This window comes from Melospiza georgiana, chromosome 1 (genome assembly GCF_028018845.1).
Source record: "Melospiza georgiana isolate bMelGeo1 chromosome 1, bMelGeo1.pri, whole genome shotgun sequence".
In the NCBI taxonomy this organism is placed as follows: domain Eukaryota; kingdom Metazoa; phylum Chordata; class Aves; order Passeriformes; family Passerellidae; genus Melospiza; species Melospiza georgiana.
The window spans coordinates 50,038,783-50,110,719 of record NC_080430.1 but is presented as its reverse complement, the minus strand read 5'-3'; the positions used below and the strand labels follow the sequence as shown (position 1 = coordinate 50,110,719).

The window sequence follows — 71,937 nt, the reverse complement described above, 5'->3', positions numbered from 1 at the left end:
AGAAACAAGAGGCAGAATTGGTGCTTACAATTCTGCAACACCTTCTAACACCGTATCTAAAACTCCAGTTTCAAGGGAAATAATGCCCAGAATTGTAGGAGTATTCCAACAGTGCACTTATTGCTTGTCATCACAATATGAATGTATGAACCCATGTAACAGGTTTTGCAGAGAAACACACACCAAAAAAATTGAAGGGTACAAGAGATTGATTTAGAACACGGGGAAAATGTGTATTTTATGATTGGCTTTTGGCAAATATTAAAATGAATATTATATGTGTTATGTTAGAAAGTTAGGCTGTATTAATTTTCTTGAATAGTGTGTTAAATATAGTTTTAGGTTATAAAAAATGTTAAAATAGAAACTATACTATGTAGGATATTTTTTAAAGAAAGGACTCGCAGCGAGATAGCAGGACATCTAAATCTTTCAGAGAAAGAGAATTTATTGCCCTCTTATCAGAAGAAACAAACTTCTTCCTGTCTTGCTCTGCCCTGAAGATGCCATTAGGATTCAGAGGAAGAAGTTGACATTTACCATACAGAATCCTGTATTCGAATGGAATTTATGCATCATGTATGAGATGTATGAATATGCAACAGGCTATTGTTTTTAAGGGTTAATCCTTTGTTAACGTGTGTCCTATTTCAGGCTCGTGCTGCCCAGAAAAAGGTACCCGGACGTCTGTAACTCTTTGTTTCTATTGTCTCATATCGTCCTAATCCAGATTGTCCAAAATTTTTATTACTCTAACTATTTTGCTATTTTTATAGCCATTTTATTACTACTAAACTTTTCAAATTTTAAAAACAAGTGATTGGCGTTTTCCACAAACACTATATCTAAAACCGCAGTTTCAAGGGAAATAATGCCCAGGGCTTTTTTGTTTGTTTGGTTTTTTGTTTGTTTGTCTATTTTGTTTTTTTTCCACGCGTTCATCACAATACGAGTGCGTGAACCTATGTCACAGGTTTTGCAGATAAACACACACCAAAATAAAACTGGAGGGTACAAGTGATTGATTTAGAACATATATTTTCCAAACAAAACCCGTAAACTTTGGCCGGCAAAAAAAACCTAGGTCTCACAGACACTGGGGAAAGCACATTGAGGAAAAGTTTCCTTGCAGACACGGCTGAGGCTGGAAGCGGCTCCGGCTCCGGCCGGGCAGCGGCCCCGAGGGCGGCCGGAGCAGCCGGCGCTGCGCTCGCTCCTCCCCGGGGCCGCCTCCGCCTCCGCCCCGGCCCCGGTTCCGCCTCGGCCCGGCCCTCGCATTGCCCCGCCCGCTTTCCCTTCCCTCCTCCCGGCCCCGGGCCGCCTCTCCCGGCGGCGGCAGCGACGTGGTGCTGTGCCGTGTGGTGCTGTGGCGGTGTCGGTGGCGGTGTCGGAGGCGCAGCCATGTGGGTGTCGGCGCTGCTGGCGGCGCTGCTGGCGGCGGCGGGCGCGCAGTACGAGCGCTACAGCTTCCGCAGCTTCCCGCGGGACGAGCTGATGCCGCTGGAGTCGGCCTACCGCTACGGGCTGGACCAGTACAGCACCGAGAACTGGCCCGAGAGCGTCAGCTACCTGGAGGTCAGCATGCGGCTGTACCGCCTGCTCCGCGACAGCGAGGCCTTCTGCCACCGCAACTGCAGCGCGGCCGCGCCGCCGCCCGCGGCCCCCGCGCCCCGCAGCGCCGCCCTGCAGGAGCTGCGCCTCCTCTCCGGGGTGCTGCGGCGGGCGCAGTGCCTGCGGCGCTGCAAGCAGGGCCTGCCCGCCTTCCGACAGGCGCAGCCCGGCCGCGAACTGCTCGAGGAGTTCCAGCGCCGCGAGCCCTACAAGTACCTGCAGTTCGCCTACTTCAAGGTGAGCCCCCCCCCCCGCTGCCTCTCCTTGATCCCTCCTCCTTTCTCCTCCCATCGCTCTGCTGTCCTGCCTCCGCTCCCCCCGCCTCTGTCGGAGGCTCTCCAAGTCTGGCCGTGTGCGGTGTCACCCTCCAGGCACGCCAAGCGCCTGTCAGTGTCGTGGTGTCGTGATGTGCCCAAATGCCTCGTGCGCCCGATGCTAGAAAAGCCTCCTGTCATGCCCACCTCTCAGCTGGCCCTCGGAGCAGGTTACTCTGGGCCACAGCCTCATTCCCCATCACCTCCTCCTCCACACCAGCTCTCATCTGCCTCGCCTCCATTTCTTCCTTGCCCCCCTAGGCTGCCAACCCTACACTTTGTAATTCTCTCCTTGGCAAACCTTTCAGTTGTTTCTTCCCACTCCTGTAACCCACAGTGGGATTAGCCTGTGCCTTGTCTTTCCCCCTGCTTACCCACATACCATCCAGCTCCCTCTTCACTCGATTTTTACAACTCATCCAGCACGTCCCCTAGAAACAGCCCTTCCACTTCTTCCTAGAGGTCTGGCCACTGGATGCCTCTGTGTCCAGTAGCCGTGTCATTCCTGCCCCTCTCTTTCCATCTGCCTTACTTTCTAACCTTCTCTGGAACCTTTTTCAGACTCTTCATGTCACAGCTCTGCTATTGCAAGCGATCTTCACTGCTTCTTCTCCTTCAGCGTGCCCACCTTCTTCACTTGCTCGTTTCTGGTCCAGTTCTTTCAAGTGCAGCAGCCTGGCCCAGCCTGTGACTTGCCCGTAGCCTCATGCCTGGAAAACTCCAGTTTCATTACAGCTGCAAGAAGGAACGAAGCAAAAATTGGCTGCTGAAGTGGGACACTATAATACCTTGAAATGGTATTTACCTTTTGCTCTTGGGTCAGCCAAGACTGGGGACACACATCTCCCTTAACAGATTTCATCCTGTTGTTCTAGCTTCTTATCTTTCTTCTGTCCAGGATCTTATTGATTATTTTCTCCCTTCTCATCTTCACCTTCTGTTCTCGATATCAAGGTCCATCCCTCCTGCCATCCCCTCAGATGCTGCAGTTATTTGCATTTGAGATTAACAGGGCCTCTCTGTGGGGAGGAAACAAGCTGAGCTCTTTGGTTAGATTGTTTTCCCTTTTAGGGATTCACTCCCAACATATCCCAGTATACATTACATAGGGTTGTATGCTTGTGCATTATTTTGAGGTTGCCTCTTGAAAACACACATCTTCTAAACTGCTGCTGTGCCCTGTTTTTGGGAGTGCTGTTTCCTCAGCCGTTTTTCCAAACACTCGCAGGGAAATGTGTTCTCATGAAACCAGAACAGCGCCCACATGCACAGCATCACACTGGGGTCTAATGCCTTCCCTAAGACCATACCAAAGAACTTGATACATTTTAGCCTCTGGAGAGGGCAGGAATTCCTCGAATTCTAAAAGCCGTATATGGATACAAAATGACATCACCACAAATGTTTCCTCTTCTTATCTTAATTTAACTATTAATTCCCCCCTTGTGGCATGTACAAAGTTTGCACTGTACACATAACACCAACTATAATCTCTTATCATTTTGAATACAGTCAAGTAACTGCCAGGTAGGAGTGTGAGAGGGAAATTGGAGGAATCCTTCCCCCTCCCTTTTAACTCTTTTTCAATCACATCTGCATTAAGTTTCAGTAGTAGTTTGGTGGTTTTGCCTTTAGTGTCTGTTGTTTATATTGTGTTTCATACTGGATTTGTAGTTCGGCTCTGAGCCCTTGTCTTTCTCAGGGAGTTCTAAATGTGCCTTCTAGAGCTACAAACTGCTGCATCCAAAGGGCTTTTTTCCTGGCTGGTGGTTTCTGTGAAAGGGATGTCCTTTCCACCACTCCTCCACCTCCCAACAGCATTTAAAGTAGAGGAAGAAGTGGGAGGGAAATGCTTTATGTAATTTTTTAGAGTAACCATGTGTGTATTCAGGTGGGCTCACAGAGAAATCTGCCACGTTGTAAGATTCTGGGAGTAGCTGCTCCTGCACTGCTGCTTGCTCCTCTGGAGGGAGCTTTCTCAGAGCCACTGAGTTCACTTAGTGTGTGTTTCTACAAAACCTTTTTTTATTTTTTTTTTTCCTAAGAGGTGAAAATTAAAACCAAGAGTGAATCATGGACCGAAATAAAAATGAGATTTGTCAGCCTACCAAAGCAGCAGGGTTACAGCTAGAGCACAGAAGAAACCAGGCATTTGACGAAAGTGCAGCTGAGATTTCCCTTTGCATTTAGCACGGTTGGGGCGGACTGGAAACACGCAGTTTTGGGACAGCCAGGAAGGGCAGCTGGCAGAGCTCCAGTGCTGAGACATTCCTAGCAGCACAGCAGCAGTGGCTGGGTTCAAGTTTTGCTCCTGTGCAACTCAGGAACTCAGGTTCCTTTCCAAAATGAAAGGGCACCTTTCATGGGTGTGAGCAGAAGAGTGCATGTGCCACACTGTGACTCTTGCTCATGGTTTCACACGTGTGCTGCCAGAAGCTGTTTCACATGTGAGGTAGAGCTCTGTATTGCCTGTACATCAATACACTGAACAGCCTAGAAAAGGGGTTTTAACAGTTCACAAATACCCTAAACTTTTGCTTTCTCACTCTGCCTAAATATGTGCATGTATACTACATAATTTATGAAAATATGCATGTGTGTATATATATATATATATAAAATTTTAGGAATAATAGATGGCATGCACACAGAAGTACATACATCTTTGGTACATGCAGTTGTAAATGAGAAATGCACACGTCACAAAGTATATCTAACAGGGATTAAAGTTAATTTAAAAATGGGCTCAGAAAGTTGCTTTAGGACTCAGTTCTTGACCAAGTCTCTGCACTTTGTAATGCCACCAGGAAGATATATTATTTTAATAATGTCTTCTGTGCTGCTAGGCAAATAAATGACATAAGCACATACAAACAGTGAAGATTCCTGACTACTATCCATAGGTTAGCATCAGTACTTGCTGTGAGATTAAACACCCCCAGGAGCCCTGGTATTTTGCCTTGTCAGCTCTATGAACAGGGGAGGGGCAAAAACCTAATCTTTTTGATTTACAACAATCATCTATGCTGTCTGCAAAAATGATAGACTTCTAAGTTAAATTGTTTACACTCTGCTAGGAGTAAAACTGAGAGGAGTTGTGTCAGTTTTACTGTACAATTGTATACGCTGAGACTGTGCTCTCGGTAGAAGTAAATTTATGAGTGTAGAGAATGCCAGAAAAATCATTGAGAAAACTGTGAACCGTTGAACTGTTTTGTTTTGTTTTCTCCAAGTAATCTTTTTTTTTTTAACACCTTCTTTTCCCTATCCCTGTTTAGGCTAATAATCTTCCAAAAGCTATTGCAGCAGCTCACACATTTCTTCTGAAGCATCCAGATGATGAAATGATGCAAAGAAATATGGCCTACTATAAGAGCATACCTGATGCTGAGGAGCATATTAAAGACTTGGAGATAAAGCCTTATGAGGTATGCTTTTTATTCAGTAGAGTCTGCACTTTTGGAACTGTTCTGCTACTCCTCTTATTGGGTGAAATTCAGGGGTCTCATTTGCTTATGTGTTCGCAGTTTTTAGTCTGTTTTTGTCATCTCAGTCTTCTTTGTTCTGCCTCCCTGGTGCATTCAGTAATTCTCACCTCTGCTGCACTTCATTGTTCTATAAATGAGTCACAGCAAGTCAGAGAGTGGCACACCTGAAAGCTGCTACATGCAGATTGCTGCTGGGGCCAAGCAGGTGCCTGGTTATCCAAATTCATGAGTGCTGTAGTGGCACAGCTGAAAATAGCTCAGACATTTGGCTTTAAGATTCCATTGAAAATCTCTGTCACAGCCTCACACTGTTGCTTCTCTCCAGCGGGCTTTTCTTTTGATTGGAAATGGAGTGACATACTCTGCTCTCTGGGAAATTCCTGTTAAAATCCATTAGTCTCCTGTGTTTGTTCTCACATCATCTGGAGAGCAGCTCATCCAGAAATGTGGAGACATCATTTGCTGGGTTTGAGTTTACACAACACTTCTCACGGGTCACTTACTGCCGATTCACTGCTGCCAATTTTGCAGAATCTCTTTGTCAGGGCGGTGAGAGCGTACAACGGTGACAACTGGCGCACGTCCATCTCGGACATGGAACTGGCTCTTCCCGAGTTCTTCAAAGCCTACGACGACTGCATAGCAGCCTGCGAAGGCTCCCGAGAGATCACAGACTTTAAAGACTTCTATCTTTCCATTGCAGGTCAGTGCTTACCTTGAAACATGAAGGAAAGGTGTCCCCAAAGTGCATTTCAATTTTATTCACAGGATTGGTTACCCAAGTCCTGTTCCTCAGTTTAGGCCAATAGGAGTTTGTGAGATTCACTGAAAACTGTTTGAATTCTGGTTTACTTTATGCTCTCATCAGTAACATAAACGAAGTCTATCAGGAAATTGGAACAGAGATCTTACATTAGCATGGAAGTTCTATGCCAGAGTAACATAGAAGTGTAAATAACAACTGCTCCATCTGGGTAGCAGTGGTCATCCTGCCAGGTCTCTTGACCATCATTTCAGTATCACTTTGAGGCTCAGTGGTTAGTTAGCCTGCCTTTGCAATCAGCTTTGTGTTTTGTGTAGGTCTGGTGATCTGCATCTCCTTTCTCCTAAGTATGATAAGGTTTTGTTGGCTATTTGTAATTTTTCCTGCATTAGAGTTTTACTAGTAGGTAACATCTGTATTTTGTGTGTATAGTGCAAAAAAAAATAAAAATCCATTGCTTTGAAAAGGGACATCAGCTTTTTCGATTGTTGTCATAATAGCACATGCACATCTCCTGTGCTCTTTGGCAGAGAAAAAAACAAGTAATTTCTCCAGTGCTCTGACATCTCAGTGTTGTTGGAAATACTTTTGTGGAGAACGCCTGCATGTTTTCTCAATAAACTTAGAAATTCTCTTGCACTTTTTGTGTTTCAAGTTGCCCTAAGGAAAATGATTCCAACTTTTTTTCCTAAAGCCGTAATATGTCTTGGTGAGGGGAAGGTTTTGTGAAGTATGTTTATTCATGAGCAGCTTCGGTTTATCATGGTGTGCAGCTGGTATCCACCAGAGCAGCTGACATGGAATAGCTATTGCAGGCTGTTTCTCAAGCCTTGACTTGCTCTTGGGCAAAACATGCAGAGGTCTAGGATAACAAATACAGAGTGAAGCACAAATTGCAGGAGGTAAAGCAGGAAACACAGACTTTGTTCCCCAGTGGGTCAGAGCTCTGACATCAGGACAGTCCCCAAGCCACTGTGAAGAGCAGTGTGTTTGCTTACCTGTGATTGACACTTACTATCACCCTCCCTCTTCCTCCTTGGAAGGGAAGGACAATTCCCAGCAGCAGTGATGGGAAGGAAAGGCAGGAGTTACTGCATGATGTCACCATGGCAATGTTCTTGCATTTCGAGTATTTCGCTCTTGAGATAGGATCACCCAAATTTATTTGCGCAGCCTGGGCTGAATTGTGCTCGTGTTCCTGGGAGAGATATTCTGCCTCCAAGGGTCTGCAGGAAGCAGATGTAGCAGAAAGTGTCCAACAGAAGTGTTTGGGTCTTGCCCTAGGCATGTATTTATCACTGAGCAGAGAGTTGTGTTAGGAAGCCAGCTGTGCTCATTGCATGGGATCACTGAGGGACTCACACCTCTGGTTTTAACTGCTGGCTGGAATTGAGCACTACTGTGTCTGGAGATTCCACTGCTCTTGTAAAAGATGGGTCTGGGAATTTCATTTGGCCAGTTATTTTTAGTTAGTTTCAGCAGTTATATTTAGTTAACCTCGGTGTTCTTCATGTTAGTAATTGTCAGGATGAAAAGCATTCTTTTGTCTTGGTCAGAAATTTGCTGCACAAGCTTAGCTAACTTGCTTTCACCTGCCAAATGTGGCTTAGAGGGAAACTAAGTCTTTAAAATATTTATTTTCGGTGCTTTTGATGAATGTGATGTATTCGGAAAATGCTTGAAATTTTTTGCTGGAGAGTTTTCTTGAAATGTATTTTCTTGAAGATAAAATCACCTATAGTCCTATATTATATATAGCAACAGTCCTGCATTATGTATAGCAATTTTTAGACAGGGTAAGCTTGTGAACTTACATGTTCCTGGCTTATTTCTTTGGTGAGCAGCATATTCTCTTTCTTCTGCCTTAAAACATCCAAACTCTGGGCCTGTAGAGCAGCCATCTCTGGAGGTTTATTTTGCAATCACCTGCTGTATCTCTCTGTGACACAGTTGTCCTCAGCACCACGGGGACCTTATTTGTGCAATAATGTAATGAAATGGCCAAGGTTTGCAAAATTTAGAAAAGGAGAGAAAGCACTGTGAAGTTTACAGCTAGGACAAAATGCAGTACTGTGTAATACTCTGTAAATCCCACCAACCACATGCTGCCTGTAGGTGTCAGTGAAACCTCAGTGCTCAGCTCTCTGGAATTCCAGCTCTGATGATGCCTTAAAAGTCAGGCACACAGATTTTTACAGAAGGGCCTAGTACCAACACTTGATTTACACTTCAGATGGAGTTGGTGATTCCATCCAGCAAGAGCCAGATGCACAGGACCCAGGAGAGCATTACAAGGCCAGATATTTTAATGGGTGACTAAATGGGAGTGATTATAACAATTTGCTGTGTGCTATCCATATCCTCTGTTGCTGTTTTCTTCCTTCCAGACCATTATATTGAAGTCCTTGCATGCAAAGTGCAGTGTGAGAGCAATCTGACACCCATTATAGGAGGCTTTGTCGTTGAAAAATTTGTGGCCACTATGTACCATTACTTGCAGTTTGCATATTACAAATGTAAGTAGTAATTTTTTGTGCTTTAACAACACTGATGTTGGATGATGGGGGACAGATTCCATTTGTAATATTTTCCCTCTAATTTTATGCTTCAGAATGTAAGTAGTACCCTCCAGAATCTGCATTTTAAAATGTTCTGGGACAGAAAATCCAGGTTTCCTGGTGTCTTTTGCTCCCTGTTATCGCTGTAGTTAACAGACATGGGACAGAATTTCTTCCACAGACAAACGTACAGAGTATTTCATACCATTTGCTTTTTCCTAGTGGATTCTTATCATCGTCTTAGAATGAGGCTAAATGGATTTTGAAGAAAGAGGGGACCACTTAAAAGAAATTGTAGTATTCATTGCTCAGTGATGACATGTTTGATAGGTAAATTAACCAGTGAAAGTTGTGGTTTCTTGAGGAGCTGCTTGCACTGTAAAGAACACATGTAGCCCTTACAGCTGTTCCTGCAGGCTCCAATATCGAAGGGAAGGCACATCAGCCATGTAGCATCAATCCATTAATGACTCTTGCTTGTGTTGTTTGACTAAACACTTAACACCCTGACTCTTCCCTCTTTATCAATCCTAGTACAGAGAAGTAGGGAGGGGTTTAATATATATATATATTTTTGTTTCTTAAATAAATGCCCCAGTGTGTTTTGCCAAGCTGTGGGTTGATACTGGAATACCTGGGAGGAACATTTGGTTAGGATTTTCATAGAAAACCATCAGAGGTTGGTGATGAGTTGATTTTTGAATCATGGCCTTATGTGTTTTAGAGCAAAAATAGCACATAGTTTCTGGGGAGCAATTTTTTTTTCCTCTATGCAGCTGGTGAGGAGGTAGAGTATGGGCTGTGTTTCCATTTGAGTTTTTCAGAGCTTAGATAATAACAGGAATTTGTTCATTTACCTTACCTGGATTTTTTTGGTGTGTGTTTCTCAATTAGTGAATGACATGAAGAATGCAGCTTCTTGTGCTGCCAGTTACCTTCTGTTTGATGAAAAAGATGAAGTAATGAAACAGAACATGGTCTATTACCAGTACCACAAAGACAAGTGGGGACTTAAAGAGGAGGATTTTCAGCCCAGATCGGTAGGTGGATTACCTAAAATGCCTTCTTGACACATTCAAATATTTCTCTGAAATTCAGTGGGAAAACGTGAGATATCTTCTGGTTCTGGAGTTTAACATGTCCTGTTATTAAAATCATATAGAAAGTTGTACACAGAGGTGCAGTGTGTCATATAAACAGTGAATGCCATTGCAACTCTTCCCTTTCTGTTGAAACATGCTATGATAGCATATAATATGTGATGAGAAGTAAACCCATGCTGGTACTTCTCTGACACTTAGGCATATTTATGTCTTTATGTACCTCTACAAATAAAGCAGCTGGCCCCTGAAGTCTCTGATGATGAAATCTCTGAGTGACATTCAGGCTTTTGTGAATCATTATTTGCCAACACATGGTTGCCCACTCGCTTGTTATTTCAGGTTCTGTGGGCACTGGAATGTGTCTGAATATGGTAACTCCGGCTAAACTGGCTTTCCACTTACTCCATTTAGAACACAGTTGGGTGGATGAGGATGGAAAGAGGCTCAGGACTGCATTTTATCTAATTATCTAAATTAAAATGCTTGCTGCAAAGAAGACACCAGTCTGTCCAGCAATAGTTGTCATCTGACTTTGGAAGACTATTTAAAAAATGGGTTTCTATGCTGTTCTTAAATTTCCATGTCCAAGGAAATTTTACAGCCTGGACTGTGACATCAAATTGGACTTTCTAATGTTTCTTGTTACCAGGGTTTAAGTCATGCAGCTAAATTGTGGCACTCACTGACTGCTTAGGCATCAGTCATATGGGCTGTACAACTAGTTAGTCATTAGCAATACATGTTCCACAAATTAAATTTAGTGCCTTCTAGTCATGCCTCTTAGAGCACACACTTTATTGGCACAGTGGGAACCCAGGCCTGCCCTGCGGGGCCAACTGAGACAAAAGGCAACAAAAATGCATTTGGTCCTTTCAGGCAGCAGCAGCAGCAAGTCTGAGCTCACAGGGGAAGGGGACTGCTCCTTTGTCACTGCTTTTGGGAACAGAATGGTGCTTTGTAACCATATTGGAGACAATGTTTGGTGGTGGTGGGAGTGAGGGGTAGCAACAGTATGAAACTGCAAACCGCAGACACGTTTGACATAGGAGTGCAGAGAGGGCAGAACAAGGGCCCTACACATGCACCCTGAATGTTTCATTGATGACTTCTGGAGCTGGGCACTACAGATAATTTGATTTTAAAATATTAAATGCACACAGCTGTATTTTCTTGTACTTTGATCTGTGTAGCTGTAAACAGAAGTTGCTTGCTGTCCTAATCACTTGCCTCGAAAACCATAATGCCTCTGGTACATTTTCTAAAAGTGTTAATGGGGTGACAGCAACATTTGGCTCTGGCACTGACCTTTAGATGTTCTTGTGAAAGAGGGAGTCTCCTGTTTTCTTCCCCAAGAGGAGTTAAATGGAATAATCGAAGTAGATGGCAGCTGGTACTCACAAATGTGAGACTATGAGACTGAGCTACCCTGTGCAGTGGGGAAGTGAGGAGGGACAGGTGAGTGACCTTGCAGAGTTTCCCTAGCCCGGGCTCAGGCTGGTGAGTCATTATCATGCAAAACAGCTCTGTGTGTCTCTTTCCCAGAACTGCCTGCTGCCACAGCCAGCACAGGGAGACAGCGCCTTTCTCCTGTCCAAAGCCCACTGGAATGCAGACACAGGCTGCTGCTCAGCCCTGGCAGCCTCATGCCTTATTCTCAGGCCTGCCAGTGCTTTGAAACATGAGAAGGAGGAGAGTGCTTTGTTCTTGCAGTGAGGAAGCCTGTGCTTAGGAAGATCCTCAGAAGAGTTTGGAATGGGCTGTTTGCTGTTCTGCTGTTTCCTTTCTCATCACTGCCTGGATCTGCCTTTGCTAGGTGTGGGTGTGACCTCCCTGGGATGGTTTCAGGAGGCATGTGATGGCACTGGCCTGTCTTGCTACCCTAAAGTAACAGAAATTTGGGGTTTTTGATAGGAGGCAGTTCGGTACCACAACATTACCACGCTCCAGCTGGAATTGTATGAATTCGCGAAGGAACATCTGATGGATGATGATGAGGTGAGTTTGCCAGAAATGAAATCAGGGTGAAAAAAGCAGCAATCACGTTTAAAGTGAAGATGATACATAGCTGTAATTCCAGGGTTTCACTAATATGGAAAAATCTTCTTGTAACCACGACCAATTTATAATGAATTTTTGTTTGGTAAGTGGAATATAAGAACAAACCCAAAGAACATCATGTACCATTAAAAAAAAATGGACAGAATTAACACAAAGGTAAATGTATAATGCACTGAGCCCACAGAAAAGAAAGGAAACCCAGTTTTCGAATTGTAACACCAGGGGGCAGAGAAATGGTGCATATATCTTTAAACCAAATGTTTTTCTGGGTTTGGTGTTTTGGGGAGCCTGGGAGGGGGTGTGGATTTTTTTTTTTTTTCTGAAATGTTATTTAAATTAGATTTAAAGGTCCTTACAATTTTGTCCAGAATAACCACCTAAATTGTAGTTTTTGTCCAAAGGAAGTCTTGTTATCTGTTATTTTTTTCTACTCAGTGGCATTTTGGTCACCCAGTAATGCTTTTTGGATGGTTGGAATTCATGGTCAAATAACATATAATGACTACTATTTACACTGGAAAATATGTAAGAAGGGATTTTTTTTACTTTGGTGCAAGAAAAATAGTTTAATTGTTGAAAGGGCATTTCCTTCCGCAACGGAAATTAAAGTATAATTCATGGGAGGCTTTGGATTGCCTTTTGCTTTGTTTTTGGGTCCTTTCATTTAGAGGTTTAGAAAAATCTTCAAATGATGGAATGTTGCTGGCATTGACAAAGACAGAGCTGTGCTCAGCTGTGACATGAGGCAAGGGTATCTGTAATGAGCACTGCCAAGGTCTTTTTTAGTTAGAAAGATGATTAGAAGATAGTTTATGTTAAAAAATGAAAACACCTTTTCAATTTTTGTTATCCAACACATAGGGAGTGAGAACCTTTTACAGCAGAGAAGTAATGTCTGTGCTGCCTTCAGTATTCTTGTGATCTGAAAACAACTCTATGTAAAATTCCTTTGCAAGGTTACCAGACTTCAGGAAGACTTTCCATTGGGATGAAACCCCCTGAAAGACAGTTTAATAAGCTTGCTTTAAGGTTAAGCTTAAAGAGGACTAGTCTGTATGGATTTTCATCAAGGTGTGAAATACTTGAGCACTTTTTATATTCCCTTGTTGGTTTGTGCTTTGTCCATGATGTTTTCTTATGTTAGGCATCAACTTAATTTGTACTTTTTTCCTTCTTTCCTATCTGCTACTTCAAAACACAGGGATGAGTAATTAAGTGGGGGGGTGAAGAAGCCCTTTTTGAGGGTTTCCCCCATGTGTTGTTAGGAGAAGGGGTTATGGAGCAATCGTCAGTCTCCAGCACTGTGTGTAGAATAAACAAGCATTCAGCTGCCGGCATTCATTCCTGCAGCCCCTCTCACCAGGGCAATTACAAATGGCCTTGCAATATGCAGGAGGGTGGTGCAGTGTAAACCTCAGTTAAACTTTTGGGCTGACAAGGAAGTCACATTACACTGGATTATATGTTTGGGTTAAACAACCAAAATTACTGGGCCTGCTTATGCTGCAGATACCCCTACCTCACACTCTCTTTGTTTAGGAAAGTTACCATTCTTCTTCTCCTCAGGGGAAAAGCTGAAGGGCTTCTGTGCCCTCCCTTGCTAGGGCCCAAAAACCTGGGGGGGATGGAGGCTGTCCATGCCTCTGGTTTGGCTCTGGCTTCTGGTAGTGAACTCATAAATCCCTGGCTACCAGAACTTGTCTTTGGCTGCAGGAGACTTCCAGGCAGTGCAGACAGAGCAGGAATAACACAAAGGTGAAACCACTACCTTGCAGTTTCTGCTCTATGGGCAGGACCTGGTAGTATAAGTGGAATTTTTTATTTTGTTTAATATTTCTCCTGGCATGGATAGAAAAGTTTGTTCCATAGGAATGTTGAAAACTGATGAAAACCCCAGATAAGGCATTACAGTAAAAACTTTATTGAAAATTGTTAAGGATGGAGGCAAGCTCTCTTCTAAGTGCACTCTGTTTATTTAAACCATGTGCTCCTTGGGCCATAGGCCATATTTTCTGTGAGTTTCTGTGGTCCATATTTGCTGTTTGTGAAGTTTCTCGTGGGCTGGTAAGATAGCCTACAAGATAATCTGCAGGGAAAAAATAATTCTTTTTCCCTTGATGGAAGCAAAAGGATTGATGTGGCAGGAGGATCACTTCCTGTGTGAGTGCCATTATTTTCAAGTGGAGAATCTCATTTTATCCAGACTTTGTGCTCCTGTAGCCCAGATCATGCATGTGTCTTTCTAAATACCCCTTACCAAAGAGAGTGAAAACATTTGGCTTCTTCAGGAATACATAGCAGTAATTGCAGAGGATGGAACAGGCAGTAATGATTTTTGCATATGTTACTTCAAGAAATACTGTCCTGCTTGTGTTACTGTATTAATTTTTTTCCACAAGGAAATGAAAAACTCTTAATTCAAACATTTAACACAGTGGAGGTGACAGAATATTAGTGCCAGCTAGCTGCAAATTACTTTTAAGAAAAAGTAATTATTCTTAAATATCCTTGCAGTTTTCCACAGGGAAGTTAAAAGAACATTACAGTGTTGTCATCTTGGTTGGCCATGGATAGACAAGCTTCTTAATTTCTGTTCAGATGTGTAATGTATCAAGGCTATCATGGATACAGCTCCTGGTACTGCACATATTGAAGTGGCAAACTGAGATGCTGTTAAGAGCCAGACTCTCAGCTAGTGTAGATGTAACTCCAGCGCCACACTAATTGTATGAGACATGTTTTTGGCCCATAAAATCAATGTTCTTACGGAATTTTTTGGGGGGGACATAGCTACTTAGCTGTTCTAAATTACATAAGAACCACAAATATTTGACGGGGATGAGCTGACAATGTGATTTTTCTTTCAGTACTTAATCAGTAGGTGAAAAGCTGTTGGCAGTTTTTACCCACTTTTTTGGACATCTTTCTTTTTATTTGTGTATAGTATGTGTTCCATTTGTGTAGTGGCTGAAATTAAAACTCTCTGTGTTTCATCCATGTAATGCAAAGAAGAGGAAGTACTGAACCAATGTGACTGGTGGAAAGAGGACATAAGGAATAGCATCAAAACACAAGGGCCTCAGTGGAGTACTGATAGCAAATAGTAATGTGAATTCAGCCTATTTTTCTGTTTGGGAATTGCTAACAACATAATTTGAGCTTTATTAACTCACTCCTTGCTTGTGTTCAAATGATTTACATGAGTGTGCTTGTACCAGCAAGTTTTAAGTGCTGTAAACCCTGCCTTGCCTGGTACCTCAGCCCAGCACAGCTCCAGCAGCACTGCTGCCCTGAGAGGAGCTGGGGGCAGCTGTTTCTGAGAGAGATGCCTGCTAATGGGCAGTGTTTTGGTCTCTGTTCAACACACACTTTTTTAAAGAAGAAAGAAGATGGGGTTGTTTCTTTTTTTGCCGTCATCATTGTCCAGTGGAGATTCTCCCCATATGGCTGGGTCTTCCTGCTTTCTCCTCTTGCTTCTGCACTGCTGGATGTGTTTCTTGGTCAAAGGGGTTCCTCCTGCCATTTAAGCCACTTTGCATGGGGAGCTGCCAGCATGGTTGGGCTCAAATGGATGGTCCCAAGCTGCAGGTACTGGCATTAGGAGGAACTTCTGCTGCCCAGATTCTCTTACACTTCTGCATGCAACATAAAGCAGGCAGGAGAGCATAAGCAGAGCTCAGAAACAGGACCACTGGAAGGCTTCTGCTTTCAGTGCAATTGGAGCAATGTTGAAGTCCCTCTGAAATTGGGTTGACTCGTGTTTTATAGGCTTTATAAGTAACTTAAAAGGAAAGCACATTTACTGGTTTACTGTAAAATACTGCTGTAATAACTGCAGAGTACTGTAGTCTCCCATAATATATGGGAAAAAACAGTTAAAGGTTCAGAATATATAGTTGAAGTGAAATGGAAAAATATTTGAGAAATTGTTAATATTCATGTAAAAAACAACTAAGCTCTCTTAATATTGAAAAAACCAAAAAGCCCTATAAGCATGTGGTAGTTGGTCACACTGTGGACTAAGTATCTGAAAAAGAAATAAGTTAAGGGTCAAATAATTTTTCTGCACAAAGAATTGAGGGATTTTCTTATATTTTTCCCCAGCTAGAATGTGAGGAATGTCCAGCCTGGACTGTGTAGCTCATGGAAGTTCTGGCAGGGCTTTGAGGTGGTTACAGTTAACTCTCAGATTTTAACTGAAGGTTAGATCAAGGAACTCGCTCTTGGTTGAAGGCTGAATAAACCTTTCAGGCTGAGCCACTCATTGACACATGCCTTACTGTTACCCTGAAATAATGTATTCCCTCTCCAAAACATTGCTGGCCAGTGGCCTTTGTGGTCTGTATGTGCAAGCTCTGTCAGGTCCATGGAGCAAATGTCCTTCACAGTCATCCATACCAACCCTTTGTCTTCAGTCTTGCAAGGTGTTTATTTGTTCTTGAACAAAATCTGCTGGTTTTCAGAACCTAATCATTGTGACTACTCCCATTGCTTACCAGGGCAGTTACAGGACAATAATTAATTACAGGGCTGCTAGATCCTCACCTAGAGGCCACCCTTCTCACTATCACAACTTGATCACCTACACCCAGTACATGGGTGAATCAAATCTGTTGTTCTCACTGTTGAACAAGTTTCCAATCATTGAGGTCTTTGAACTCTAGCAAAATTTGATTTTTGCTCTGAACGACAACAAGGGACATTTTGTGAGATAAATATTTTCTATTTAGGTCATAGATTATAAGGGAACAAAGATCCAGCCAATTCTTCATGCTCTGTGTGTTTTCTCTTAAGGCTGTTTGTTGGATGAGGTAGAATAAAAGCTGTTTCCTATTCATTCACTGGTAATCACACATAAAAGCAGAGTAATAATTTTCTGTGGATCTTAATTCATTCTAGAGCACTGTCTTTTGTTGTCTTCTCTGTTGCTTCCCTGAAGAATGGGATATCCCACTGCAGTACATATGGAATCCCTAGAGGAGAGGCCATCAGCAGATCTGTGTTGGAAAATGTGGGTTATTACAAGAAAGTTAATTATGTCCCATAACTCTTCCTGTCCACACTGAGAAATGGCAGAACAGATTATAGGTGGAGGCGAGGACCCATGAAGGATTAATGTTGGCATTTGCAGCAGGCAGTCATTGCAAGCAGTGGCAAAGGGTCTGGGTCTGTCAGTGGGCAGTGCAACTGCTGCTTGCTGCTGGTTTTAAATGATGCTGTTGAAAGAGAAGTTGGCGCTGGACCATCAGCCTCAAGTGTGCCATAGCAGAGCCAGGTACTCGTAGCTCTTCCTCTTTGCTGTTTTATTTTGGTAGTTGGCTAGGAGTCTCCAAATTACAGCTGTTTCTCCAAAAAAGCTGTGTTTTGTGAGTGTGAATGTGACATTTAATGTTGCATAAGGAAGGGCCTGGCCCAATGTATATCATGGTCTTGGACACTCAGTACACTGAGGTACTAAGTGAGGAGTTTTGCATTCTTCTCCTTTTTAGGTCTCTTTTTTTTTTCCGGTGCTCTACCTTCTCGTAAGATGGTGCCCCAGTCTCACTAGCCTGGCTTAGCTTATTCAGAATTGACCAAAAACTCTGTTTTAAAATTATTTTTTTATTATAATACACCTACTCACATATCCTCAGTAAAACCTTGAATCAATTACTGTGGGGCACACAACTTGTTCTTTCTGTCTGTGCCTCTGTTCCATTGTTAATCTATGCCAAGGGTGCTCACTTTACATATCTAACAGATAATTAGAGGTTCCAGTTGGACAGATCAGCTTCTCTGATTCCTCCTGCCACTCACACCAGTCTGGGAACATTCCCCTCTTTCTGCTTGATATCACACCTCTCATATTTCAGGCTGTACCTGTTCCGTCTTTTCCCATACAACCTTGGTCTGTCAGTCCCACTTTCCACTAACTGGGAGAGGGAAGAGGTTGGAAGCACAGGGAGGGAGGTTGTGGGGTGCCACAGAGCTGCTCAGCCCGTACCTGGCCAACCTGGAAGACACAACTGTGCACCGAGGGCTGGGCAGGGAGGAAACGCTTCCCTGCAGCTGGCCAAGCAGCCCAGGTGTGTGTGCTTCCCACTTGTGGGCTGCCTGACTGTCACCCCTCTACTGGCATGGCAGCAAACCCTTCTTGTCCCAAGCCAGCCAGACTTCACCTCCTGATGTCCTACCTAGCAGCCAGAGATCTGCATCGCCCTTTTGAAGCAATACGCGGAATAAATAAACCCCATGTGAAAAACGCCAATCACTTGTTTTTTAAATTTTTTAAAAGTTTAGTAGTAATAAAATGGTAAAAAAAATTAGTAACACAATTAGAGTAATAACAGTTTGGACAAATTGAATTAGGACAATATGAGACAATAGAGACAAAGAGTTACGGATCTCCGGGTACCTCTTTCTGGGCAGCACCAGCCCAAAAAAGGATCTCTGTTAACAAAGGATTAACCCTTAAGAACAATAGCCCGTTACATATTCATGCACTTCATACATGATGCATAAATTCCATTCAAATACAGGATTCTGTCTGGTCATTGTCAACTTCTTCCTTCTAATTCTAACAGCGCCTTCTGGGTGGGAAGAAGTTCGTTTCTTCTGATAAGAAGACAGTAAATTCTTTTCCCTGAAAGATTTAGGTGTCCTGGGACTGCTATCTGGTGCGAGTGCCTCATTCCTTTCTTTAAAAAAAAAATCCCACTAACATAGTTCTTATTTTAACTACAAAAGTTACCTTCTAATTACAAGACTACATCTATTATTAAAATGTTAATACAGCACTACTAATCAATACATCAAAATACATATGGTAAATATATGCATAGAGCCATATAATATGCACTTTTCACACTCCACAAGCAGATATAGTTATATAGTGGGTATGTATGTCAGTGCCCGGCACAAGCGAGATAGCTCTCTGAAAACTTGTGCCCCGAGCCTCACATCTTTATTCACAAAGGTGTTCCATATGCAATACATTGCACAGCTTTCCATGCATATCCAACCCCTGGCCCCGCCTGTCCTCATCCACGCCCTTGTGGGCATGCATTGTTTGCTGTGGTGGTCGCGCAGGGGTCTCTGGTGGTCTCTGAGGCTGGAGATTATGGGCTTCCTCATGACTGAACTTTTGAACTTTTCTCCTTTGTGCATGCGCTTTTGGTGCCTTGGTGCTTATCTGAGTAGTCTATCAGCCTTGATTGTTATAAATTATCAAATTGGTAGCCAAATTTATAAAAAAATTTAGCAAAGATTTATTGGATCGATAACAAAAAACCAGAATTTCGAAAGACCACCACAGCCAAGACAGCGTCAGCCCCGGGTGCAGGCGCTGGGTGAACTGAGATCCGACTGACAAAGTGGCAGGGTTTCCCCAGTGGTTCACCCCGAATGCTTCAAGCAGTTAGCTTATATACAGTTTATTCTGCCTGAGGCAGGGATGACCGAATGTTCCTTTGTGTCTCTTCACATGTAGAACTGGATCCATACACGTGCAGAAATAGACAAAGGTAGGTCCAGGGGTCCAGACGGATGTCTGAGCACCTCGGCAGAGCCTGTATTGGTATGTAGCAGAGTGATGCTGGTTTTTGAGTACGGTAGATGTAATCTTCCCAGGTGCAGGTCCTGTGAGTGATTTAGACATTCCACAGAAACTATCAATCATGGCCAGGAAGGTTTCTTTCCTACGTTAACAAATAGATATTGATATTGATATCTTGATATTATCTTAACATTGTCCGGGAATTAATTCAGTAAACATGAGACTCTGCTCCCAGCCAGGGTGACATACATACCTTAGATTCTACAATATTTTTATACACATATATAGCATGAATTATCTCTACCATATACTACATTGATTATCCTGGAGACAGAGGAGTCCCTTAATCTGGGCTCTTTGCATCCCTTGGTCTTCTCTGGTATTGTTCTTTATGCAAGAAGCTTCAGAAATTTGCATTTTCCTATGCCCTTTGCACCATGGCAGAAGTTTCTTAAGTAAAAAGGTTAAAATTCAACATATAGTTCTACAGGCTAAACTTTAAATGCTTAATTCATATTGTTAATTCAAGTGAACTCCAAAAATCTCTGTTTCGCTTTGGGCGGTGGGTTGCTCACCAGCACTGACATCAGCCCTGGGCTGGAGCCGTGTGTTTGTGTTCCTGCCTTGGAGCTGCTGGCCCTTGTGCCCTCGGGTGGCTGGCAGTGGAAAGAATTATGGGTTTGCACCCGATTTAGCATGGGAAATGGGATGTTCTTCCTGTAAAGGTAGGGAGGAACCAAAGAGCACAGCCGGTGACAGGAGGGACTGGGCCTCACTGAGGGAGTAAATCGTGTCAAAGACTCATTTCAGACCCCAGGTCTGCAGGCACAGATCAGCAGGAAGTTACTGGACATCAGCAGGCAGAAGGCTTCTTTCCCTGGAATGAGCATCTGTGGAATATGTGCTGAGCTCAGCTAGAGGTGTCTGTGCAGTGTGAAGTGAGTGCTGATGGAACAAGGACAGTGCTGGCCCCTGCACAGCTGCCAGCGTGACAATGTGATCTCCTTCTCTGGGGCAGAGTTACCACCTCTTCATTGGGCTGCCAACCTCTCCAGTGACAACTTGCAAATGTTTCACATTTTGATTGTGAAGGCACAGGCAAAAATGTTTTAACTGGGGTTTTGTTTGTCTTTAATCTGGAGGTTTTGCCTTTTCCAAAATAACCAACACCCAGGCAATTACTCAGTTGTATTGCAGCATATTTTATGTATATTGTTTCAGCAACTGTTTTTATATTTTTGCCATATTTCAACCTCTCTTATTCCTCAGTACATCTAATTAGACCACAATAGCTTCTGCAATGTTTTCCTTTAGAGCTCAGTTTCAGACACTAGAGATTTCAGACTTCAGGTTTGTTTAGGGTTTTTTTTTCCTAATATTGTTGCATTTAAATATCCTTTTTCATCTCTTACATGTTTCTGGATTTGAAAACATACCAGAAATCAAAAACTTGAATTTTGTCTGTATGTTGTGTGTCTTCTGAAAAATTATGTCTTAGTGATGAGTGTGACAATAATGTGTTGGATACTTAAATCTTTTGAACAAATTGCCATCCTTCAGGATTTGCTAAAATCACTTCATAGTTTCAAAACCTCAGTGGTCTTTTGAGCTAGAACTGTGAAGCAGGGAATAAGAACAGCAATTATTTCAGCCAGCTTTCCTCCTACTTTCATTGTTGTTTGCTTAGTTTCATTATTTCTCTCCTGACTAGTCATACTTCCTAAACCTGTGATGTTAATACTTAATGCCCTTTTTTTACCAGAATAGAAAACAGTAAAATTTTGAGTCTCAGAATGTGTCTAGAAGATGCTGTCTTTCTAAGGAATGCCTGTTTAGACAAAAATGTGATAAAAATGTAATTGGGATTGTAAACATCAATTGAGCAGACTCAGAAGCCCAATACAGTTCACAGACTTGGAATGGGTGGTGAAGTAAAGAAGGAAAGTGAGCATCCAAACAAGGATGACTTGCTTTTAAGATAACTGGTAGATGTTCTCATTAATTTAAATATGAGAGTGAGTATGAGCTGATCCAGTTTTCTAGCAGAAAATGACAATTTGTTTTGGAAAAAACTTAAATGACATCTTAAGACTTTTTTAGACCATCGATTTCTGTCAAGAAAGAAAGGACAGAAAGGTTTAAAGAAACCAAAGTTTATCAGAACATTGTAATTACTAGACTAAAATGTTGGAAGTGCAGCATTGAGCATCTGCATCTCTCTACTTTAAGTCATATCAAAAAGTGAGGATGGGCCCAGGTATTCCCACAGGGTCTCTCCTCTCAGGCAGTGTTTCTGAACTGTGTGTGGAAGGCAGACCAGAAAATACTTATGTTTCTGAGGGTGCCAGCAGATGGGCTGCTACAGGCAGTTTTGAGGAGTTTGAGATGCTGCTGTGGAAACCCAGAGCACCAGGAATATTTCTCTGTCTGCTCTGGGGAGCCCTGACCCCAGGGAGCACTGACTTTGGCCCTCATTCATGGAGAAAGTTTCCTAGATTTCAAGATAGACTAGAATCCACAAAAGCGTGAAATAGATTATAGAGAGTAGTGTGGGTGTATCACTTGGTGAGAATTTAGGTTTTGGGGTTTTTAGTGTGTTGTGGATGGAGGCAAGGTGGAGGGCACAGGGTGTTGTCCTGGGATTGTGCTTCATGCTTCTTCTTCCTTCTTCTTCATGGATTTGGATGGCATTTTGTAATTGGGCAGAGAAGTCCTCATTGTAGCTCTTTGGGATCAGCTATTGGGTTAAAAGGGAAAATAACTAGGTGTCAGTTCTTAATTAGATAGTTTAGTCTTAAAAGAGTTTGTAACAAGGGATTGTTGGCCATTTTGTGCCTTCTAATGAAAAGCTGCTGAACTCACAGTAGTGAGACTGTTTTACTGATAAGAAATAATAAACACTTGAGTCCAAACATGAATTACTGTCTCAAGTGCCTTCAATCCTGACCCAGATATGCTGCTGCACAGTTGCTGTTGACCACCTGCTTTGCACCACTGAGGGTGTTACCTTGTGCTGAAAGCGATCACAGAAGGTTTTAGCTCAGCTGCTGTAGTTTGTTGACAGGACAGTAAGTTCCACCAGTGGAGCTGTATCATCCCAGAGTACTCAGGCTGGAATGTGTCACCTTGATATTTTCTGAAAAACCCCTTTGCCAGGATTTCTTCTGCTGGGAAGTTGAGAAGCCTTGGAGAAAAATCCAAATAATAATTATCTGATTCGCTTCTCCTCTGTTTGGCTGCTTTGGAACGTGGTCTGGACATTGTTTACCAGAGGTGCATGTTTGATTGGTTTCATGTGAATCGTTTTTAATTAATGACCAACCATGGTCCAGCTGTGTCAGACTCTGAGGAGTCACGAGTTCGTATTATTCATTCTTGTTAAGCCTTCTGTCTGTATCCTTCTTTTTCTTTAGTATAGTTTTAGTATAGCATTCTTTAATATAATATAATATAATATCATAAAATAATAAATCAGCCTTCTGAGAACATGGAGTCAGATTCCTCATCTTTCACTTGTCCTGGGGACCTCACAAACGCCACAGGAATGCAGGAAGACATTTAACTAAGGTATAGGATGTAGAACTACATTAGGAGTAGTTTAAATAAAGTTAGATTGCTACATTGTGTTGGTACCCTGTGTAAGCTGTTAGCTCCAGCTTGTAAATTTTCTGGTCTGAATCTAAATCCAGTCTATTTGTTTCCAGTATGGAAAACATTCTAGTATCTCTGGTTCTTCACATTTTTGCTGCATTGAAGCATGGCTTGTGAAGATCCGTGGTTGAAAATGGAGAAGGTGTGTGTTGAAGGGTGTGACAGGGAATGTAAAAGGTTAGAGCAGACATACAAAGTCAAAGTTATGGTTCTACAAAATGCTTTGGCTTTGAATTTTGAAGCTTTCTAAAATTTTTTAATGTTTTATGGGATTCTAACAACTTCCTAATTTAACAGGTGCTTTAAACATTTATTCCTCTCTAAGTGTGAAGATTTCATTGTCTATTTAAGTACCTGTAAAAGTATGAGAGGATTTACTGTGAAGTGTATATAACTTGTTCTCCTTTTAAGGTCTGTGTCACTGCAAGTCTTGGGCTACACTGGTATGGACCATTTACCTGTATTTTATGGGTTTGTTGTACTAGTGTCTGCATGGAGGGTGTTAAAAATATTTGCACAACTATTATTGCAGTTTATTTTTTTATTAAAATAGCAGAAATTTCCCACCAGGTTTTGGGGTTAATTTCTTTCTTTTAAATTTAATAATTTCTAGGGTGAAGTTGTGGAATTCCTTGATGAGCTGTTAGAAGTGGAGGAAAAGAAGGAATCCTGATGAGTGAAACCACCAGGAAGTATTTTACAGAAGTGAAGACTCACCATTGCTCCTTACCATTGTTTTTGATCGCCTGTAGTCCAGTTAGATATACCTCAAAGGTGCTTCTTTGAGCTGCACCTTTTGTCCCAAGATCCACTCCTGAAAGGTCACTTCGTGCTGCACTGACTCTTCTGTGAGCATGCCTTCTCACCCTGCAGAACTGGTGCACATGAGTTTCCCCTTGAGCTTTCTTTCCCTTGCACAAAGAGAAAACATTTCTGTTTTCTGGAATAACACTAAGGTTCATCATTGGAATAACACTAAGGTTCATCATTTCAGTGCTGTTCGTACAGCTAAATTCTCAAGAACTTCTGTCAGATTATGAACTATGGAAGACATAACAGTTCCTCTTTATGAGCTATGAATTGTATTATTTATATATGTCTTTTTACGTGATGGTGAATAAAGTGATAATGAGTCCCAGTGCACCTGAACAACATTAAGGTGCATTTGAATAGCTGAAATGAGGTGTTTAACAAAGTATAACTAATGATCTTGTAAACATTGCTTAAAGAATTCTGAGAGCAGTGTTGATCTTTCTTGAAAGCTAAATTAAATTCCACTATGTGAAACTGAGAATAAAAATATTTTTTTCTTCCTACCAGTTTTTTACTCTTTCTGTCAAAACAGTCCCTGTTGAGGTGTGGCCAGTCTTGTATGAAATACTGATGATTGATTAATTTAGTATTGTCGTCTGTAAAAAAATAGCTTGTGTGGTTTTTTCAGCCTGGTGGGACTATCTGCATAGTTTTCATCCAAAGGTAAGTACAGGTGGAAACTGAGGTGATTTTCAGTAGAATAATGAAGAATATTTACATGTGAATTCCTGTCCTTTTTGTTAACTGTACAGCAGAATCCAATACAGAAATATTGGTACAGACCAAAAAAGGTGTGATGGAGAAGGGCAATGAATTAGTGCCTAAGTCTACTGAAGACCAAAAATCCCTTTGAACTGAGAGAAGGATACAGGATTTCATCCTGTGCTTTCCTCTTTTGTTTTCAAGGATCAAGCCCTCCAAGTGGTTTCATCCTGCTTTCATCAAGGGGAGATGAGCATTCATTCACCTCCTATGGTGGAACTGTGATTCAGCTGAATGGAAGTGAATTACAAACCCTTAAACTGCTTTGAGTTTTTAAAAAGGCAAAACATGATCTACATTAGCTTGACAAGTAGTTGCTCCTGTAGTTTATATAAGCTGTAATAGTCTACACCATTGAGTGTCTATAGGGAATAAGAAGGAGAATCCATAGGATGAGGTTTCATTGTCCTTCAGCATATGACAGCAATGAAACATTTGAATTTGAGTGTGAAAGGTGTTTGGAAGATCAGACTGACTTTTTAAACCGCTTTAATATAAATCACAACTCATCCACTGAAGTTGATGGGCAGACTGTTTTAATCTCAAAATTAAAACAGAGCCTTTTAACTTGAGGAGATTTGAAAATCCATCCAGAGCCTTTCAACTTGAGGAGATTTGCCCAGCTCAGCTTGTGGTGAGGAGACCAGAATCTGGCTTGCTGTGTGCCTTGAACTGACAGAGGGTTGGATGTATCTCATTTCCTCGCGGTTTTGTTCTGCACAATATTAGCACTCCGCTCGTTGCCACTTTATCTAAGAATTGAAATTTGCTTTTAAAAGTTCTTTACAAGCAGTTGATTGTAAACCATCACTTTACCCCATGAAATTCATGTCTTATCCTACTGGGGTAGCTTCTCCAATTTATTCTTAGTTTTCTCTTGTTAGAGGTGTATGTATGCTCAAAGGAGAGGTTCCTGCTCTGGAGTCGCCTTCTGTCCTTCTGCCTTCCAGACTGATGGACAACTCCAGATTTTGTCCTCAGGAGCTCAGCCAGTGATGAGGGGAGTCCTCATTGCAGTCTACAATTTCCCTGTGAGGGGAAGAGGAGGGGACAGGCCCTGGTCTCTGTGGTGACCAGTGACAGGACACAAGGCAATGGCCTGAAGATGTGTCAGGGAAGATTAAGGTTGGATATTAGAAAAAGGTTCTTCCCCCAGAGGGTGTTTGGGCACTGAATAGGCTCCCCAGGGAAGTGGTCACAGCACCAGCCTGACAGAGCTCAAGAAGAGTTTGGACAATGCTCTCAGGCCCGTGGTGTGACTCTTGGGGTATCCTGTGCAGGGCCAGGAGTTGAACCCCATGATCCTTGTGAGTCCCTTGCAGTTTATAATATTGATCCTGTGATTCTGTGACAGCTAATATCTTCATCTTTGATACTCTTGCATTCAAATCCAGAAATCCCACCATTAAAGGATGAGGAGCTGGTTGGAGATGGATGTATCCATCTACATTTGTCTTACAGCATTTTTAGTTCACTTTTTTGCTATCACCACTTACCAAACCGACTTCAGAGCTCTGCCAGGCTCTGGCTGTTGCCTGGCTGTTTGTTTCTGTGGTGCCCTGTGGTGTCCCAGCTCCTGTGTGCTGTGTCTGTAGGCACTGCAGTGCAACACCTCAAAGGCTCCAAGAGTGATGGTTGTAATTCAGGTTCCTGAGCCCCAGGTGTCCCATGGCTGTACATCCTGTGTGGAAATTGCTCGTGTATAAAGCTCCTAAACAGGTGTTGCCTGTTGGTGGAGCAAGTAGCAGTAGGTGCAAGATGAGAGAAAATAAGTTCCAGGACCTCATTGTTTTGCACCCGGAATTATTTCTCTCCAGTTAAAGAGCTCCATTCCCCTTTCTAGCACTAATTGTCTGAGATTCCCGTTATGTTTTTTAAAGAGCAAAGGATGTGGTAAAATACTGCCATTTTTTCACTCCACCAGTAAAAACTAAGCACCAGAGTTACCTGTTTTGTGATTCGACTTCAACAGATTACAGTGAGAATACATTTTGTTCCTATGAACCCTGATTTTTCCTCTTCACTGAACAGTTTTTCAATGGTTATTGCAAGTCTCTCAGGTATTATCAATTTTCTGGCCAAGCTTGTGATTTGGTCTTCAAGGCTTCCTTAGCTAATCCTTTCTCAGGTTCACTCATTTCCTCACCTCTTGATCTTGTAGCTAAACTCCCTTCCCATTGTGGCTTCTCAGGTGGGGATTTCATGATTTACTAAGATGTCCATTAGCCAATGATTTCTTTTTTCAACTCTGTTGTCCTTTACAATTTGATTTAACTTGAGGAGGCAACTGATACTCTTGCAGCCTTGTGAGATGGTACCATGATCCCTTTTCCATTTTGTTCAAGTGTCTGTGGATTTTTTTTTCTGGCTTTCTTAATTTCCACTTCGTATAGTCCCAAGCCAGTTCCATCTTAATAAGTACAAGTAGTTCTCAAACCCTTGTTCTTTTCTAATGAGAAATAGCTCCTCTTCCAGTTCTTCAGTATTTATTGTGGCTTTTTTCAGCATTCTCAGGTTCTTTTAACTGATTTTTCTTTTCCTGCTGCTATTGTTCAATGCCAACATTTACATGTGACTGTAATAACTTAGTGTCTATTCTTCCACTTCTCTGATCCTGCCAACTCTTCTTGGGAGGCAGTGGGAATATTCCTGCCTCCCTTCTGCCACCCCAAATTCCTGCAGTTGTGAGTTGTCTGCCTCAGATGCTAGCAACTTCTGCCTAACCAGATGGGATATTTAGATTTGTCTCCACTTTTGGCAAGGCTTACAGTGTGATGCTGATGTTCACGGGAACATCATCTTGCTGAACACACCGTGTTCATGTGACAGGTTTGAGTGCAGCCCTGGTACTGTCTCTGTCCACCTTGGTGGTAGTATTGCCTCTTGCAGAGCTGTACAGCTGCACTTTTTAATAATCACTGTCATTTCTCGTAACAAAGCTGGCTATCCTGGTAGCTGCTGTTGGCCTCTGATGCTCTGCCAGTGCTCACAATCAGGTCTGCAATAACTCCATTTGCATGTTCCATCACCACTTAGAGGTGAATGGTGTGTGAAGCCCATCTCCTGGCAGATTCCTGGCACAGGGGTCTGCATGCATGGGACTCCTGAGCTTGTGTTCTTGTTGAATGGAAATTGTGTTCTTGTTGCATGATCCGGACCTGCTTGGAAGCTGAAGATTAAACTGAGTCAGAAACGGTGTCGCACTGAGGTGGATATTTGTTTAGGTGAAAAACACAACCACTGGCTTTCTGGACAGTAAGCACTAAAGCTTGGGTAAGGGAAGACATGCACAGGATGAAAATCAGTGCATTTCACAGACTCTGCCTAGAATATAATCCTTTTCAAATTAATGCCTACTCTTGCTGAAAGCAATTCTTTTTATTGCTGGCTCCTTGCGAATTCATCCTCACAAATGGCAGCATCCATTAAAAAAAGGAAGAAGGATGGTAGTGATTTTTCTCCTCAAAGCTTAATTTTGCTCCAATAAAAGAGCATTTCAGGCTCCATATTTCTGTGCCTCGGCGATTCCTATTGCCAACAAAATCAACTATGAAAAACAAATACTTTTAGAATGATCAGTTCTGGCAAATTCAAAGGGAATACAAATGTCCTGCTGGGCCCTTTCATTTGCCATAGCAATCCTGCAAGCAGACCTTCATTACTTCTGTTGACAAGGCAAGAGCCAAAAGCAAATTCAAATTGCTCCGTTTTCCAGAGCTTTACTGCTTTGGAATGCTAGAATATAAACCCAAAAGTCAGTCAGTTGCTGTTCTTAATTCACCCATCCAACCAACGAGGTATCATTTCTCCATGCTTTCCAGACAAACTCTCCCCCTGAAAATCTGATAGCATGCCCTGCTTTACAAAGTTCTTTCTCAGTTAGCATCAATACCCACCATTTATCTTCACATCCCTTACAGTGAATTATTGGTCTGTATTGATAATGGAGGCACACTTAGAAAATCTTTCCATTTCAAGAGAGTCTTCATGAAAAATGGTTTAAATAGCATGCAAATTTTACAGCCCTGAAAACGGAGTTGTGATTAGACAAAGATTTGTTGGATTATAAAAGTACAAGTGTTTATTATGGCTGGTACTGAGAATAAACAGTTGCCTGCATATGCCAGCTACTATGGAAATATGTTTTTAAGTTCTAATGTGAGCTGTAAACCAAAGCTACTTCAGTTAAAAAAATTCAATACTTAAACTGTGGGGAGGAGTAGTCAGTGCCAGAGAAAACATTCCCATTTAATAATGTTTGAACATAGAGCTGTGATGCAGTTTGTAGCAAGGCAGTGAGAAAAACCCACAACTAATCCTTCATTGCAGCTGTCTGAACTTTTGGTCGTCTGCCATGCTTTAAACAGCGACTTCTTTTTCCTGGTGACTCAAGACTTGAATGACCTAGTGTGGAGGGTTTAAGCTCTATACAAAAAAGGAGTTAAGTAAGAAATAGCCAAGCTAAGCTGGGGTTGCACACCCCAGCAAATCAGGGGTTTGTATCTTAAGTCCTCTTCAGTGCCTAGGAAAAAATATTAAAATAAATAGATACATCTTTATTTATTTATTTTTGGCAAGGAAATATTCAGTGGTTTAGATATCCATCTCTCCTCCTTCTCCTCTTCTCTCTCCTTAAAGTACTGATGTTATATGGAAATGAAATTCTGTAGAGAGTTTGAATTTTGAAGTTTATAAATGCTAACCTTTCCTGTAGAAAAACTTTCCAAGTTTTCTTTGATTATTTTTAACTTTTTCTTCCCAATGATATATCTCATAGGTAGGTCTTTTCAGCACCCTGAAGCAACAAATGTGCTTTTTTTTCCTGATTAATTATTTTGCAAAGTAATGGAACTTGCTTACTTTCAAGTGGAAATATGGGAGTCAGAGAAGTAATTTTATATGACTGTTAACTTTAAAGGAAAATAAAAAAGGGGCTTTCTACCTTTGCCCCATTCTCACTATCACTTATCTGAAAAAGGATTAAACACTTAAGTATTATCCTGAGCTGGTGGAAACCCTGTAGTTTGACAAGTCCTATGATAGTGTAATAATTTTTTATTAAGGCTAATTTTTAAATGGTCATTCAAAGCTACATATTGTGATCTTTCACAGATATGTACTATGTTTTATCTTTGTATTATAAATTATTGGGTATTTAAAAAAGGTAAATCATTGAACAAAATAATCAATCTATGCTGGGTCCAATGCCCATGGCAACAGATCTCCAGCATAACAGCTTTTGATGTACACTAAGCAATAAGCAGTACAGCACAATGACCACATATTGCTAAAGCACTTCTGGTATTCCCCCCATTTTTTTCCTCTCATAATTTCAACATGCAGCTGTCAGTTTCAGCTTTGATTTCTAATTAATTAATCTCCTACTCTTACCTTATTATATTAAGATTTTATATTCATTGTATAATGTGTATATTGTTTGCCATTCCCATTATCTGTGATTAGCCAAGTTTCACAAACAGAAGGAAGTCCAAGTCAAATGTGTAATTGAAGAGCTGTTTATCCCCATCTGTTTATTAGTTTTCCCAAACTCCCTGGTATAGTGAATACTGTGAATACCAACAGATGATGCTGCAAAGGAGGGTAGATGTTCTAAAGCAGAACTGGGCTGGCAGTCTAAGCTAAACACATTTTAGCTAATATTTTTAATATCAAAGTATCTTCTACAAGAATTGTTAAAGTAACAGGACTATCTTTTTTCCATAAATTTGTGGGCAAACTGGATGACTTGAACAAAAACACATGCACACACTTCCTTTCCTGGTGTTTTTGTAACTTGAGTTTTATTTAAATACCTCCAAAGCATTATGTTAATGTACACTTTCTTCTGGTTCATGAATAACAAGTGTTTCTAAGTCTCCAATAAGATCCTTGTACAATTTGTGTTTGTAATGATATTTTGAGTCTCATTTTTTACACATTCAGTTCCTGGGACAAACAGAATTGACTTTTCATTTAGAATGATGCTACATGGAACTGTAACACCTACTTGTACCTTTCAGTTAAGCAATATTTTTAATGGATGTTCCTGTGTTTGTTTTTCAGCATATTTCCATGGGATTACAGGTTATATGTTTTAGTTGAGTTAACAGTCTCCATAAATTTGCTTCGTGTGAAATCCATTGTTGACTTTTTCTTTTATAACTGCTTTAAAAAAATAGTTTACAACAGAAATTTTGAGTCATTTCATGGTGTAGAATGCATTAAAAGCATAAAGTCATGCATATGTCAGAGACATATTTACAAATCTGTACAGTTTCTGTCATTTTTATTTACTGTGGCTCTTGCTGGGCAACAAGATTCAACTCTTACCCCTCTGAGGTCAGACTCTCCAAGATAACCCATAGCCATTGTCCAAAAATGCTTTGTTTTGCTTACCAGGCCTGAGATTGATGGCTGCATGTAAGATGGGCCCAATTCTGCACTCCATTTCATTAAGCCTACCTTCCATGGAGTTAGAGGTGATTACCACTGCAACTCAAGCCAGAGCATGGAATGAACTCCACCCAGGCACCTTTTCTTACTCTTAGGCTAAGGCTGAATGGCAGATGAATTTATTTCTGACCTGCAGATTATTCACAGTTGCCGGATTTCCTCTTGTTCATTCAGAATGTAAGGAAGACCTCATACTAAACTCACACGAACTAAGCTAAGGGATTCTACAAAACATGTTCCCCTCTCTTCCTGTTCATTTTCAGAACTGTTTGAGATGGAATGTGCTGTTGGAAAAGCCTCGGTGCTTTTGTACCAACACCCAGTCTAAAAGCTGAATGCATTTTATCAACCAGATGCAATTTATTTCTTTCCCAGGTCTGCTTTATCTTTCAAAGCACAATAAGAAGTATGGCAAAGGGGGTGCCCATCTCCCAGAGCCAATGTCCACGCCTCCAGCCAATGCAAGAGCAGAATGGTGAAAAATCAGTCCTTCCACAAGTATTACACATGGCTTCAGTTGCCAGAGGTACTACTGGCTGTGAATTAAAGTTCAGTATCTTGGTCAGTCAACATCGTGTTCAGAAAGCAGCCGATTTTATAGAGGGTTCCCCTGGAAAGTGCTTTATCAGTGTTTGGCTCTGTGATGAGAGGCTACTCATCATAACACCCGCATTCCAAGGTGCTCTGACTCCTCTCCTGCTCATGCTCAAGGAAGAATGGCACTTACAGTATTCTTTGAATTCCAGGGAAACATCATCATTTCTACAGGAAGATTAGTTATAAGAAGGGCATTTCTTCACTAAGGCTAAAAGAACACCTTCCAGAAAAGTAGCATAATGATCCAACATTTGTGGCTTGTTAAATTCACAACATTGAAGAAAATGACCTTAGTAATCATTGCAATACTATCCATTAAAGTCTGGCAGCAAATAGTTTTTCTTTTTAAGACACATCAGGTAATAATTTGTTATGGTGGTGTATCCTGACCAGCTTGGGCAGGTTCTAAAAAAGGAACAAACACCAAGTGTGTGGTTGCTCCAAAAAATCCTTTTTCCATTCTTCTCTCCTTCTTTTCCTCTTCCACTGAGAACAGACCAGAGGCCTGACCAGCCCTACCATTACATTATACCCAGGTAACACAGAAATTAATCAATTAATTTATTATTAATAGGAGCAAAATGTAAAAGCGGAACAAATTGAAGGTGTGCTACTGAGCACACTGTGTCCTGCTGGTGTCCCCAAAAGACCCTTGTGATAAAAATGTACAGATTCTTTAGCTCTGAAAAGTCGAATATGCTAGACTGCAATTTCAAAAGGATGAAATCTTTTCTGTCTCCTATGTTCTTCTAGCATTCTTTTTTCTTCTGCTTTCTGCACTGCTGGATTTTAGCATCCATGAGTCAAGTGATTCTTCTAGCCTCAGTATGTTTTTCCTTCTGATCTCTGCCAAAAGGCTCCTGGTTAGACCTTCTGCATTTCGATGTGCTGGTGGTGGTAGTGGTGGTAACAGTGATGTCTGGGCTGACACCTTCCATTTAGTTTATAAACAGAATTTTTCTGCTGCCTTTTTTTGAAAAACCACACTGCCAGAACAGCTGCAACCAGTAACAAGCAGAGAAGAATCACTATTACTGCTATGATAGCACCTTTAGTGGACTTGGGACAATCCTCTCCCTCACATGGCTCAGAAGTGGGGCCAGGCTTTTCTCCAAGGCCCTGGGTGAGATTTTCTTGCTCAGCTAAGTCCTGGGTCGCTGTGTCAGTAATGATGTCTGGAGCTGGTGCAGTGGTTGCTACTTGTTCTGGGTAGGTGGTCATGTCTCTTGGTTCTGTGTATGGAGTGTGATCAGAGGGGCTGACGGTCACAGAGGTCTCTGACATGGATGTTGTTAAGCTGCTGATGTCAAACAGCATCGTTGTAGTGGGCTCCTGAGTCACAGTTTCCAGAGATGTTGCCAGATGTTCCCACACAGCATCATCATAACCCCTGCTGACACTGAAGCTCTCCAGACCACTCACTGATGTAGGTGGCACTGCTGTCTCTTCAGCCCCTTCATCACCTGCCGCTGTTGTTGCTGCCACAATCTCTGTCAGACCTTCCTCTGGAGCTGGGCTGCCATTTCCTGATTTTCTTACTTCCACGTGATTTGGCTGGTCCGTGGTGAGGATGATGTCATCTTCTGTTCCCATGGAACCATCGACTTTATCACCCTCTTCATCATCCTCCACCACCTCTTGTGTTACTGGGTATCCATCCAACCACGACTCGTCAGTGATGGCAACCGCACCCATCGCTGTCTTTGTATCATTGGTTGTGAGAATGGGTCCAATGGGGAAATCCTCACTGTCATAAAACATTTTGGCACCAGGTTCATCATAGACTGTCTTCACACCAATGTGGTTATCACCTTCAGAAAACTGTGCTTTAGTGGAATCATCTGTCTCTTTCTCTGGTTCGGGCTCACTGAAAGTTTCTGATGGAAACCAAAACAAGTTTTTTTGGCTGAGGAGTGACACAGGGGACTCAGTGGGTGCCCTGCTTCCCTTTTCAGCAATGTCTGTGTGCTGAGTAACCCCATTGGTACTCCCAGTTCTTCCTTCCTCACTGAAGGAAAGCTGTATTTGCTCCTGCTCAATTTCCTCTTTGCCATTGCCATGGTCATTCTCAGCAACAGGAATTGATCTGTCAATGGGAAAGTTATCTTCATAGTCAATGTGTGCCTCGGTTTCATCTAGAAATATTAAAAACAAAAACTCATAAGCCAACATTTCATTCTCTGTCAAAGCACTGAGCTCATTTATTACAGGAATCCAAGAAGAGAGGTGCAATGCAAAGTGTCTTCTAGGCAGTTTTTCGTTCTGTGTAATTGTTTATTTGAAAAGGGCATGGTCCTTGAGCTGATACTCAATTTCAAGGGTTTTGTTTAAAAAAATCACAATAGATGTCAATGCTAACTTTCCAGATTTAAAAATTAATGTAAATAACTCATTGTCTGCAGTTAGAGGACTTCCTTTGCTTGTTGTTTTCTCAAACTTTTTCTTTCCCTAGTATGATTCTTTGCAAAAGTTGAGAAAAAAATTCATCTTATTCAAGCAAGAAATGTGTGTGGAGAGAAAAACATACCAATTATTAACTGGTAATAAAAAAAATGCCCCAGACAAAACTAGAAGTTTCACAGCAACTTCATCCCTTTTAAGCTAGATGATTTTAAAGAATTTTGTTCAGTACCTTATGCTCAAAATATCAAGGCACGTTCTTATCAGTATCCTGCTTTTCTTCAAGCACCTTGGTGTTACGGTGGTGCAATGCCTGAAGCAGATTTTTTATTTCTTAAGAGCTCTTCAGAGCTGACTGAGGCAGACTCCACCACCAAGGCTGACACTGAGTTCTGCTTGTTTTCATCTGAAGAAAGCAAGATGCACCCTGCAAGGCTGGAAATCTCTGTCTCAAACACTTAAAACCTAACACCTAGTTAACATGATAATCCTGTCTGTCAGTAATCAACTCTCAGGCTTCCAATTTTAGGGAATTAAATGTTGCCACTGAGAAAAGAGAAAAAAAATGAACACAGAACAAAACTGATAAAAAACTGAGTGCAGCAGAGGAGTAGATTCACTATAAAGCTTGAGTTTGATTTAGAAATACTCAGCAAACCTACCACTGATAGCAAGATAGACTTGACTCAAAGCACAAAGCTAAATGTTTGAATTTGAATGGAATAGTGCATTGTACTTAATATTTCTTCCACTATTCTAAAGCCTTAGCTCAATGCAAAATTTTCCAAATGAGACAGGGTGGTTGATTTTCAGTTCACACAAATTTTACTCCATTTAAAGTTGATGTAATTTCTGAGATTTATGCTGGCATTAAAAGTCATAAAAAATAGTGCTTTGGGATATGGAAAATAAACTGAATCATGGTGAGAATTTTTCTTTTAAGAGGGTGTTTAGTCTTTTATGAAGACAGAGAAGCAATAGACCTGGCATGACATGGGAAACAAGACATTAATGGGAGAACCTGTTTTACAGATCACTGCATTTGTAAACCCTTATCTTCTTTTGCCTTTTACAGTCAACTGATTTTGAATTACATTTTCATCTGGGGCCCACCTCAATTTCCGCCTGAGTCACATTCTCCTTGGAGACTGCTTCCCAGACTTCTGGCAGAGCCATATTTGGTCTGCTCTTCAGAAAGATTAGAAATTATGTCAAACCAGTCTGACCAAAACCACTTAGCAGTGATACAACTCACACCAGCTCGCTTTTTTGCCAGAACAGCTTAAGCCAGGTGCCAAAACAGAATGAGCATTAGCAAAAGGTATTTTCTTTGGAATAGCATCTGGGTCTACCAGAAACCAAGGCAGTTGTGCTAAGGAAACCCAAATGTGTGTCCCAAAAAGCCTGCAGAGAGTTAATGCCTCTGTGAAAGCTATCATGCTGGAGGGCTGGATGTTCTTAGCAGGTCCTCTCATCTCACAGCAAGTGCCAACAACAGACCCCTCTCCCTCCTGGTCCCAGTGTTCTCATCTGCCTGTGTAATCCTCCAGACCCTCCCCATCCTCTCCAAAGCAGGAAAAAACTTCTGTCTCGTTCAAGGATGATTTAACAGACAGGGGAATAAAACTCTTAGAGTGGAAATCTTCCTGGTAGGGCTCTCACTTTTCTAATTAATCCTGAAATCTTTTCCAATAGTATTTCAGACTTGCAAATGTATGGAGGATAACTCTGAATACCAGGGCACTTTAGCAACATATTCATGAAGCTCTGCATGGCCCTATCCATCACAATGCAGCATATCTACTGACTGCCAAACATTAGTCTCACTTTGTCCCTTCTCTTGCTTTCACTTTAGAGTTTTTCTACCTGGCTGGCACTCTCTTTGCTTGAAAATGGTGCCTCAAACTATTACATCCTCTAATAATCCAGACTCCCACTGGAAGCTGATATCTGGGATGCCTGCTTCACTAAAGTTCAGTGTGTTTATGGCATGTCCATGAACTGGAACATCACAATGTGAGAAGTCACCGTTTACCAACCATTATGGTCGTTGTTTTATTTTTGTAATTGAATCATCACAACAGTCTGTCCTCACCTCTGTGTCTCTTGTAACCTCTCTTTTTGCCACTCATTCACTTTCCACACTACAGTAATCCAGCTGAGGTTCAAACAGTAATTTTTATGTTGTGGTGAGCAGGCACACACATCTGCACACACAAATTACATCCACATGCTTGTGTTGTTGCCTATTTTTTAGTTAGCAGTGTGAATGGGCAGCTATTATTCATCTCATTGACCAGTATGTGTGAGTGGATCATTGATGAATGCCTAACAACTGTTGTAACAGGCTTTTTAGAGATTTTGAAGCTGTTTTCCTTCAGTGTTTCTCCTGCCTTGTGGTTTCAGCCCTCTAGGAGAAGGTCCTATGGAGGCACATCAGGAAAAAGCATGTGCTTCTAAGAAAGTGCAAATCCTCAGTCTATCAGAGCATATTAAAGGTTTGTTGAGCCATCAATGGAGTCTCCATCAAACATGCTGCCTTTGGGCATGATCCTGCCTGTAGAGAAATGAATTGGTGTTTTCTTAATGCAGAGCTGGGGGAAGAAAAAGCCCATTGTAGTCTAAAGAGATCCCGAGATTGGAGCTCATTATGCACTGCTCGTCACCACATAAGGGAGTCTTGTTTCCCTCTCACAATCAGATTGTGGCCCAAGTTGTAAAGCTGCTCTAACATATTTTCATATTCAATCTCCCCTATTTGTAGAGTTTATAGCAGAGACTATCAACATAACTAATGTTAGCTTATGGGATGCCAAAATGAAAGCAACTATTGAGCTCTCTGACCATCAAAGGAAACACAGACGCCCTTACTCTGGAGTTTGATTTATATGATCCTGGATTGACTTACACAGTAATAATACTCTATTCTTTCTGGGCCTCAGACCTTCAAATGGGACTTGGACTCAATATTTAGTGACTCTGTGTTACCATGACATTATTTTAAGTCCACCATGAGCTTGATTTTCTGGGAATAGATTGCACAGCTTCTGCACTTCTTTTTGCTCACCTCCTCAGCACTTTCCCGAACTTTCCAGTTCTCTAAATTTTAGTGTTGGTACTGAAGGGCAACAACTAAAAAAGATCCAGCTCCACCTCTTATCCAAGAAGTTGTAACTGTTATTTTTATATATTTTTTAAACTGCTAGCAATTGATTTTAAAGTGATTGCATCTTTCTTTCCACCTAGGCAGGTCTGGTTTTATGAAGAGCCAGCCTTGAAATTAATTTGTCCAAGATCAAAATCTTTCTATATTTGGTCATTGTTGCACCTTGACCGTATCATCTTCTGGCAGACTCAAGGATCAGTGAGTTTTAATTCACTATCTGAGAGATTACTGAGTCTGAAATGAGAACTTTACAGCAAGAGATGCTGAAATGACATACCACCAAAGATGTGAAGCTCAGTTAAAAGGTAAAATCCTTTTAATTATTAATTGATCCTGCTTGAGAAGCATCCAGTTCTGTAGAGCTCTCATCTCCTTTAGTTTTTGATCCTAATGTGAAAACAGTAACCAAATACAGAGACAGGCAAAAACAAAGAGCCTGGTCTTCCACACTCTGGGATCAGTTGATTTTTTTTCTTCTAGATAGTATATTGCTATCCAAGCTCTATTTTGAGTGTTGCTATTTTGGGCAACCACAAAACGCACTGCGTATTTTATGGGTGTATTTTTAGAGTACAGGAAATTGAAACCTGATTCTATATAGACCATCATTATAAATATTTGTACTCTATAAAACATCTTTAGTCTAAGAATCTCAAAGTAGCTACAGCAAACATTAACAAGACAGCATCTGTCTTTAAGGATGGGAAGGAAAGGAGCATGTAGACTGATTTGCCTAAGATAAGTCATATTTGTGAGCTACAGCATCTCAAAGAATTATCCATTTATTTTGGATCAGGCACACAAATTTCTCTGTAGTTGACCACAGTATGCTAGACAGAGATTGTGCCTTTTGTCTTTTGCAATAGCTATAAGAAAGAGGATAACTTTTATTCCAGCAGAAAGCCTGCTAATATAAATAAATAACCCATCAATTTTTTTCAACTTATTCCATTTGGCAGAATCCATTCATGCCAGATCAATACTTTACATTAATCTAATACAACCCCTCAGTGACAGGCCTGAAAAGGGAACCAAAGTTTGTCATAACAATTGTTTTGACAGGCCACAGACATATTTGTTGCTGATTATATTTGTCTGTCACAACTCTTCCTCTGCACTCACAGAATGAACAAAAAAAAAAAACATTCTCAAATAAGATCAAAAGCCAGAGACATTTTGTTTGATTCCCCACATTAAAAATAAAAAACCAAAAGTAAATGGTGCTAGCTAGTCGTGCTTACAGACCACATGAATGTGAACCAATATAATTCTTGAAAACTCTGGAAGTAATGAGAGTTGTTGAGCCAGGCAACAAGCCTGGGAGCTGCCGATTAAGTGGTCAAAGTCAGCCAAGTCCTCCTTACACTGAATCTGAAGGATAGTCCTCAGCCTGGAAAAGTTGGACTACCTTGGAACACACTAGCTGTGTATCCAAGGGATGTCACTGGAGAGATTCCTTAGATGTGTAGAAGATATGGACTCTCCTGCCACAAGCATATAGCTGGGAAAACCCAAATGATCCAGGGAAAAGGACAGATACATGACATTCTTCTGAGCCAGTTTCAGGGCAGAGATGGAGCACGATTTCCCAGCCATCTCATCTGCCCTCCCTTTGAGGGAGCAAACCCTAGAGAATGCAGCCTAATGCAGTCCAGCCCTGACCCCTGCCACTCAACTGTTGGTATTAATGCTTCTGATATTGAGCTCATGGTTTATTTTGGGAAAAAAAAAAAAAAGAAAAAACAAATGTCATTTAGCAATTGTCAGTTTAATCTCTGTGCTTGCAGAACAGCCACAGCATGGCACATATGCATCTGCTTTCAGACCTTACTACAGCGTTCTTCAGAATATATTTTGTGAAGCAAATGCATTCTCTCTACAGAAATTAAAAAAACAATAAATGGCAAAATCCATGTGTTTCCCTGTTCTTTCCTTAAGGTTGCTTCGTTGGGCTAAATATCCCTGAGCTTTCAGCTAGAACACAGTGCCTTTTCATCACAAGGAATTATGGGAAACAGAGTCACTTTTTCTCTTAAAAAGCATCTTAATTAAAAATTGCTGTCTATTACCTGGTGTGCACAATGTACTTTACAGCCATTTGTAATATGCTGCTTTCCTAATTTCCATCATACTTCACTGTATCTAGAATTCACCTAAATTTCCATCATGCTTTACTGCATCTGAAATCCACTTAATATAAGTCCAAAATTATTTTGTTCAATTATGCCCATAGCCAGGGTTTGCCATGTATTTTGCAGTATGTGCCTATTTGATTAACTGCGTATTTTTTAAATTTTAATTTGCAAATCTGCTGACTGTACATTTATATCCTAGGTGCACTTATATCCCAGGTGCCAGAATGGACTGTATCTCTTCTTGCAGGATCAAAACAGAGAGGAAAGATGATCACAAAGAGACTTCAAAGAACATTTAACTGCTATATTTAGACACTGCTATGATGATAGTTCTGTGACTCCATATTTGCTCTGCATGAGCAACTGGGAATGTAAAGCCAGTCTGATGCTTTTCCACAAACAAGAAAAACATGCAATTATTGCTGTTTATTCTGATTTTCTGCCTGGACAGCTGGGTATTATAATGGGGCAGTTACCAAGTAGAATGATGTTACTCAAGGTGTAATATCCACAAATCCCAGCAAGCTTTAGTAAATTGGATAAATGTTGTCATTCTTCCACAGATGAGGTGGAGTAAGCAGCATAGGGCAGTACAGTGACTTGTCCCTAGCCTCAGAGACACTGCAAGATTTAGGAACTGGCCTTCTATCTCTCAGTGCTCTGACCAGAGCTTTTTCCTGTGGCCTCCTTTTGTTGGAGTAAGAGCATCGGGACCATTTTACGCTTCCCAGTTGCTCACCCAGCACAGATGCAGAGCAAGGGCACTGTATCATCTTACCAGGCTCTAAACATAGCACTTAAACATTCACTGGAGTGGCTGCATGAACATCTTTCCATTGATGTCAGCCAGCCAGGACAGAAGTGGTCCAGTCTGCCAACAAGAATATAAATTCTCCATTAAGTCCCATCATTAACCCTCACGGTAGGGAAGGTGCTCTATTGCCTCAAAGCACTTAAAAATCCGTCTGTGAGCTGACTTCTGGAGTACTTAATAATTGTTCTCTCTCCTATGACTCAAAACTATCAGTCAACTCTAAATCAGGTTCCTTTAAATTAAATTATCTTTTTTTGTTGTTGTTCTTTTTCACTGGATTCTTGCTTTTTAAAAAATAACGAAACCTAATATCACACATTTTAATCATCCTGTAAAGTCTTCTTTCTTAAAGAATTATGATCAGGAGGATTAAATACATAATTATTACTTGAACAATTATTGTATTTTCTGTCCCATGTCCTTAAAGCATTTCAAAAACATTAATCAGAGGAAGCCCCCCAGCATGAAGTCTACATTTAAATAATTTTAAAAATCATAATCTACAATATCACATCTATCTGCTCCTAAGTTTCAGTGTTGATGTTCGTGATTTTACAGCCATGCTTTCCTATTTTTTAAAAAAATATTTTCTTCTCCCCAGCAGCTGTGTGAAAGGCTTGGGAAAAACAGGAGAAATAGATTATTTATCCAGAGAAAGCAGTGAAACACAGACAACTTAAATGGCCTGATTCTTTCCCTTCCTTATTTTGCTGTAATACAGTTTTGTGTCTGTGTGTGATGAAGATAGCATTTCCACTAACCTCAGTAAAGGAAAAAGAATTATCAATTTGGTGCAGATTATAGGGGATTCAGACCCACTGGGTAAGTTGAAGATGTTCCTGCTTATTGTAGGGGGGTTGGATCAGATGACTTTGAAGGTTCTTTCCAACCCAAACTGTTCTATGATCAGATACAAATATTTATTTCTTTCCTTTTTCCCTCCACGTTCTTCCTCTATGTCCTGCATTGTTTTGCATAATCATCTGAACTGCTGTTTGTAAAACAGTTTTGGAAGCTGAAACAGTTGAGAAAAATGCTGGGGCTTTCATTCTTTGTTTTTTTGTGTATCTATACTGGTTGGATGGGTTTGAGAATCTGGTTCCCTAGTGCACAGACATGACCTATTTCTATAAAGAACAAGTTTGACCTTTTCTCATGATTATCCACTGCCTGATGGTATATTCATGAGTAAAAATAACTCATTGCAAGCCTCCAGACATTAAGGAATATATAGGTTCTGGAATGGATATACTAACTCCAGCCCATATAGATAGCTCAGCTACCCAACAGCTGCTCATTCCTTTGCTTAAAATTTATCTGTTTTGCCAGAAACCTTACTTAAAAGATGTGATAGCCTTCTCAAAAAAGTACTAAAATTTTGTGATGACCATTCTTTAATACTGGGAAAAATGGTGGGTTTATGCATTGAACAAGGTAACATGAGAAAGCAGAATTCAGATTACATGTATGTCTGAACTCATGGTACTGTTTACCCTATGTTTGAACAAGGGGAAAGTTAAAAGACTGCTGTAGAATTTAACTAACATATAAAGGTTGTTTTTATTGAGGGTTTAAATTAAGGAAATGCCATTTTACAATTTGCTTGGGGGTTTTGTGGTTTGGTCTTTTTTTTTTTGAAAAATCTTTTCTTGAGTCAGGTCATTTGGTAAGAAAACCCACTTTCACTCTTTTTAATGGAGTAAATATCTGGGCAACTACTCTTGCGTTTGCAGACAAAAATCCTGGAGGCATGGTGCAAGATAGAAAGCGTTTGCCTGTTTATTGGGGCAGATTAAAGAAGCCATCATGCAGTTTTTTGGCTGGGCTGACCTTTGACGCAGGCCTGGACCTGGCCGTACCACTCCCCGCAGCTGTCGCAGAGCAGCGTGAACGCCGACTCCTTGTTGCCCATGGCATAGCCCTGGGCACAGACGTACAGCAGCTCGTCCCCCATGTCAAAGCCAGTGTGGCCGTGCAGGATGGTGTGGGGGAAGGATGGTGGGTCCCCACAGGGCTTGTCTGGAAGGAAAAAAGAGATGACATTGTAAAGACTTCACAATAGTCCTTCAGTGCCGTGCTAAGAGCAGTGCCAAGAGTTTTCCTGAGGATGAACTTATATGAGTCCACAGAAGTTGTACATCTCACCTGTTTCATGCCCTTATGTCCTTTCACAATTGTTTCCAGCTGTAATTGCCCATTACAGCTGGAAGGTAAAAATTGGGCTATAATTGTGATGCCACTGCTGTGATGGTCTACTACCGTGCCACTACCGTCTGACGGTCACGCATTTAGAAGGGCCTTGTTTCAAACAAGGCAGGATGCCAGATCACAGCTGTCTTCCCTGCCTGATTCTACAAAAGCTAACAAGAGCTTGGGCAGGTTGGAACTGGAATGCAACAATTTGGACACAGTCATTTGTCTTAACCACAGAAATGCTGGTGGGATTGTTTAAGACTGGCACCTTGATCTCTTCTACGCTGTAGGAAACCAGCAGAGGCTGAGCAAAGGCTCAGTCCACACTCACAGAAAGAAGAGGTCCAGGCAAACACCATTCAGTTTTCAGACTATCTCTAATCGTCCAATCTTTCTCAAATCCGGGGTCTTCCCAGATATTCAAATCTATCTTTTCAGGGTAGAGACACCCTAAAATAAATAGTGACTTGGGCTCATCAGCTTAAGAACACCCAGGGGTAACATAACTCTGCTGTCTATGAGAATCTGAAGAGCTAAATTTATAGCAGGGTATAAAACTCAAAAAGATGTTTGATAGTATTTTTGCTGACAGCATTAAAAACCAGGAAGAAAAATTACTATGAGCGAGATCAAAACTGGTTTTTATTGCATTAAAGAAGTGTGGAGAGGAGGCAGGCTGACAGCTGACAGCTGCCACCACCAGTGTAAACTGAATTTTAATTCTCTTTTTTAGGTTTGAATGATGTTGGCCATTGTTAACAAGGTAGATCAAGATTTTCTAGAGAAATTTTGAGCATTGTGGATTCTCTTTCCTCAAAGGCCTTCTTCCCTGTCAAGAGTTCTTCACAAGGGGTTTGCAGTGTCCCTTTTTCCTCCATGTTTTTTACAGCCCTTTTTGGAATAGGTGCCTCTTGGTTACGGAAAAACAAAACAAACAAACAAAAAAATAATGCAAGAACATGGATTTTACCAAGAAACCCAAGGGCAAAGACGGCAGTGTTGGTACAAATTATCACTTCTATGTTCTTTCTCAAATCTGGGAATTTTTTCCAGTGGCTCTAGAACCCTATTGACTGTGTTAGAAAAAAGCAGCTGTTTCTCTTTACTTTGTCTAGAAGATCCAAAACCTTCTTTTATCCAGATACAGAACAACCAAAATTAAAAGGCTGTGAGTTCTGGTAATTATATCGGATAAGGGAAACATGGGGCTAGGTCTATGTTTTAGTATTGATCTCTCCTGTTGAAATAGTTTGCTTTGGTACAAAAACTTGATTGTTTACCTGGTAAAGCAAAGATGATGTTCCTTGAAAAGACTTTTGTTTGGAAGCTGAAAAGACTCCAAGACTATGTTCCTAGACATGCAGAAGAAGAAACATCTTCAAAGAGCACCCTTGATATTTTGCTAGAGTCTACTTTTAGGGCATCATCCCCACAAGATCTTGCAAGCAAGACAAGTGTTTCATTGATGGACACAAGTCCATGTCCAGGGTTTTTCAATGGGCAATAGGCTTGACAGAAAAGCCTTTTCAATCTCCCCTCTGCAAATCTCAGGCTTTCCTGCTTTTGCCCAGGGACATTTTGCAAAACACTTGTGAGTCTCAGGCTGCAGCTTTTCCCATCATCTACCCACTTCTGACTCAGGCGTAGGTAAATACATGCTTATTTAGAAATATGATGTATTTATTTTTGCCAGTCATTTACCCTGTAGTGAAATGAAAATCCTATGATAAACATCCACACTCTGTGAAAGTTCCTTTGGATCAGGCTTTTGGAAATTGTCTGTGAGACCTGACTAACCACTTCTCAACTGGGTATGCTGAAAAATATCTGCCACTAATATAAGGGACATGCTACTGAATTCAAACTTTGAAGCTTGTTCTCTGTACTGTACACACACAGAGGCATATATATATACACTGTCTAACACCTTCAGAAGTTAGTGGGAGTTATGCACACACACACTGACAGAAAAAACAAGCTTTTGAGTCTACACAAAGCTCAGTTTATATAGAATCTTATGGAAGTTTGACATCCGAGGAAGTGAGGAGCAGTTAGCAGCTAATGCTTTTCCTGTGAACTGGCCAGGTGAACGGAGATTGATGTGGATGAAAGGTATAAAAAATTATTTTATTGCCTCATAGGAAGGCTACAGAGCCTTGCATTTCGTGTACTTTATTTATGTAGCTACTTCCATCCCCACAAATGGGAGCTGTATATCTGTTCTGAGGGAAGTATTGATCCCAAGGCTATATGGAACAATTATACATCAGAGAGTATTCTTATCTACAAAGCATTGCTTCTTAATCCTGTTGCCAGAGGAAGCAGAAAAGCAACACATTAGTTAACTATGGCAAACACATTCAAAAAGCACATTATAGCCTTCCAGGAAAGAGGAAAGCCAAAGGGATCTTTACAGTAAAATTTGACAACAGACTTGGTAACAGAATTATGAACCCCTTAAAGAGAGATCTGGCTGATGCAGGAACAGAAAGAAAAACAGAGATTTTAAAGATGTTCATGAACTGACACTGTGTGGGGAACTCTTGACTGTCTCACATGAGACGTTCTAAGGTCATGCCTTTGCTGCAGAACATACTGGGTGACAGCATGGACAAGCATAAGTGAAAGCTGATACAAAGACAAACTCAAGTTCCTACATCCATTTTGCTGCTGTCCTCTCCTGCATAAAATGTGCAGGAATTTTCCAGGTTACAGCATCTTATGGCTCCTCGTCCTGCGGCAGTCTCAGTTGCTATGACAATTCCTGCTCAGCCCTTTGCCAAACCTGTTCTTCCTGGCACACGTACAGAAGTGACACTGGCACAGCAATTCATCACACCGAGCCACTTCTGGGGACAGGCTTCATGTTTTTGTGTGCAGCCTTTGTACCAGGGGCTGGAAGAGCATGGGGCTTATTTGGAACAACAGTGTGTGCTCAGTGCTGGCACTGAGGCCATTTTCTTGCTGGAGGAGAGGAGGCAGATCTGGGCCACGGAGCGTGACAGAGGGCGTGTTGGCAGCAGCCTGTCCTGCAGAGGAACAGTGGTGCTCTTTGTTAAGGTGACCACGGGGGCTGCCTGCAGAGCTGCTGTTGGGTAGATGAGGGCTGGCTCCTCCATCCATCCGGAGCACTGATTTTTCCCTCATCTATCCTCCCACAAACCTGCATATTTTCTTGCTACTGGCTGAAAGATTAGCCCAACTCATGGTTCCCAGTAAAAAAAGCTGGATCTGCTTGATACTCAAGGGCCATTCAGCAGAACATCAAGAAGGTCCCATGCTCTGCCTGCTTATGTCCAAGATCATACCTTAAACCTGAACACTTGGAATTGGTTTCTCAACATTGTGAGCCTTCCAGAATTTTCTACATGTTGACACTGAGGTCAAACACATAACATTCCTCCATATGTTGATAACTGACCTCCAGTAAGAGAGGGTGGATTGAGCTTCAGAGCAAGACAGCACAGCACAGATATAAGGGAATTAGTTAAAGTTCATGGGACATCCTCACATCAGCAGTAATTTAGCACAGATTTTGTCCTGGAGTGAAAGTCAACATTACAGTCAAGAAAGAGCTCAATATACACGTGCAGAAATCAGAACAGAGTCAACATCTGGTAAATGGATGGGAATAAGTGGCACGGCAAAGATATATATGGGTGTTGAGCACAGATATGTTAGGGCTAGTGACAGCTGTGGTTACAGACCTCTTAGAGACTCAGTAACTATTTTTTACATGAGACTAAAGAGATCTCTTGTTAATTGAGTTAGCACATGCAGTAATGATTGGCTTTTAGGAAAAATATCTCCTCGGAATAGTAACTTTAAACCCAGAACACATGTGTAAAGGATTTTGTGACAGGTGATTTCTGGCAAAGAGTTGGCACGTGTCATTTTAAGAACACAGCAATTCTCCTCCCCAGTCCAGATGACACCAGAAGCATCTCCTTTATCTGAACTATAAGCATCCCACTAGTCTGCAAAGATTATTTTTGAGATGTCTTGATAAAATACTGTCTACAGAAAGGATAGCCTAAGATCAATGCAAAAAAATGAACATGAAGAAGATGCAGACTGCAGCTTCCACACCACCTGGCAGAACCAGGAATTTACTGAAATCTGATTATCTAGAATTGCTGCTTTAACTCTGCACCACACTCTGAAAGCTGACATGAGACATCCACTTTGACATAAAACATCTCCCATTACAACCATCCCATTCAGTGGAGCTTTTCCAGAGAGGCCACTGGAATTTTTAGGATGTCATCTTGTCATTAAGAAATTAGAAAATGCAACTCCTAACAGTCAGACCTGTGAATGAGATGGGTGAGGGTGTTTATTTTGCTTCTTGATTGCAGAGACCCTAAAGTATATGGAATTTTTCTGTTTGGATAGAAGTACTGAGTATGAAGAGTCAAAACTCAATTATAGCCAATGTAAATGTTGCTTGTAAGCTACCAATGCTAGGATGCCAATGCCTCTTAGATCAGACAGGACTTGTGGGACATTATTAGTTTAAGTCACATCACCAGAGAAGTGGGAATTAACTGTCAGCTGTATGCAAAGCCATGAAAAATAAAGCTGTAGCACTAAAAAAAATTATATCTACAACAAAGCATGACAATATACAAAGAAAATACAAAGAAAATACAAAGAAAATACAAAGAAAATACAAAAAATACAAAGAAATCATTCAAATATTACAGAAAGCAAACTTCAGTTTGATTGCTCTTTTAAAGTACAGCTTGCTGTAAAGAATACACTGATTTCTTTTTTTCTTACTGCTGAAAAAGGCTAACTAAAATATGTACACAAGCCATCAAGCTTTGATGGATATTTGGACCCAGCAGTCATATTTTAAAAACTTTGATTTGCATTTATGCTGTACTCTACTACAAGTTGCTGCCTGTTTAGTTTTCTTGTGGTGGCAGCAAATCAAAGCCTTATGGAACAGATCTTATTTGTTGCCTGTAAATAACAGTGGGTCACTGAAAGAAAGAACCACTAAAACCTGGGGGTTATTAACAAAGAGATCTTTGCTGCAGGAAAAACATAAGAAAGAAAACCAAAAGGATTATATATATTCATATGGAATTGAATGGTGTGTGTTATTACAAAAAATAAGGCAGGAAAAACCCCAGTTTTCTGATTTTCTTGCTTTATCTACTTTATACTTTAAGGTATTTTCTTATGAACTCTAATAGAGATACACACTCTGGGTGACAGATTTAACTTAGGTGTGATACTGCATTTTCAAAATTGGCTAAACCTGATATATTTTTAGATATTTTTTGGCACTCAGGGCCTAAAAGGGAAATGTTCTCAGCAGATCCTGAGCTGGTACAGAGTTGTCTTGCTGACTCTAATGGCTGCATAAAACATGTGTTTATGAGAAGCTGAGAAGACACATTTCTCTGTACTGTGCAAACTGCTGCTGTACTCAGAGCATTCAAAAAACATTACAGCTACATCTTTCCTTGTCAAACAGAGCCCTTAGAATCAATTCCCCATAAAAGAAAACTCTTAGTCTCAACAATTGCTGTGATTCCTCTGTGTGTACAGATCAAAATCCATTTCAGAAACAAACCAAAAAACTGTCTCTCTCTTCAGGACTTCTACTTGCAGAAGTCTGATGCTGTAAGCACACCCAGAGCTCTTGCAGCATCTGACTGCTGCCCTGGTGTAGTGGCATGCTGAGATGTGTGCTTAAGGAATTTGACTCCACTCGTTTGCATGGGAAAGGTTAATTGAGTGAAGATCAGTTATAAATCAAGGGATAAGAAGTCAATTTGGTTTGTACTAAAACTTTCATGGTGTTTTGAGATGCATTCTGCACGGTCTTAAGAACTGAAGGTAGAGTTGCAGGGAGTTATTAATGTCAGTTCAGTTTCTGAAGTAGAGGTTGATGTGACTGTTCCCTCTGTTTTCAACCTATCAGTCTGTCTGAGCCTTTGGTTCTTCTCAGCCAAGTCTGACAAAGAAGGAAATAATAATAATGAGCTGTCTGCTCATTATTAGATGGGTGGATGTAAAAGAAAGGAAAGGGCTCAAAGAAATTAATATAGATCTCAGTGTAAGAAACCTGGGATTTATAACTTCCAGCAGGGCAAAACAACTTGCCTTTTGCACTTAACTATAATGTATTACTATATTATAATTGCAAATGTATAGATAAAAAGGGATGTCCACTTTTCTAAGACTAAAAAAAAAATATTCATGAGGTTTCAAGTAAGAAACAACTTGTTAATCCAAACTTAGATGTGTAGTTATTAGCCACATGTACATAAGATCAGAACAGATATGCTGTGTGTGAGGTTGCGGTGCAGAGTTTACTCTTGCTGCTTCTTACTGGATATTTGCTAAAACTGGAAGTGGCATCCCTGAGGATGTTCTTTCATCAGCCAACAGCTCTGTGTGTTACTGTTGTAATGTTAAGGCTGTTTCCTTTCCAGACTTTGCTCTTTTCATACCAGCTATAAACCAGGCTCTGCCACACAACTTCACTTAAGTCTTTCTGTTCAAACATGGGCTTTGCATCTCAATTTTTTTATATATTTAAGGAAGAGGGAACCTTAGAGTCATCCAGAAATATTTCTGTGTGTAAAGGTGTTGAGAGAGTAGTTAAGAATTGGAAAAGTACAAGGTTGTGGCAAATTCTAAGTCTTGCACCTGCAAGATAGTGTGTCTTTAGGCTTAGTTGTAGTATGATAACAAATAGTGAAAGAGACATGAGAAAAGAGAGATGTAACCCCTAAGGAAAGGGGAAGAGCTGATGTTGTGGTGTGGCCAATGGACAGTGTAAATTACAGAATATTCATAGGCTTATTACTTGCTGTATAAGTGTCTGATGCTCTCTTCAATAAACGAAGCTTGCTGATCTCACATTGAGAGTCCCAAGTTTTCCCTGCACCCGACAAATGGCTCATCTCCGACATAAAGGCTGCTTGGGTGCAGTGGGATGATCATCCCTTTCTGTTATCAGAAAATTCCCTGTCTTCTACAAAACAAATTCTTCATAACTTGTACACTCTTTGCAAATGATCTGAATTCCCCCAGAGTTTAAAGCATGCAGTTTCTCAGTCCCATGTAGTGCTCTTTTCCAGCATAGCCTTGTCTGGTTATCTTCTTGCCTGCCCCTTTACCGTGAGCAGTAGCCAAACCCAAAAGGTAAACACAGCTCCTTTTCCAAGATCCAACATTCCAAGGGGAGCAGGTGGGGGCACACAAGGGAGCACAAGGGCACAATGGAACAATAGTGGCCAGAGCAATGATTTCAGCATCCCACAGCTGTCCCAACCCACTGCAAGGTTTTTCTCAAGGGGGGGGGATGATGACAAAAGAGGTTTGAAGGAAGACAATGAGAGAGTTTTGCAGATGTTTACAGGGAGCTGGTCCTATGTGTGAGGAGCAGCATGGAGAAAGCACAAAGGTGCTTGTGTGACCACATTAGCAACTGGGTGACAGGGTTGGCATCGCTCACAGCAGCACGGAGCCTGGAGTTGATATCACAAGGGTTACTTGAGAGGATGGTCAAACTCTGCTAAAGTCATTCCTTCTAAAAAGAACAATTTGGTGTACATCAAATATGCATCACCTCTGCCACATTTCACTTCAACCATATTTTCATCCCCACTCCTGCCACTGACAGTTTATCAGAATGACCCCCTGTGCTGGGAACTTACTGTTTCTCAGTAAATGCCATCAGCTTACCCTTGCTTTTCTTGGAAATCAGATGCAAAAACTCACTGTGGGCATCAACAATCTCTTTCGGGGGTTCCCAAAATTCTTTATGTAATCTTTATGTAATTTCTTTATGTAATCCCAAATTTCTTTATGTACCTATTAGTAACAATTTACTTTTTGCCTCCAGAATTCATCTTCGTTTGTGGGTTCTGGAACTTAAATATTGAAAAATTTAAGCACCAACATAAATTGGAATGTTTTTGGTTTTCAGAATCATCTGGGATATATCAGCGTGCCTAGCAGCCTTGTCTACACTTGTTAAAAAAACACCAAAACCAAACCAAATTTAAAGTAAAATGAGGTTTAAATGAAGTGATTTGAATACAAATGTTGTATACTGATAGATATACAACAGGGTGGTGTGTTGCAGCTGGAAACCTGTGTTACAGTCAGCTACAGTGCTGAGTAAGCGACATGCTTCAGCCATCTCCATTAGATTGGTGCCAGATATATTCCTTTCCATAAAGTATGTTCTGTGAGCACCAAAATGGGTTCTGCCAGATCAGTAGTGCTGTTTGAACTCACTAAACTGCGGCAAAGACAAAAGACAATACAATTTATTAGCTGCAACCAATGTCTTTGCAGCAGTTGGCTCTTGTAGTGAGCGATTACTACAAAGATTAATCCCTTAACATTCCCCCTTTCTCTCTCAGCAGCAGAAAAATTGAAGGCAAAACTTTAAATGTTGCAAGACAGTGATGACTCTGTGTTATTTCAGAAGTATAGCAGTGCTGACCTTCATCCTTTACACAAAAAGCATCATATTGGTCATTCACAAAGGGATCGGTTTCAATTCTAACATCAATGGCTTTCACGCTCTGCTGTTTGCTGCCCGTCTTTCTGCATATAATTGTCCTAAAATAAAGAAGAAGAAGAAAACAATAATCAGAAATCTTCTGGAGTTGTACATGCAGGTGAAATTTGGAGATTTTTTAATCAGAGTAGTCAGGCTTTAGCCTTAGCTGTTTCAGCATTGGCACGTAAAGCAGTAGTGTGGGAAGATCTATGAAAAAAAGCCAAGGGAGAAATAGAAGTAATTAGAAAAATGTTTGCTGTAGATCAGTTCAAGGCATAGGGAGCAATAAAGGATGTTATCTTATTATGTTCTGTAATACTTCTAAATATCAGACCTATACCCAGAGTAATTGAGTCAATATTTTTCTCTCACAGTTCAGCAATATATATTCCCAGCGATGGCACCTGGATAGAAATGAATGGGAAACTCAAGATTTGATCTGAAATTTTATAAATTATTAGCATTTACATTAAAGAACCATTAAGGTTGTATATTTAACTGCTCAAAAGCTAACACAGTCAAACTTAGAAAATTCAGCTTGGGTCCATGGAAGAAAAACAGCTTTTGTTTTTTTTTTTTTTTAATAACAATTTCACACTTTTGAATAAACTCCAATTCTTCTGGTTTGGTACTCAGCTGTACCTAATCTGTTGCCCCTGATAGCCTTGAATAAAGGTATTAGATCTGTATTGGGTTTTACAACCCTGTAGATGCTGATGATGAAGAGTTTGCTAATTATCTCTTCTCTCAGCTGTACTGCCTGCTTAAAACTAGCAAATGGAAGAGAGCTTGTTGTAGAAAACATTGGTTTTACTGTTAGATTGAAGGTTACAAAGGCTGGGAAAGTAATTTCTGGGCAAATTTTTGCAGCTGGTTATTAATGGTGTGGGTTTATATTTTTGTGGACAGCAAGCTTGTAGAAGAGTTGCACAGTCAGCTATTCTAGTGAAAGGAAGATAAAAACACTTTCCACAGAACGAATCCTTCCAGTGGAGGAAATTTATAATTTTGTATTTTGCAATGGTTGAACTAATGGGCTATCAGTCCTCCAATAAATCTGAGGAATAAAATAAGATAAAATAAAATCCAATAATAAAAAGACTCCAAAATAAAGAAAATAAAATGCCCATTAATTGAGAGCGAAAAAGATCCAGTGGAAACCCAGTATTTGATCATGCACTTAAATGTTATCTAGAGATTTACAGAAATAGGCTGAATTATGGCTGTACAGACTATTTTCATTTGGGCATGTGTTAGCTTTTGAGTAGTTAAATATGTAACTTTAATGTTCTTTTAATACAAACAAACAAAGTCAACATGAAACGAGCCGTATGGTGGTGGTCACGCATATGCACCAGAATGGGTCCTGCCACACTTCTCCTCTGGAAAAAAACATGATGTCATTCCCTGCTGAAAGCCCCTTTACTTGATTTAAAAACAAATTTGTTTCCTTTGTATAGAAAGTTCCACTTGATTTTTTGAGGGGGAAAAAATAATCCCTTCAAAAAAGTCCCTTTTTAAGGACAAGATTGTCCCCACAAGTTTTAAATACAGTTCTCTCATAATTTAATGGATTTAAAGTCTGAGACCTCTAAGTCAGTAATTAAGCACTTAGACAAAAGCAACTTGACCTGCTAAAATAAGTTCAGATGAGTGGGAGGATGAGGACATGAATTAGAAATTTTATATATGTATATAATATTCACATATTGTTCCACTGGGTTTTACAAGGTCTAAGAGAATGAGACACTTATGCTTCCCTTCAAAAATTAATTCATCAACCTTGATCTTTCCAATAATTATTCAGTTGCTTAGATATCTGGATCAGTTATGTCTTCCAACACTAACTAAACAAATAATTACATGACTGCAAAAAAAAAGTGCTTTTTGTCTGTAATTTTGTACTTTAGGCTTCAAGCTTTCTCTTTCTCTCAAAAAAAAAAAAAAAAAAAAAGAAAAAGAAAAAGAAAAGAAACCAACAAAAGAAAACAAATTTGTTTTGAAGACTGTTACCAACACACAATTCTGGTCTCTGAAAATCAGTCCAGACTCATTTCTATGTTCTACCAAAGACTAAAATTCCTGAGAATTGGAAGACATTTTTTAAAGTCTCGCCTTGAATTTTCTGATTTCTAATTCCAATTTCTATGTTTATCTATTTTGCTTCTGCCCAAAACACTGTAATTTCTTTATCAGTTCTTCATCAGGCTACAAAGTTATCTGTGGGTGACACATCCTTGGTACAATGAGATCATTGCCAAAAACAGGATACCTTCATGAGTAATATCACATATTTAAAGTGTTAGTTTTCTCACCTTTTGTTTTGAAATATTGTACAATAAATTGCAAGTTTGTAGCTGACAGATTTTAGCAATTAGCTAATTCATTTTAACAACCTATCTCAGGTGCTATCCAGTGTGACCAAACTTACAATGGTGTACCTTGCATGTAGTTTCAACATTATAATAAAAGACAGGCTTTAAATTAAGATCTTTTATGTGTATTTACATGGATCTGCTACTTAGGACTTTAATTTGGATTTCTGTAATATTGAAATTTATGTGATTAAAGCTGTAAACATCCTAAAGCAATTCTTCTGAAATGAAAGAAATCTTGCCAGACACACTGCTGGGTCAATGATTTGACTTGATTATCTCAGATGTCTTTTCATACCTTAATGATTCTGTGATTCTATAAAACTGAAGGAAGAAAAGATCTATTTAATCTCTTTAATTCCTTCTTCTCTGACAGTGGTTTCCCACCTGAAGCTCAGTCCTGCAAGCTCTAAACACCCTCAGTAAGGTGTTACTGCTGCTGATGGCTACAGCTTCAAGAGTGCTCAGCATTTCTCAGTAGCGAGTTGATCAGACCTGCAATGCCCATGCCATAGAAATGTTCTCTTTGCAGTCAGTGGGATTTCAGGTATGACTAAAAATACACATTAACAGTCTCTTTTCTGAGTTCTTGAGGGTTTCCCTAAATCCTAAAATGCTAGCTTTTAATCTATAATTAGAGCTTAAATACACAGGTGCACTTTTGTCACCGTTCTAAAAGGTAGAGTGTGATGCTTTTAAATGTTACAATTTTCATGACTGAAAAAATGGCTACCAATTCAGAATTCATCATATCTTGAAATTTCTTCAGCAGCAGCACAGCTGTGCTGAAATAAGAGACAAAAAAAAAATTGTACAGCTGTTCTACTCTTTCCAGCACCCTGCTGAGAGGCGTTGCTGCCTGGTTTGTTTCTTGACTGTTTTGAATTATTGCCCTGGGGCATGCATCATGGCTGAGAGAATGTCACAAACTTTGTACTTTTTAAGGGATACATCCACCTACACAGCCATTCAGAAGAATGCAGTCATGTACATTCAATTCTATTTATGGATAATTTTGGATAATTTCATGCATTAATTGAACTTAAGCTCATTTCTCAGTATATAATGTCATCTGATGCTCAGAGCAGTGTAGTGCTTGATTTTGTGCCTTTTAGTTAAGAAACAGATTTGATTTCATTTTCCTTCTGTGGAGATTTCTGATGAAGGCAGGCGTGCTCAGAAGAAACATACTGAGTTTGGACAACATATCACCCATAACAATTGTCTGTGATCCACATCTGCCTGGAACATCTGCGCATCCCTGAAAATTACTCTTACATGGCCATGAACTCACAAGCTCAGCATAAAAACCAATCAGAAACACTATCACCACAGACCATGAAAGTACCACATGTTATCCAGCAAGATAAAGATGTGGTTGGTGGTGTTGACAGCAGCCCCTGCTCTCTGATGAAAAATTGGAAGGTGCCTAAAGGTGTCTCCATTGTTTCTTTGACAAAATACTGGGAATCTTCTTAGTCTACTTCTACCCAGCTTGGAAGGACAAACTGCTTCACAAGATGCCTCTTCTCCTCCAAAAGAGAAAGCAGGAGATCAGGAATTCTGCACTCTGTCGAACCTCAGCTTAACTCCTGCTGTTCAATACAATTCATCCAACTAAGAACAATTAACGCTCCTTCTTCTGTGCCCACCTTGGAAAATGATTAGAGATTGGCCAAGCTGATCATTGTTTTCCTGTGCCATGACTCAGATATTGCAGATATCATGTGCACACACAGAGAGAAATTCTAATATGTGGCACAGTAAAGTATGAACCAGACTTCTCAGAAGCCTTCTGCTTACTCTTGTGCTGCTTAAATTTATTTCTAATGTATTATGTAATGAATGAGTAACTGCTATATTTTGCTCCACTCTCAAAGATGGAAATAGCAGAAAAGCTGGCATGAATAGTACTTATTTTACAATATGCCATAATATAATATGTATTAATAAACATATGATAATTATAGGCCTGAACTGCTGTAATTATAGTTAATGTCATAAATTGTATGTATGTATGTACATATAAGAAAGGATTTTTTAATAAAGACATAGTATTTTTATATAAATGTAACCCTTTTTATATAGTAGTATCCACTGATAATTTTGCTTTCTAAGAAAATCACAAGGCAATTTTGTAATACTCGAAAATGTTTCGGTGAGTCCAAGTTAAAACATATGGATTTGACAGCTGAGTTTATATGATAAAGTGTGATCCATCAGAAAACAGTAGGTGTGACAATTTTTGTAGTTGCTACTTTATCCACCAGTTGATTTTAGGTTTTGTAGTCTTAGTCAATACATTCACTGAACTGAAATTCACTGAACTGAGTCAGAATGGTCTTATGACATTGATTCATAGTAGTATGAGCTTGCAATATATTCAGCTCAGAAGAACATCAGGAACAATGTGTTTGTTGAGGCACTCTGAAAGTCTGGTTGATAACGCACTGTAAGAAACCTTCCCCTAATTAGAAAGTTTAAAACTTCATTACTTTTCTTGGTAAAGATAAGTTGTGCTTTTTTTTTTTTTTGTTTAATGGGTCAGTTTTACTGTTTGTGTTTCAGTAACTAGGTAAGAGAAAAAAACCAACAGTAGTCTGGGAGCCAAACTAGGGGGTTTTTATTCTTAGTCTTTCCCCTCTGTATTTTGGGAAACTGCAAATTACAAAGCTGGCTCTGATGAGAAATAAAATATAAATGACATGTTCATGATTACCAAAGGGAAGAAAATTTCCCTGAAAAGTCATGAAGGGGAGTGCAGGTGGGCTTTGGAAAGTCCATTGCCTGGGAACTATAGAGGCTAATTTTGGCTGGATGTGTCCCAAAGAAAGCAGCTGCTAAGTGTGACATGAAGACATTCCAACAGCAATACTGCCACTGGAAATGTCAAAAGGAGGTCTTACCAAGGCAGAACCAATATCCTTTAGATTCTTAAAAATATACACCAAAATGCAGCCTTTTGTGCTTAAAATTGTACGTATGACTACTGAAATAGTAAGGCCTCTGTTCATTAAATAAATATGGCCCATTCATGCAGGCTTTCATACTGTAGCCTAGTATGAAAGATTTTATATGGCCATTTTACTCTAACATCACTAGGCACATATAATTTGAGCATTCTGAGTGTGTGCAAAGGAGTACATGTTGCTTCCTGGCCTGGACCAGTTGTGTGCTCAATGTCATGTCAAGCATCACTAGAAAGGTGGTTTTACCCAATTTCACTTTACAGGCTCCAGTTTAATCCATGGCTTTTATAACAGAGGTTACTGATTAGTTACCAAAGGGTTTAAAAAATTACAAAATATTTTTTGAATGCTGTTAATTTACAAAGCAGCTCCATTCTCAGAGGAAAGGCTTTCAGATAAAACAAAGCATTACAGTGATTCTAGAAAAACAAAAGGCAAAGTACATTAACTTCTTTTGAAAAGTAGAAAATCAACCTCATTAGAACTGTTTGGCAAGTTACAATACTGGTATTAGAGCCTCTTGTGCATCTGGAAAGAATAAGTATATCCCACTTCTGTCTTCATTTGTTCAGTTAAACAAATTATCACCTTTAAACCCCTTTTGATAAAAGAAGTGCCTCTTTTGTCTAATCCTAGTCTGAGCCCAGACCTCCTGAGTTTGGATGCAAAGAATTGCATTACACTATGGCAGGTGGTGTCTCACTGCTGCCTCATTCAAGCTCTTCAGTACTGCCCTCCTCTGGAATTGCTGCTGGATGTCTTTTAGGACGATCACATTCATTTTTCTCACAAATTTTAGGTGAGTTATTTCACTTTTTGACAAGCCCGCTGCTGTCCTGTGTTCTGTGACTGCACCCAGCGCTTTCTCCTGCTGTGTCTTTCTAGCTGGTTTAAGGCAGAAATTCCTCTTAGCCTTCATAAAATACTGTTGCATTGCACCTCATTTCTATTACTCCATCTCTAAAGTCAGGCTTGTCTTCCTGTTCAATATTCTGCTTTTCCTTGGTCTTATGAAAGATTTCTAACCTTCTGGCATCAATTAATTTCACTAGCAAACCCATGCCTTATGTGCCAAAGCTTGCTAAAGTTTTGCTAAATCCCTTGAGTTTGTTACAAAACACCTTCCAGTAAAAATACAATCTAAAAGTGCGAGTCATATCTCACTTAGCAAATGGCAACTCTAGGACTGTGATGCTACAGTCCTGCAGATGGTGGTTTGGGTGCTTGTCCTAGAAAATACAAAAAACATATGTATTTTCTTTTGTGCAGTGCTTTTCCTCAAAAAAGTACATTTTCTAAAAAGTTATTCAGTGATTAGGCTGTCTCTTTCACTAGAAACATAGCTATCATACTTTGTCCATGCTGCTGTCCCAAGCTGTGCTAAGAAAAGATTTGCTTCTCTCCTCCCAAATCTAATGGAAAGTGGCTCATGATTACATTGTTCAGTGATATCATCCCTTGGACTAAGCTGGCCATGCCCTTTTCCTAAATTCAAGTTTCCTGACTGAGCTTTATGTAGAAATCCCTATTCTTGAAACACAATTACTTTGTTTTTACCTTGCATGAGAAGATTGACAAGAAGCAGCTTGACAAGAAGACAAAGTAATGACACGAGCTGTGAGCTGTGGGACTGGAGTTTGTGACATGAAGACATTCTGTAGCCCAAGACCTCCTCAGACAATTTCATGAGCAACTTCAGCATTTTGATTTGGACCATGCCCTGTCAGTTTTGTCTGGATTTTTCTCCTGAAGGGAATTACTTGACCTGCCTCAAAGACATGCGTGGGAGCAAATTCATGTGCATTATCACCAGTCAGCAGAGCACAGCCTTGAAATAAAACCAAGAGCTTGCCAAAGTGACACATCACCAGAACTGCTTCTCTGCAAAGAGCTAGAGGGACTGTTTTAGTGTGCACACCTGGATGAATTTCAAGGGACCCACAAGCCCAGAGCTTTACAAATACAGACGAGAGGACTGGCAAGGGTTAGCAACTGACCCTTTATTTAATTCCTTGGATAGTGCTTTTTTTCTTTCCCAGGAAATGTGCTTTTATTACCATACTGTCAGGTACTGGGCAAGTCCCACACAGTAGGCAGAAAAAGAAGTAGGTAGTCTTGTGAAATGCCATATTTGACTCTTATTTACATTTCCCACTGGTGTCATCTGCAGTGAGGGCCCTGTTGTGTTTGACACTGTAGAAACATTCAAAAGCAGGCAGCGCAAAACCCAAAGAGCTAACAAAAGGAAGGAAAAATAGAGACCAAGTAATTTTCCTGGTAACAAACACCTGGTCTGTGGGCAGTCAAGAAAAGAAACCCTGTCTTCTGACTCTCACAGCAGAGCTTATTCTAGCTTACTCTGCTTGCTCACTCCAGTCTTATACCCTCTGGAATAAATGCTCCAGGGACTGGGTAGGAACCAGCCCAGGGATTTCACACAAAGGAGCAGGTTGACAGCCCTGCAGGAAGTCTGTCATGGAAGAAAAATTCTGTGTAGAGCTTCAAAGCTGTTATAGAAGAGAAACATGGCTCCATCTCTTTGCAGGCCAATACGGAACAGGATAGGGAATAGAACAGCTTCAGCTTTTCCATCCTACAAAAGCACTGGAAATGAGTAAATTTGCTGTGGGAATATTAATACAAGGTGTTGAGGATGTTTAACAATTTCTAAAATAAATGGCTGTTTGCACAGGTTAGATATTAATACCAATTGTGTCATGTTCACTTCCTAAATTTCAAAAATCCCAGAAAAGAAGTCAAGACCCTACAGGACATGCTGCCCAGTGTTGGAAGACTCAACACAAAGTTTTCCATCATGACATATGAATTCAAAAGATAGCAGTGAGAGCCTTTCAGAGAACTGTGCCACCTTTTTTTCATTTATATTCTGGCAGATCACTTGATGGTTTTACTGACTCACTTGTCTGACATGCAAGTAAGTCATAAGAGTGTCATTTTTAGTATAAATAGCTATTAGGGCTCATCTGACAAATGAGACTTGCCTAACGACGTTTCATTTCCTGAAATGCAACAATGTGTAATGTTTTATAAGTTACACATGTCAGGACTGACTTGTAAAGGGCTTACTTCTGGCTTGCTGGGAGAAGTTATCCTGCCTACTTGTCAGTGGCTCTTCTCAAAAAGTTCCCAAGCCCCTGGATTGCCAGGGACATGTCTGTGTGAAGAGCTCTGAACCCTGAATTGGGTTGGCCTGAACAACTGCAAGGGAAAGACAAGAACATGCCCTTATTCCTGTGAAAGAAGTTCTGTTTCAGGCTGCTCAAACCACAAAACCACCCAGTTTATTGTGTCTTAGGATTTACTGGCAGGGATCTATTTGTTTAAGCAATTTCCATTCTGCATCACTTGAAATGATTCATATTCATCAGGACCTGCTGCTTGGGCTAGCCTAGTTTGCAGGGACTGAAGTGGGCATGTTTAAATATGGATGATCTGCATTTACATGAGAGTCATCAGAAATTTGACAGTCACGCAAACTGGACTGGCTCTTAAGTCCAAATGCTCCTCTTTGCCCACAGGAGAGCTATAGCCCAGGGAGCAAGCAGTATAAAATGCTCACACTGACTCAGGGATGTGCCTCTGCCATAACAGGAGAAACTCCCACTGGTTTCCAGGCTATGATTTGGCTGTAAAAATAATAATAAGGACAAAATAATCAACAGTGATGGATATATTTACCAGGAGTGGGATTGTAATTACTCACTAAAACCATAAATAGCCATCAGAAGTGAACAAATCACAGACTTGTGCAAAACCTGGAGAATGGATCTAGCAGTGAAAAAGTCCTTACATGTCTGCTAGAGCTCCTGTTCAGTTTTAAATCTAAGTGGTGAAAGGAAGGCTGAAGCACGTCAGAAAATCTGCAACACTGTAATGGCTTCAATCACATCATTTGTTTGTGTTTACTTCTACTGCCAATGTCTAATCCATTTTTCCTCAGGGCAAAGATTGGGATACCTTCCAGGCACCAAATAAATAAACCAAACCTCATTCTTCTTGAAATCAGGAACTTTTATCATGTTCCCTCCTATTTGTCTCCTTTCTGATGTACCCAGTCCAAGAGAATACAGGAGAGTTTTCAGCTGAAGCTTTGTGATCTGCATTGGATGCCTGTCAGCTGCTGGGAGGATTCCAGGGTTTTAGATCCAGCTCATAAATTCCTGAAAATTTCTGGACCTGGCATATGTGGGGAGGTCACCTATTATTCAAAGATGTGGAGCTTCATCAAGATAAATACACAAGGTGTGCCCAGCAAAGAGTCCTTTCTTTTGGAAATAATTTTCCATACTTTTCTAACTTGTGGGCATGCTGTGAAGCCTGCTTCTCCCTCTCTCTATATCAACTGATGTGTAGAGTTTTTTCTGTGTACCAGCTATCCTTTATCCCTGCTGTCATGTTTCCAGTTATCAAGCAAATGCCCAAAGTATTGAATCAGTACATTTTAAAAACTAAATAACTAATTTAGTAAAAAAATTGGAGTCCCTTGTTAATGGATTTTTTATTACTTTAGTCATTCTTGAGCTCTTTTTTGAGACAGTTTTAGTACCTTTCCCAAGACACTGTAACAATACATATAATACTCCAAAGGAGGCTATTAGACTGACCTACACGAATATATCTTTTTCATATTTTTCATGCCATTCCATGAACACTCTAGCAATTTCTTTGTTTGCTGAACATTTGTTTGTTTGTTTGTCTGTTTTTTACTACAGCTGCAGTCAGACAGAGGTTTTCTTTGTGCTCTCCATAGCAATGCCCTCATATCATTCCTGACCTGGCAGAGGTAAATCAGACCCTGTAAAGATATTTTCAAATAGATTGGATGTTCCTCCTGCATGTATTATCATTGAACTCCTTTCAGCATCATTTCACTCTTTCATCTAAATTTCTCTGTAAATATCTGTATTGGAGCTGAACTTGTTCAACTTTAACAGCTTTGTCCCATTTGCACTCTTTGAGCTCAATAGCTCAGTTCCTTCTCCAGAGCTGCATTAACTTACAGTTAAAACAGATTTGCCTTTTCAGGCAGTACACAATTCCTACTTTTCCCCAGAGCCAAAAATACCCAGTTCAACGAACCAAGTAACATACATTCTGGTGCTTGCCCAGCCATGGGTAAAATAGCCCCAGAGTATAAAATCCCAGCTCTGAAGAGCTTTTCTCTCTGGTGAAGCTTTCCAGTGAAGGTCAGACCTGGTGACTGCACAACAATGGTGTGCTGATGTTTCCCTACAAGGTTCTTTCTGATAAATAGTTTAGAAACTTTCATGCTAAGGACAGGTTTATTGGGGGAATGGAGTACAGCAAGTTAGAATGGATGAAAAGTCTTCATTTCCTTCCCATGTTTACGATGTGTTTTTATCACTGTTTTTTTATCGCAGTTTTGATATTGAAAATATTCAGTCCACAGCTGATCTATTAATAGTCACAGCTCCAGTGCCTGTAGCAATTAAATGAGGATCTCACTGGACTAACTAATGGTATTGCTTAGATAAAAAAGCCATGATTTCTTCTCCTACCCATCCTTACTTCCAGAATACAGAGGTTGTATAAAAGAACCCGTACAACAACTTTGCCATGGACTTCTTACAGTTATATGGTTTTCCTGGCTTGTCAGCCTGCAAGACATCCCAGCAACTGTCTTGGGAAAAAAGATTTTTGGGGTTTAGATCCCTGTCTTTTATCCTGTGACATTTCTGGATTTTCTTTGTATATAAAAATAAATTTTCAAACAATTTTTTCACCTGCAAAAAAATGTAATCAGTGAAAATGGTTGCTTTTCCTTGAGATAGCTTAAATGTAATATTTCATTAATAGTAGTAATTTTCTGTCCTTTGGAAATTTTATTGCTAAAAATACAGAAACACCAATGCTTGCTTTAAAAACTGACAACTGTCACAAAATCTAATAATATGCTAAAGTTTGGAAACTTTTTTTCCATAAAACAAAGCTTAATCCTCATTGAACATTGAAAATAGACTTGATATACTGTTTTTGGGCAATTCCTGTATGGCCCCAGCTTCAGTGACATCAGACATTCCCTCAGCACTAGGGAAGACATTCCCTCCATTTCCATTCCTGCTTTAAATTAGGATCTACAGAGGCAACAGTGCTTCATGCAAGGAAAAGCTCAGCCTAGTGCCGCGTTGAGTCGCCTGAGCTACCTCAAACACATTTAGGGACAATGTCAGCTCCTTGGTGGGCTTTCCCAACAAACTCTGTAGCACATGTGGGTAATCATCTCTAAGTGCCTCTGTGCCCTTTTGAACACGCCTATTGTCTGCTCAGCCATGCCTCAATATCTTAGACACGTGGTTCCCATGAGAAGTTTTGTTTGCTGAGCTTCTGAAGGACTGGAGAACAGCAGAGTCGGTGGGAGCACTGACACCAACTCCAGCGCTGTGTCCTCAGCAAGGACATGTGTCCTGCAAGGCTCTTTAGGGCTCAGCACCCCACTACAGGCCAGGGGGACAGGAGCCACAGTGATGTAATACAGCAGGAAAGAAGAAAAGGAAATTGCATCAAATCTGTGAAATCATAATGTGAGACTGATGAATACTTGCGCACCTGCAATATTAGCTGTAAAAAACTAATTCTTGGGGGAGAGTGGCCAATTTAGCTGCATGTCATGGTGATTGAATCGTGGCCAGTGTTTTTCAGCAAATCTTAGTCAAGGTGGAAAACTTGCTTGACAAGCATCATTCTTAGCTCCCAGAAGGTGTTATGCTGTTGTCCTTACCCAGCAGAGCCGCTGGCGAGCCATCCTGTGGTGCAGCCAGCAAAAGAACAGTCCAGAACAGCCCTTTTCAGCTCTTCTGCAGTTGCTAGGCGAGCACTCAGGTCAACACAGGCTTTCTCAGCTTCGGCTAAATCCAGACCCTGAGAGTTGTTCTTGGACTCAAGTGCAAACACTTTGCCTGCAACACCAAGAAAGGACATGTCATCCATCATGGAATTGTACTCAATACATATTCAACAGAAATATTGCAAATTATCACCAAATAAAGCCTTCCTGCTTTTACTAAGGTTCTTTTAATGGCCCACCTTTTTTTTTTTTTTTTTTTTTTGGAAAGCCTAATTTAATCAGGACTGTAGATATCCTCCTTGTGTTAGCTTTTCTTTTAATTTTGTCCACCGCAGCAAAAGCAAGAATGGCACTAGTCATTCCTGACTCAGAGGGGAAGCTTGCCTTGCCTCTGTAGGTCTGTGCTTCAGATCTGGAGAGATAAAGCATGATACTCTCTCATGTGCACATATAAAGTTAAAATCACAAAGAACAGCTCCTGTAGGCTACTAATGCTGGAATCCATTACTAAACATTTTACAGTTACTGTCTAACAGCTACATCCATAAAGTAAGCACATGCCTGAAAGCCAGTTTTGCAGCCCTGCCTTTCACATCAGAAATAGATTTACACTTACTGTCTAAAATCAAAATTATGTCATTCCATGACATCTGGTGTCTAAATGCAGACTGCTTCATTATCATGTCTTTTTGGAAAGAGAGATAGAGTTTTTATTAATGGAAGGCTTTTTATTTTTGTTGAATGAGCATGAGAACATATTTAGCATAACATTTTTTTGTGTTATTTTTATTTTCAGTTCAGTTTATTTTACTTTAATTTATCTAATACCAGGAAAGCTGAAAGGGTGCAAGTTAGAGGTTTTGGCAAGTGGGAACAGGTCAGTTGGGGTTTTGGCAATGAAGTTTGAGAAGTTACTGGGTTATGGAATGAACATATTAGCTGGGTGCTCCAGTAAAAGAAATAAACAATGAGACACTTTGCAGCTGACATTTAATTTGACATAACTATCTTTTTTTCTATCACATCTGAGGGATGTGATAACATCCCCCAGAATTCCTCCTAGATTTCAAAGGTACAGACTGAGATTGCTTGCAGTTGCAGGAAGAAATTTTTTAAGCATCCCTCATTCAGTAAATGCCTGGAAACTCTTATTTATGTCTTCTTTCCAAAGGGGATTCGTGGTAGTGGTTACAGGAATGCATAACTTCCAGCACATACCCAGTGTTTGCTATGTAGCCAGCTACACACTCACAGGAGATATTGACCAGTATTGGGAATTCTTCAGACTGATTCAGCCTGGTTCTGTACCAGGTGCCACTCTCACCACATACTCTTTCAACAAATTGGTAAAACTGATTCTAATCCTAAATACAGGGAATTTATACAGGGTAGATTTGCCCCCAACAGCTTTCTGTTCTCACCTGTGCACAACTACACCCACTAGAAGAATCACAGTCCTTACATCAAAAAAATGTCGTTTCCCTCAAGCAAGCATGTAATTTGTGTTTACATTAGCTAACAAGGGTAGACATGTCCTAATGAGGACTCCTACCTCAGTGGGAATTCTACATGTGCCCAGTAGGAAGTCATCCTGACTTGGGAAAACGGCAATTCAAATAAGCAGGACAAGCAGCTGTGAGAAGGAGCAGAAATTCAGAGTACCCAGAGCGATTTTCCTGAGGCAGTTAACAGTAGCTGACCAAGGAATACAGCCAGAAACACTGGTCAGTGTGATAACCACTAGGTTACATTGTCTTTTGATTCTCCAATTGATTACAAGGATTTTGTAATCAAAACCATTAAGTGTAATTAGAATGGGGGTTTTTTACACAAAGTAGTGAAAGCAGCAAGCCTCTACATCCCTGAGTACACAAACATCAGGATTCTTTACAATAAGTCCCAAATAATGCACATGACACTAATGTGGTTCCTTTTTCCAAAGCCTTGACAGACACAGTGAAATGTGCCTAGGGAGAGAGACAATATCAACAGAGAGGTGATGGCTTTGAACAGCCATTCTTAAGTGGCAAAACAACTTTTGCTCCTAAAGGAAAACAGGGATTAAGTGTAATGATTTACAGGTTCTGTCCCAGCTAAAAATTTGTCCTGACATTCTACATTTAGACTGTCAGGATTGAGGTGCACTGTCAAAGACATATGGGGCAAATTTGCATAACATCTAAATTAAATCGTGAATGTTATTTTGACATGGCATAACCCTTATTTTCTAGCTATTAGTATTTCACTTAAAAGCCTTAAAGAAAGGAAAATCATCAAGCTTTGAGTTCCATCTAGATACAATTAGTTAATGATTTAGTTGTTTTACCAGTGAGCAAAAGTTACATTTTTAAAGGAGTTTAGCCTATCCAAGACAGGGGCTGAGACAGCTTCCCTTGACTACTGTTATGCTGTTTCCTAGTACTTAAGATACACTAACTTTTTAACTAGAAACTGTGGAGATGCTGCCAACACAGAGTGTTGTCCTTTGAAAATGTATCTGTGATGATCAAATTATACAAACAAGTGAATTATAAGGTGAGCTAGGAAAGACTTACTGGTTAGGAAGTTACAGTGAATTACTTTATAGGAAATTCTGGTTAGACAGAATTTGGTTACAAGTGGGTAAAGAAGGCCAATCTGTTTACCAGACCAACCTGTGATTTTTCTTCAAACTTTTAGAAGCTCTCTGGCTATCTGCCCAGTTTTCAAGATGTGCCCTTTGTTTTGTCTAATTTCTTACTTAGAAAATATAATAGCAAGAAAAATTCACTTATCAAATGGTTGACCAATGGAATAGCTGAGTCCTCAACATCTTGAGATGTGTCCCATTACTGAGGGGCATTGACAGAGAAAAAATACAGGAGACGGGCTAGCATGGTAATAGGAAAACCACAAAACCACATGAAAACAGGAAATCCCCTTAAACAAAAAAGACTGCAACACTGAATTCTGCACCTTACAGTGCCATGGCTAACATACTCTAGATATGGATGTATTAAATTTTTCTCACTTTTAATTTCAAAAGTGGTATCATTTTCAGTCTAAGGGAATCTAAGGGTCCTGGATAATTATTTGTGACATTTTTATCAGTCCTACTTGTAATGAAATGTTTCCTAAAAAAGTATTTTCTCTTATACTTGATGACATAGCCGTCATTTTTTTTTATATTGGGGTGGTTGAAATCAGTCTTATCTCTAAGAGAGTATCAAGATATGTGTTGTCATTCTGTTTTAAATGTGAGACTGTTTTTGTATTTCCATAAGACACAGGCTGGAGGATCATGTGTACATGAAGAATGTAGTATGATGCCTTTGGTTGTGGTACCTTTGAGCAGCCACCATGTCTCAGCTCCCTCTCAACCCTGTCACTTCATTTCTGCCCTGTAACATTCATTTCCCATAACACTTTCACCTCCACAGGGGAGTGGAAATTTTTTACCAAAATGACACACTTTTCCGAAGCTTTTCTTAACAAGGCAAGTCCCTTTGATTTCAAGATCAAGCTAAAAATCCATGCAAAGTAGTATTTCTCAGGATGTGTACTGAGCACGCTGAGTTTAGCAGGTTCAGAATGGAAAAGATTCTTGTCACAGTGAGATTCTTTTAGATTCCCATTTGAAACAAGTGATAAAGCTTTTCACTTCAATGATGATAAATGATTAATAATAAGACACCATTCTTCCAACCTCTATTTGTCAGCGGGATTCACAGTTCTCATGAAAAATTCATGCTTGAAACAAAAGAGATCTCCTCTTTAATAACTAGCCTATATTAGATTGCTGTCTTCTGCCATTATCTGATCACTATTATTGCATAATATTGATTATATTTTGATTTATTGAGAAAGTTTTAGTTATTTTTAATATAGTTTTTACTTAAGAGTATCCCATTGTATTCTGATTGAAAACATACCCACAGCGACATAGATCTCAGGGCTTCTAGGAATAATTTTTATCACCTTGTTCAATTCTTGCCTTACTAGACTGTAGATTTCCCCTTGTAATTCCACCATCAAGTCCAAAAATTCATGGTTGAACTAGAGCTTGTCTTTTTAACATGCATCCAGTCATGATTCAATGCCTCCAAGTAAGGGAGAATTTACAACACACTTTATAGTAAACTGTTCCCGTGGTTCATTACTCTTACTGCACCTTATTTCCAGCTCCAAATTTTGCCAAACTCAGCTTTTAACAACTGATCCTCATAATGCTTTCAAGACTTAAGAGACATCCACAATCAGATATGTGGAAGTGCAAAAAAGGAATTCTTCAAAAATAAAACCAGTCCAAAAGCTGTTTCTTTATATTTTACAGAAGATCAGTGAGTTTAACAGAATTCTATTGGCTATCAAGATAAGAGTTTGGCTGATTTATTCTTTTACAGAAACAAGAAGTTCTTTTAGAGAACAAGAAGTTCTTCTGAGGTGCACAGGCACAGCTCAAAGCCCACCGAAATGAGTTCAAATTTCCCCATGTCTTCAGCAGGATTTGCATCATGCTTGAAGAAGGAACAGAAAACTGCATAGTCAAATATACCTCAAAGTAAGAACGTCCCTCAAAAATAATATAAAAGGAAAGCACTTAAAAGGTATGCCCAGTGTGCCGACCTCACGACATGACACTTCCTGTTTCAAATAATAAAACCTAATCAGTTTCAACAAAACAAATTTGGTGAAAGATGTGCAAAAGTGGAGTCCAATACATTTTTAATTGAATGTTAAAAATTTCAAATTGAAATGAAGGAGAGCAGAGGAAGGAAAGGTCACTTCTGTACTTCAAGAGAAATTTAATTTTCATTTCTATGGATATGTGAAACAATGTATCTTGATTGTAAGTGTAAAGGTGGAAGATCCAGTAACTCTACAATTGCAGACAGAGATTTGGCTAATTCCTAATTCTACTTAGTGTTCACAAATGTGTAGTTTATTTCTGTGAGAAATAACAGTGAATGATGTCTTATTCAATTAAAAAAAAACTGCATCATCAGAAAAATAGCAAAATCAAGATGTCATCTTTGAGTTTTCCATCAGCTAAACCCAGCTTGAGCCTAAATTTTGATTTTACTGGACAATTTAGGACCAAATAGTTGGAATTGTTCATGCATGAATATGTGTTATTTTGTAAGCAGGAGAATGAAATGTGTAGACACCTGCTACAGAAATGTGAGCATCAAGAGAGAGAAGAAGAAAAAAACCATATATTTTTTACTTTACTTTAAAAAAAAAGGATGCAAAACAAGCCAAATTAAATACTTTAGCAGAAGGGCTTTCCTACTTTGGATGTCATCACTTTCTAGTTGGAAGCATGTCTCTCAGATCTTATTTGTGCCCAGCTCCACGGACTCTGGATCCTTTCACCTGCAACCTCTGCAGGCACTATGCATGGACACTGCTGACTACTGGCTTGACCAATAGGACTCCATGTGATCCAAATTCAGCCAACAGAGCAGCTCCAATTTGGCACAATTAGTGAAACTTTGAAATTAGCACATTTTTCATTTCAGGAGTGTCTCGGTGCAGTGGACGAATTGCCATCACCCTCTCCTGACATGCTCTGTCTCAGAGCAAGTACTCTGCAGAAAAATATGGTTCATACATGTGGATATTTTAGGAGCCTTGAAAAAACAGAAGAGGGAGGCAAAAAAAGTGGAGGCAACTCCTGTGCAGGATTCAGGAAGTCACATCCTCGTTCTCCTATTCCAGTGCAAATGGAAAACAATTTAAACCCCCTGAATTTTCAGTGATACGATTAAGAACTGCCACAATAACACATATTATTCTCCAGTAACTGCACTGGCAGTGGCATACCATGGTACCTCAGAGTATGAACAAGCCCTTGGGGAGTCTTCTGTCCATCTGACCTGGACCTGAACAGCTTTGAGCAAGATCATTTCAACTGGGGAAAAAAGCTGCAAAGCGAAACGGAGCTATATTTTATTTCTGCATTTGCCTGGGTATTTCTGCAGCCTATCTGTGCTACAGCAATACGTGCCACAGGAAATAATGGTCAAGAGAGATCAATTAAGCTCTGAAGTTTTACACCTTCGCCAGACCACGACAGCCATCAGTTTTATTGCCTACTCCCTGTCATGATTTTTGTGTGAGATAATAAAGTGAAAGTCTTCCTTAGGGAAATACATTGCAACCAGTTGCAGAGGTTTGACTGTAACAGGGGCCAGTCTGAATTTCACAGGTTTTTTACAAGACATATTCGAAATCCCTTTAGCAGTTTGCAACACAGTCAGATACCTTCAGTTAAAAATGACAAATACACAAACACGTATGTGTCACTCAGAATGGTCCATTGGCACTTAAGTGACATTAACATGTATTAGAAACTAGCACCATTCTATTTCCATGCACACCTTAAAAATGAGGAGGTGGTTTCTGACTGGATCAGACCAGAATCTGCTATAAAAGAAAGGATTAATCCTAATTCATACTCTCAGATTTTCTTAAATACATAGCAGTTAATTTTAAAGCTGACATACAGTGTTTTCTTCTGTTTTAACCCAGATGGCTTATAGGACAGTGTTACAGTTGTGTGCTCAATTATTAATATTAGGAGAATTCACTGAGGATCAAGTTAATAGCAGACTTACACACCTTTCACAATGCTACCTAGAATTTAAATAAAATTGCAAACCACATTATTGTAATAATGCTTGACAATTGTAAAGTATTTCAGATTTTCTTCCTTTCATACTATGAATGTTTTACCACATGTGAAGTAAATTTGACAAACTGTTGAATGACAATTAAAATCTGTCATGACCTCTGCCTTAAAATGATCTTCAACTTTTTTCCCTGTCTCTTTTTAGGAATCAAATCTTGTTTAGGAATCAAAAAGTTAGTTTCGTTAGTTTTATGGAAAAAATAAAAATTGGAATGTGCCCCTGAATAAGCAAGAGGATCTTCAGGTGAAGAGGGGAAATTATTATTCCTGCCCTGTGCCCTCAAGTTCTGTGAAGATTCCTTTTTCATGGATAGACTTTTCCCCTCTCTTCTCATTTCAAAGGCATTTTGCTGAGGAAGGAGTACATCCTAAAAACAGAATCACAGTTTTGCCTACTGCAACATAGTGCAGTTGTCTGATGCATTTGTTTTCCTTTATGCTGAATGAAATGTAACTCTCCTTAAACTTTACAAGAAAGGGTTCTGTTGCATAAATGGAATACATTTATACATTCTACTTGAAGCTGTAGAAATATACAGGCAAGATTAATTTTTTCCCTTTCCTTTGCCATACTTTGTCACCAACTGAAAAAAATTTAAGTTAAACAGGAAAAATACTGTGAGAACAAACAAGAAGAGATTTTTATTGCCCTACAATGCTTAAGTTCTGTTGTCTGGAATAATTCAGCAAACATCAATGGTAAAGGATTAGGGTATTGGAATTAAAAAATCCTGAGATTGGGCATAAATCTATTGCAGCTGTGAAAGTGGAAAAAAGTGGAAAATTCAGCATTGCTGTCCCAGGAAAACATACAGTTGTTTCAAAAGTAATGATGACCAGCTCAGACAAGCTGGTCATCATTATCACGAGCTGAATCATTAAAAGGGCGTTAGGCTACTGGAAACTTGCAAGGGATGCAGCTTTTCAGGGTCACCATCAGCAAGGAAAAAGTCCCATTTCAGAGTAACTGGTAGCTGGTGCTTCAGCCAAATCCATGTCCTGATCACATCCCTCAGCAGGGAAGTGCAGATGAAGCTCATGTGCAGAAAGGTGGGCAGTCATTTTCAGCGTGTGTGGCACTGAACAGAAGAGGTTTTTAAAGTCTTTCACTTCTCAGGTACCTGCCCATATAAAATGACACATCTGAAGTGGGGAGATGGGAAAGATCTTTGGAGAAAAGGTACTTTGAATTATAAGGAGAGGTCTCCTAAAATATAGCTGAGCCTTCTTAGTTGTGTTCTGGCTTTGTTTCTTTATTCTTATTTCCTCTGGAAAAGTTCACTATCCTGTCATTCTGTTGTAATAAAATAATCTTAGCCTTCTGGGATCTTATTTCCTTTCTCTGCTTAACCCCAGGATATTTGTAAAGTCTCAAAAAGCTCTGAATCAGAAGTTTCCTAATACAAACTGGGGCGTGTATTTAAGCCTCTTATTATTAAAAAAAAAAAAAAAAAAAAAAAAAAAAAAAAAAAAAAGTTGGTTGGAGGTTTTTGTTTTTTTTTTTTCTTTTTGCAATAGCACATTTCAACATACAGCCCTCATTCCAGCCATAGCAACCCAGCCCAAACTGAATGGGAGACTCACCATCAGCCTGAACAGAGATGATCTGAAGTAAGAAGAAGAAGAAGACAGATCCCACGCCCTGGAGAAAGGTGAGAGGGAATCTCTGAGAGCCTGGAGCCATTGCCCTGCTTCCAGAGCCCCCAGCTGCAGGAGGTTGGCTGCCGAGGCTTTTTCTCTCCCCTCCTCTGCACTTTCGCAGCCGGGTCTGCCGTGATGATTTCAAGGAGCGCTTTCCCTCGGCAGGATCCTGCGTCTTGGGTTTGCACTGAAGGCGGGAGGGGTGGAAAAAGAAAGAGGGAGGGAGAGAGGAATCCTTGGCTTGGCTGGTGTGAAGGGGAGGGGAAGGTGGGGGGAGATGTCCAGCCAGCTGGGCTTGGGGAGAGGCTTTACCCAGCCCGGTCTGCAGGGCAGCGCACACAGAGAGCCGGTGTGAAAAGTCACATTATCCTGCCCGTAAATACCTAATGGATCACCGTGGAGGAAAGGCAAAAGCCAGCAGGGAGAGAGAAGGGGGGAAAGGACAAGCAACAGCAGCAGCAATCCCTGAGTGAGAGGAGAAGGGCAGCTCCGTAGCTGGCG

The 71,937-nt window shown here is 40.3% G+C and overlaps 2 protein-coding genes across 2 annotated transcripts; one reads left to right on the top strand and one right to left on the bottom strand.

Moving 5' to 3' along the window:
- The first annotated feature begins 1,319 nt into the window (after window positions 1-1,319).
- CRTAP (cartilage associated protein) lies at window positions 1,320-24,035 on the top strand. Its single transcript, XM_058019066.1, has 7 exons — window positions 1,320-1,848; window positions 5,204-5,353; window positions 5,945-6,116; window positions 8,564-8,692; window positions 9,629-9,774; window positions 11,749-11,832; window positions 23,694-24,035. The coding sequence occupies exons 1-7, from the start codon at window positions 1,402-1,404 to the stop codon at window positions 23,751-23,753; spliced, it is 1,188 nt and encodes a 395-aa protein (XP_057875049.1). The 5' UTR covers window positions 1,320-1,401; the 3' UTR covers window positions 23,754-24,035.
- Window positions 24,036-32,569: 8,534 nt separating this feature from the next.
- SUSD5 (sushi domain containing 5) lies at window positions 32,570-71,479 on the bottom strand. Its single transcript, XM_058018991.1, has 5 exons — window positions 71,380-71,479; window positions 63,057-63,234; window positions 50,893-51,011; window positions 42,051-42,239; window positions 32,570-33,840 (listed from the first exon to the last, which is right to left on the bottom strand). Exons 1-5 carry the CDS (start codon window positions 71,477-71,479, stop codon window positions 32,570-32,572), a joined length of 1,857 nt encoding a protein of 618 aa, XP_057874974.1.
- Window positions 71,480-71,937: the final 458 nt, after the last annotated feature.

What these genes read in the sequence shown, in the direction of transcription:
- SUSD5 (XM_058018991.1), bottom strand. Translation starts at nt 71,479, where the DNA reads ATGGCTCCAGGCTCTCAGAGATTCCCTCTCACCTTTCTCCAGGGCGTG. An exon ending in CATCTCTGTTCAGGCTGATG is followed by an intron (nt 63,235 to 71,379) that starts GTGAGTCTCCCA and finishes TTGGTGTTGCAG; the next exon opens with GCAAAGTGTTTGCACTTGAG. An exon ending in GGTCCAGGCCTGCGTCAAAG is followed by an intron (nt 33,841 to 42,050) that starts GTCAGCCCAGCC and finishes TAATATTTCTAG; the next exon opens with ATGAAACCGAGGCACACATT.
- CRTAP (XM_058019066.1), top strand. Translation starts at nt 1,402, where the DNA reads ATGTGGGTGTCGGCGCTGCTGGCGGCGCTGCTGGCGGCGGCGGGCGCG. An exon ending in CTTCTATCTTTCCATTGCAG is followed by an intron (nt 6,117 to 8,563) that starts GTCAGTGCTTAC and finishes TCTTCCTTCCAG; the next exon opens with ACCATTATATTGAAGTCCTT. An exon ending in GCAGTTTGCATATTACAAAT is followed by an intron (nt 8,693 to 9,628) that starts GTAAGTAGTAAT and finishes TTTCTCAATTAG; the next exon opens with TGAATGACATGAAGAATGCA.